This window comes from Vitis riparia, chromosome 11, assembly GCF_004353265.1.
Source record: "Vitis riparia cultivar Riparia Gloire de Montpellier isolate 1030 chromosome 11, EGFV_Vit.rip_1.0, whole genome shotgun sequence".
Classification (NCBI taxonomy): domain Eukaryota; kingdom Viridiplantae; phylum Streptophyta; class Magnoliopsida; order Vitales; family Vitaceae; genus Vitis; species Vitis riparia.
In genome coordinates this window covers 15567115-15638187 of record NC_048441.1, presented here as the reverse complement: position 1 = coordinate 15638187, position 71073 = coordinate 15567115, and the positions used below count along the sequence as shown (strand labels likewise).

At 35.7% G+C, this 71073-nt stretch overlaps 7 protein-coding genes across 14 annotated transcripts in view; 3 read left to right on the top strand and 4 right to left on the bottom strand.

Annotated features, from left to right (window-relative positions):
* Nucleotides 1-1324, top strand: part of LOC117924630 (cytochrome P450 734A1) — a 3460-nt gene extending 2136 nt beyond the window's left edge. Inside the window, exons 4-5 of the mRNA XM_034843314.1 lie at nucleotides 1-188; nucleotides 435-1324. The exon at nucleotides 1-188 is cut by the window's left edge and continues 206 nt beyond it. Of these exons, the coding sequence (XP_034699205.1) occupies nucleotides 1-188; nucleotides 435-881 (635 nt within the window). The 3' untranslated portion in view covers nucleotides 882-1324. The remainder of the gene's footprint in view (nucleotides 189-434) is intronic.
* A 4179-nt stretch (nucleotides 1325-5503) lies between these two features.
* On the bottom strand, nucleotides 5504-16024 carry LOC117925222. 6 transcript variants are annotated; one of them, XR_004652963.1, is made up of 7 exons: nucleotides 15831-16024; nucleotides 14448-14891; nucleotides 13577-14029; nucleotides 12182-12442; nucleotides 8433-8534; nucleotides 8250-8347; nucleotides 5504-6107 (listed from the first exon to the last, which is right to left on the bottom strand). XR_004652963.1 is itself a non-coding variant. In XM_034844175.1 (4 exons), exons 2-4 carry the CDS (start codon nucleotides 14847-14849, stop codon nucleotides 6087-6089), a joined length of 876 nt encoding a protein of 291 aa, XP_034700066.1. In that variant the 5' UTR covers nucleotides 14850-14891; nucleotides 15831-16022; the 3' UTR covers nucleotides 5504-6086. The 6 variants fall into 6 exon arrangements, 3 of the variants coding, with proteins under 3 accessions (XP_034700066.1, XP_034700064.1, XP_034700063.1); XR_004652965.1 differs by lacking the exons at nucleotides 8250-8347; nucleotides 8433-8534 and having other exon boundaries at nucleotides 12163-12442; XR_004652964.1 differs by lacking the exons at nucleotides 8250-8347; nucleotides 8433-8534.
* Nucleotides 16025-20627: 4603 nt separating this feature from the next.
* On the bottom strand, nucleotides 20628-32688 carry LOC117925344 (protein arginine N-methyltransferase PRMT10). The gene is made up of 8 exons (XM_034844339.1): nucleotides 32439-32688; nucleotides 31323-31515; nucleotides 31077-31182; nucleotides 24554-24743; nucleotides 23395-23580; nucleotides 23215-23298; nucleotides 22288-22498; nucleotides 20628-20952 (listed from the first exon to the last, which is right to left on the bottom strand). The coding sequence occupies exons 1-7, from the start codon at nucleotides 32646-32648 to the stop codon at nucleotides 22322-22324; spliced, it is 1146 nt and encodes a 381-aa protein (XP_034700230.1). The 5' UTR covers nucleotides 32649-32688; the 3' UTR covers nucleotides 20628-20952; nucleotides 22288-22321.
* Nucleotides 32689-41162: 8474 nt separating this feature from the next.
* LOC117924892 (probable receptor-like protein kinase At5g20050) lies at nucleotides 41163-42888 on the top strand. The gene has a single exon (XM_034843621.1). The coding sequence runs from the start codon at nucleotides 41249-41251 to the stop codon at nucleotides 42599-42601; it is 1353 nt and encodes a 450-aa protein (XP_034699512.1). The 5' UTR covers nucleotides 41163-41248; the 3' UTR covers nucleotides 42602-42888.
* Nucleotides 42889-44556: 1668 nt separating this feature from the next.
* On the top strand, nucleotides 44557-55481 carry LOC117924856 (acyl-protein thioesterase 2). Its single transcript, XM_034843568.1, has 10 exons — nucleotides 44557-44676; nucleotides 45092-45180; nucleotides 49262-49376; nucleotides 49857-49893; nucleotides 50045-50114; nucleotides 50413-50517; nucleotides 51751-51901; nucleotides 52009-52091; nucleotides 54893-54986; nucleotides 55079-55481. Exons 2-10 carry the CDS (start codon nucleotides 45153-45155, stop codon nucleotides 55164-55166), a joined length of 771 nt encoding a protein of 256 aa, XP_034699459.1. The 5' UTR covers nucleotides 44557-44676; nucleotides 45092-45152; the 3' UTR covers nucleotides 55167-55481.
* Nucleotides 55482-55882: 401 nt separating this feature from the next.
* LOC117924857 (deSI-like protein At4g17486) lies at nucleotides 55883-60885 on the bottom strand. Its single transcript, XM_034843570.1, has 4 exons — nucleotides 60564-60885; nucleotides 57490-57777; nucleotides 56469-56549; nucleotides 55883-56344 (listed from the first exon to the last, which is right to left on the bottom strand). Exons 1-4 carry the CDS (start codon nucleotides 60694-60696, stop codon nucleotides 56202-56204), a joined length of 645 nt encoding a protein of 214 aa, XP_034699461.1. The 5' UTR covers nucleotides 60697-60885; the 3' UTR covers nucleotides 55883-56201.
* A 1247-nt stretch (nucleotides 60886-62132) lies between these two features.
* LOC117925052 lies at nucleotides 62133-66422 on the bottom strand. Of its 3 annotated transcripts, none has more exons than XR_004652931.1 (3): nucleotides 66190-66422; nucleotides 62522-63659; nucleotides 62133-62444 (listed from the first exon to the last, which is right to left on the bottom strand). XR_004652931.1 is itself a non-coding variant. In XM_034843871.1 (3 exons), exon 3 carries the CDS (start codon nucleotides 63595-63597, stop codon nucleotides 62578-62580), a length of 1020 nt encoding a protein of 339 aa, XP_034699762.1. In that variant the 5' UTR covers nucleotides 63598-63659; nucleotides 64851-64900; nucleotides 66190-66422; the 3' UTR covers nucleotides 62133-62577. The 3 variants fall into 3 exon arrangements, 2 of the variants coding, with proteins under 2 accessions (XP_034699762.1, XP_034699761.1); XM_034843871.1 differs by adding an exon at nucleotides 64851-64900 and having other exon boundaries at nucleotides 62133-63659; XM_034843870.1 differs by having other exon boundaries at nucleotides 62133-63659.
* Between the last annotated feature and the right edge of the window lie 4651 nt (nucleotides 66423-71073).

Genomic DNA, 71073 nt, shown 5'->3' with positions numbered 1-71073 from the left:
AGGACATTGTTGAGGAGTGCAAGAGTTTCTTCTTCGCCGGAAAGCAGACAACCTCCAATCTGCTGACCTGGACTACGGTTCTCCTTGCAATGCACCCACAGTGGCAGGTTCGAGCACGTGACGAGGTTTTCCGTGTGTGCGGAGCACGTGATACACCAACCAAAGATGATGTTGTCAAACTTAAGACGGTAATGCCCCCCGCATTAAGACAAATTCCCATCTCCTTTGTCTTTTACTTTCCGTTTGTTTCCTGAGAAACCCACTTTTTGCTTTCTTCATTGAAACATGGAATCCAGTCATGACTCGCGGGCCGCGGCTCATGACATGCATTTAATTTTAATTTTTTTTTTATTCTTTTGTCATTCCAAACACCCCCATTGTCATTATCGCACAAGGCAAATCTCACATGTTTCGTTGTGTGATCTGGTGTGCAGCTAAGCATGATCCTCAATGAGTCCCTGCGCCTCTATCCGCCCATCATCGCAGCCATCAGACGGGCCAAAACGGATGTAGAGCTGGGAGGCTACAAGATCCCCCGTGGGATGGAGCTCCTAATCCCAATCCTAGCCGTTCATCATGATCCCTTGATATGGGGCAATGATGCAAATGAATTCAACCCGGCCCGATTCGCGGAAGGAGTGGCCCGAGCCGCCAAGCATCCGGTGGCGTTCATTCCATTCGGCCTGGGCGTCCGTACATGCATTGGCCAAAATTTAGCCATCTTGCAGGCCAAACTGGCCCTTGCCATAATCCTCCAACGCTTCTCCTTCACTCTTGCCCCCTCCTACCAGCATGCACCAACGGTTTTGATGCTCTTGTACCCTCAGTACGGGGCCCCCATCACCTTTCGAACTTTATCCACACCTGATCAAGGGTCCTAAATCACTCCCATCCCCAGCCTTAGCGTGTGAGCGTATATATATGCTTTTTTCCCGACTGAACCCAAAATATCCCTATTATTGCCTCTCAGTAGCTTGGGTTTTTTTTTTCTTTTTTTTTTTTGGAAAAAAAATGGAAAAATGAAAATATTTGTTGCCATTCTCTTAGCCTTGGTATAGTACACTGACCCATGCCTGTCTTTTTACCAAATTGTCCAGACTATCCTGGCATGTAACCCCTTTGTCAGTTGTAAGATTTAGTCAGTTGCTAACATCCACCTTTTTTTTTTTTGGTCTTTTCTTCAGTGTCTATGTCATAACTCTTATGTATGTATGCAATGTATATTTTTTGCACAATTTCTACACAGTTTTGTAACATTATTCATTCATGAACTTGAATGGTGGTTTATCATTAGATTAGTCGCTTTGGCCCTCTTCAAAATCTATCCCTACAGCTGAATTTATCCAATCGCAGGCATTGTGGGTGATTATTGATTTGCAGATAGAGAAATGATTGATTGGATTATAGAGGTATTGATTTTTGAGACATAGGTCAATGGCCACTGTTTAAGATTGGGAACCCACATAAATCTATTGAACCCTTGACGTTACATATTACTATTTTTGGGCAATTGCATGGGCTCTCTTCTCTTGTTGAACGATGGGGCAGCTCTCCCTCTCGGTGAAACAGCCATTCATTCCTGCTTTTAATTACCCAATCATATGAAAATTTTGATGCATCAAGACAAATACAAATTGATCTAGAATCTTTAAGGTGATATCATCTTCAAACTCTTTTGTAACGTAGCATAAGTGTTACATTTTCTTGATACCCCATCGGGTAAAAATAGCGCACCCAAACAAACGAACATAGCTAAAATTCCATTTTGAAGTGATTTTGATTTATTAAAAATATTTTCGTACGAATCACTTTAAGACGAATCAATAACAAAGATGACCGACATTAACTTTTATTCAAATGGGATATCATACAAGTCATTCTATGAATTAGGTGAAAAAAAACATATACAAGAGAAGATGTGTTGTTGACATGCAGATTTTCGTTCATCTTTTGGAAGCAATGATAAGAAATGGAAATGGGGGTTTCTAAGAAAAGAGGGTAAAAATATAAAAGAAAACAGAGGGCACCCAAAAATGAGTGAGCTTTGTTTTTCACTAGAAACTTAAAAGCAAGAACAACATTTGCAGTACCCTAGGAATGAAATGTTCTTTTAAAGCAAAGTAACTGTAATCCAACATGCAAATGTACTTTTTCTAAAAAAGATATATATTCTTCTTTATGGGGTTTAGGGCTTTGAGTTGTAATGTAGTAAGAATTAAGATTGAGAGCAGGAGAGAGAAAGAGAGAGGGAGAGAGCAACAGCCATACTTTTTTTTGTATAACTTTTTGGGATCTTCTCATGCTCTTGGGAAGCTCTTATTTTTGTTGATGGTCCCCAAGAAGCATGTGGTTGGGGATCTCTTCTTCTTCTTTTCTCTCTCTCTCTCTCTATCTCTAACACTCACACACACTTCTATTTTGGTGTTTTTATGCTTTTGTTAAAGGAATCAAAGCATGCTATCAAGCATGTGATCCAATCCATAATTACCATACAAACCAAATTTTCAATTCCCATTGATCACCCTCTTCACCTATTGCCAATTCCCATCACCTTTCTCACTATGCCGACACACCCTGCTGCATTAATGCTCAGTACAACCCCTTTTTATTCTTCCTCATCACGATGCTAATCTCGGGCACCGGGCTATGAGAATCCCATTCACATCCACCCCTCCTCTTTCTTTTTCATTATCTATGCTCCTATTGCCTCTACCCTTTGCTTTCTATCTCATTAACATGGCATACAAAACAAATTATGTAATCTTTAAACTACTCATGACCCTTCTTTTTATCTGGGTTTTGTTTAATCTTCAATGCAATTCTCTCCTGATTAGTGGTAATCCATATCCTAATCTTAGTCTTTGAAATTTAATATTAGAGGCTTCTGTTGGCTTGTGCTTTGTCTCGAGCATGCTTCCACAATAACATCTAGGCATTGTCTCCTGTGATTAATTAACCTTGCTACACGACAAAAGCGACATCCTAAGCTACCCATTCTAATTAATTGATCATCTTACATGTTTAGGGGTGATTAAAATTATCGACACTGGCAGGTCAGGCACGTGCGATCGATCAATCGATCAATTGCAGATTATCTCTGCATCAATAATGCTTTAAGATTCAATCCATTTTTCTTTTTACCTTCACAAGTTGGGAAAAGAAGCATGCTTTTCACTATGATGTAGGGGATGAAAATTAAAAATAGGAGTCTATGAATATGGTGGTAAAAGGTAGGGAAGCTAGCTAAGCTACTCCATTTCTTTTGTTGATAGGGATTAAGTTATGATCAATCAATGGGTAATGAAGCTAAGAACTTAATCATATTTGAGAAGATATAGCAATATGGCAAAGCTTTTCCCCACCCCACCTTTCACAAAACTCCAAACTTGATCATGTTTTCCCATTGAGTGTCCCAAGAGCCTCAAAAGCATACATAAGCAACTGTATAAGTTATAATACTGTTGTCCAGTAGAGTAGTATATGAGGCATGTGTAGTAAGTGACAGATAGGGGTGATTCCCTTCTTATTTGTAACTGATTCAAAACCAAATTATATTTCTTTGTTAAGGGAAAATGGTTTAGAATGAAGAGAAACCATAGAAATTTTAGAAGTCTGCAAGTGCTATGGTTATGGAGAATCCTCATCTCGGATTTCATGTGCATGTCTGACTCTAATTCTTAAAGCCATGACACCAGGACTCCATTTTGCATGTGCATGCCCTGTTATACCATAGTTATTCCCTTCTTATTTCCTCCCATTTGCAGGTTGTTTTGGAGTTTAGTGTTGAAAGTGAAGAGATGAGTGATTATTCCTTGTAGTTAGTTGACTAATGGATGTGATATAAACCTTGCCCATAAACAATTTTGTCAAATTACATAGCTTTAATGTGTTTTTTCATGTGATATGATTTATTTTAGTGGTGATTTCACAGCATTTGAAAAACCCACCATGAAGAAGAAGATGAAGATGGCCCATTATTCATATGTAGAAAAGACAGCTAGATTGAACGTGAAAAGATTGCCAGCTCATGGTGAGGTTTTTGTTTATATTAATAAGAAATGAAGCTTGGTTTTATAGAGCCTAGCAATTTGGTTAAGATGAATGGATGAGGGAGAGTCATGTGTAATTTATTCCAAAAATGTCCCCTGTTGTTGCACTGATGCCAAAGCATTTTAGCTGGCTCATATCTGCCCTTGCTTAATGCGACCTTGTCGGGCTGATATAGAGCAAGAGGCAAACCCTTTTTTTCTGCATGATTGCCCATTTCAATACCACATTCTAATCCATATCTCACTGAGGAGTTAGCTCACCTGCCATTTTGATTGCTTATACAGAAGGGAGGATGGTGATAATACCCAACCCAAAAGCACATTTGGCTGTCTGGGGCTCTTTCCCAGACGATTCTCTTGTTTGGATTATGAGTTTTTAGGAGTTTTTTTTTGGGGGGAAAAGGTATTATAATATCTGGGTGATCGAGTGCCACGGTGCCATATTAAAGATGAAAGATGAAAAGACGAAAGAAGATGGATTTCTTGGGGAGTGCACCACAAATTCTAGGACTGGGTTTTAGGGTGAGTTGGGCAGAGGAGTCCAACCCCAAAACCCAAATAATGCCCTTCTTGGGGGGCATCCTCACATGGGAGCCCCAATCATGAAGGGATGCAAATGAGACAATGGCTGAAGATTTGGTGGAACCCCATTAATGTACAACTCATTTGTTGCCTTCCTAACAATCAATCCCTGTTACGGTGTTGAAGAAATAGGGAACTCAAATCACTCTCTATTAAAATAAAACCAAATTTCAGTGCCCTACCTGCATTCTTCCTGTTTTAAAATTTTAGCCTGGAATGATACCTTGCAACCATTTTATTGATGGCTTCAGGCGACAAAGACTCTCTAGGGTCACATTCCCATTTTCTTTCATGAAGCTCATTTTCTTTGATATATATACCCAGCATGAAAATAATGTTCTGCTCTATCATGTGCCCATCATTAAGACCTGAAATTTTGCTTCTTGTCCTTCATTTTAATTGAATGTACATGGTGTGTCCACAGTGTTGCCAACCAGGAAAGGCAAGTTTTTAATTAGGTTGAATATTACATGAACATGACTAGGATTGTTAAGAGTTTATGATTTGAAAGCAACCCGGAAGGGAAGACGGGCAAGATGAATTGGGTTCAGGCTTACTTCCAGACCCAGATGACTCAAAAACCAATTTTGAAAAGGAAACAAAAAGGATTTACCCAAACATAATCGTCATAGAAAATGGTTTAGCATAGAAACTAGATAACATCAGCTGCAGAAACGTCCAAAAGAATCCGTATTCATAACCCAGAAATCCACTACGCTTCTTAGATTCTAAAAAACAAACTTGGTGTCTTTTGAGTGGTGGTCATCCTATCACGGGTGCCATCATTGCCTTCCTAAAAAGACATGTGAAATCTGGTCAATATCCATTCTTGGAGTTTTCATATACAGTATTGGCACTTCTTGAATAGAAAATTTCACAAAATTTTTTACAGATACCATGCAACTGATTTTATTTGATATGAATCTGTCGTAAGTACAATTTAGCAAGAGAGAACAAAAGAGCACCAGAAGATGAGATGTAAAAATCACTGGCCATGAGGACAATTTGGAGGTGAATGATGTAGATTATATAAACAATTTGAAATAAGAAAGCAATATTTCTTGATTCCCCATAGCCAGTCTGGGGGAGCAGCTTTTGCATCACATCCTGCCATTATTTTCATTTTTCAGGCTACTCTGTGCTGTTATTTCCTCTTAGAAAGCTCCAAATTCTTGATAGTGGGATGTAATAGATCAAGCTGAAGAAGTGAAATTTTGACAGAATCCATTCAGCCAGACATGGATTAAAAACTTTTCTGGTTGAAGCAGCTTCAGAAATGATATTTACATTGCATAAGATCAAGCATGCTTTTGAGTAGCCGTGACAGCTTCAATACAAGACTCTGGCCCTCTGAAAGGAAAGGTTTCTGAGTTCTGATAGGAGGGGAAAAAAACAAAATGCATTTACAGTTTTGTGATGAGCTCCAGAGTGGATTCGACTTCGAGCCAAAAGTGTTCACTTTTCAGCCAGTAACATCTGCATCACAAACCACAAACACATCAAATCAGACCAGTTGAAATTGAATTTCCAGGGAGTTGCACACACTACAAAAATGCAATGAATGGCTCTGGATTAGAGTAAAATGAAAACAAAACAAAATTGGGAAATGCAGAGTTGCTGATATCATGTATTTTCATCAAATTTCCACTGTGATATGCCAGAGCCTAACTGAAATTTGCCTAGAGGAAAGAGAAAATAAGATGTGGTTCCAGATGTAGACACTAGCCTAGTAAAAACAACTCATAATTAAAACAAGCAGCAATTTATCACCATGATGGGTCAGGGCCTGTCTAGGATAACCTACTTCTGGTTTTACTAAAACACCCTTGCAAGAAATGATGGATGATGGAAAAAGATAGGCCTCCTAGGTCTTAGACCCTTAGCAGCTACATAACTGCGAACAGGGCTGGAATTTGCAAGTTTCCTTATGGAATGAATTATGAAAATAAAGTGACAGAACGGGGATGCATCCTTCAATGTAAAATAAAAGATAAAACAACATACCTCCATGCATGGTGGTAGAATGTAATTTAAAGATACAAAGGATTTTGCTAAATTTGAATGCGTAAGTGCAAAGTTGAAGGTAGCCAAAAATATAGGACAAGAGCAAAAATAGTGTAAGATGGTTTGGTCATGTGAAAAAAATCACATCATTGAGAATCGATGAAGTGGGAAGGATTAAGAAGACAAGAGGAAGGCTGAAAATGCGGGTTAAAGCTGTGAGAAAAGACTTAATGGGCTATGACTTAATTGTTGATGTAACCCCAGTGGAGCATAATGCCAAGAAACGTCAAAAAATCAAAGAATGTAAGACATCTGAAAACACATCCACTTGTTAAACAAGGTTGTCCACTCTGGTTTAATTTGCTCTCCTTTGCCAAGTTTACCAGCAAGAAAGCTCCTGGTGTTATATGCCCAGTCAACTATGTCATTATAACCTAGTGTTCTGGCCAAGAAGCATTTCATTCACCTTATCTGTTCTCAGATGCTGCCGATTTCTTTCTCCAGAGAAGACCCTGTTCTCTTGATTTTTTTTATCATTTAGCTCACTTATCCTACAGGAAAGAGTTGTTAGATGTTCCTAAAGACTGGTACTGATTCTGTAGGCTATAAGCCACAGACAGATAAAGGCACTACACACAAGTTGGTACAAGGTATTATGATAAATGCAGGTATCTATGCCTAGCATGGGTGTAGGATGCATAAATGAGTGACATCACCACATTACTCGCATAAATTTTAGGAAGATAACACTGACAAGATCATTGTAATGAGTTGAATGAAGAAGCCATATGCAGTCAGATACACAACTCAGAGCATTAAGTTACAAAGTTGAATAGTGAACCCCTCCAATGACATCAAACCTTGGCAGACAAGTAATTAATGAATAATTAAAATTAGTATTATACTAGCAATTTGGCGACCTCAACTCATAAGCTAGAGGAAATGTAGGCATTGGGTTGATTTAACACAACTCACTTAAGAGAGTCATGAACTCAAAATCACCAGGCTTAAGCCCGTTCAATAACCAGTCTAATTGATTTAGTATTTTAAATTACACTTCTATGAACAAGAAAATTAATTAATTTACAAAAAATAGAATTTTAAAGTTCTTCTCTAGTAAATCCACTTCCCAAAAATACTGACACAAAATCCTAAAATAATGTTACTTATTTTACAGCACAAGAGCTCCTAATATCTCTTCAAACTGGAATGCAAGGTTTTTCAGAATTTTCATACCTTAGTTTTCCTGAGTGAATGAGGCATATTTTGAAAAATATTTCTTAAACTTTTACATTATTCTGTATGCCATAGTTATTACTGTCACTTGTGCCTGATAATCCTTATCATCTTTTTCATCATCTCCTAGTACAAGCAAATCATTGTCACTACAACATTTACATGGGCCTTCTCTTCATCTTGTTAGATGGTTAAACATTTAGATGTAAATAGAATTCCTTAGGCAAAGCCATTTGAAAAAAACAAAATCACTTCACTACAGGTAAGTATACATTCATAATTGCCTGTGTTATTGGTCATTCATGGCAACAGTGAAACACAGGAAAGAGCATTTAAAATTTAAGAATTGTGGCTAAAGCAATAGATTTCTAACTATACCTACTGCAAAGCTTGTAAACTTTCTTTCCTCATTCCAAGTGAGCAACCTTGTAAATATTTATCCCTCCATCTTCTAAACCTGTGTATTAGTATTGTTTCTAACAACAACAAATCTATAACCCATAAGAAAAATGAGTCAAAAGAACACAGAATTGGAAAACTGCTCATTCCATTCTAACTCACTTCTCATCTAATTTGTTTGCTTACAGCATCCTCCCCTCACATGCAACAGGTTCTCAGAGCTGCTCATTCTCATCTAGCAAATGGCATTGTGAATGGGTGTTTCTGTCCAAAATTGAAAAGAAAAAGGCAGAAATGGTAGGCTTATGCTAAAACCGAATATGCAAGGTCTAGGTAATAAGGATTTTCATAAAACAACATAGCATTCAACAAAAAGCTGATCTATTTGATATTTTAGATGAAATATTTCACTAGAACACTGAGGTGCTGCAGAGTAATCTGCCAAAAGAACCTGGGAGTCAATACAAACCCTAGATCCATCTCAGTCCTATTCTTTTGCATTGAAAGAGGACATAATAGAGAGGTGGGTGGGTACACCTATTGAGCAAAAAATTAGAGATAACCGTAATAAAGTGCAACCATGCACTGATCCCTAAATGAGTTTGTAAATTTACTCTCAGATACCTTCATGATTTTGAAATAAGTAACAGCAGAACATAATTTGAACATGCACATTACCTCATACAAGTAATTTCCAGTTCAAAAGGTTAATTGGGTTGCAATGAAGTATTAATAACTACACAGCATGTATTGGAAAAACATATATTTAGATTACAACCCAAGCAGTCTAGGACATTTCTCTCTATTTTTTCACGATTGCTCTTACATTTGTAACAAACCCCATAGACATCATTGAGCAAGGTTCAGATTTCAGAAAATTTATTTTCTTCCAAAAAATATGAAAAGAGGGGCATCATTTCACAAAACTAGTGACAAATATCATCTGCAGCTGAGGAAGAATTATAGTAATTTGTCCCAACCTGAGGCATAAAGAAAGACAAAAGTAACCTTTCTAAAAGGGATTCTGCTAAGAAACCAATCTACAACTAAACATCAACCTGAATCCAACAACTAGCCAAAGCAATTAAATAGAAAACATTTTTAAAAAAATTCAGAAATATTGGAATCAACTTTTAAAAAGTTGGAAAAAATTTTCAAAACATTGGAAATATATTTTTTTTCCTGAAATTGTATTCAGATGTATCAAAGCTATCAAGTCTAGAACCTAACCCAAATTCAACCTGTTAACTAAACCTGATTAAAAAAAGCTGCCTCAGGTGGATATGTGTATGTGCCAAAATTTTCCACTGTTCAAGATACATGCAAGTAGGTGAATGCACACACACACACTCTCTCTCACATATGTGTGAATATAAATATATATATATATGGATGGTGCTACATGAAGCATAGTTTTTACCACCAGCTTACATGGCAAGTTGTGAATGGATATAATAAAGTGGTTCCGATTTATCAAATGTAAAATCTTATTGGCATGCAATTACTTCCTGCCACCCAAGTGGTAAAGATAGTGGTAAAAGTATTTTTATGTATTGGTTTTTCATATGTTCTTGTTTGAACTGCAATACAGACATGTTAGAGATCCATGATTTCAATTGAATCATGCATTCCCCTGATTCACTCTTTTATTTCCCTACTATTTCTCCCCTCCCCCTTCCCCCATCACCAACATGACTGAAGGATTCATCATAAATACATGCCATGATATTATGAATTACATTAACTCATAGAGAACCCCCCTTACAGTCCTCAAACTCCATTAGAGAGTTCATTGCACAAATATACATGCATATTATCCTAACAGTTGGAATAAGGTTCATGCATGTGAGCTCACGTCTGTGAGAGAGCAAGATGGTCCTCCTTTATTTTTGTCATTGAACCATAACATATACACTTTAGAGACTGATATTAATGTCCATCTGTGCTAACACTGTTGGATAATAAACAATCCTAACGCTGTATGTAGACTAATTTACATTATTGCTAACATTGTCAGATATTACATATGCCCAAAATTGTATGCAAAAAGAAAGCAGCTTGCAAGTACCAATTTGATCCTTAAAAAAACACAGATGATATATGGTGAGCTGGGTTCACCAAATTAGTGGGCACCTTGATCACCGGTTACATCCATTGGTTGGGCAGAACTAGGAAATGTAACAACACAACTATGGTAACACCACAGTTTGGGCACCCTTATAACAGAGATTTGGTTTTGGAAGGGGTCATGAGGAAACCTCTGAAGCTGAAAAGGCTAGGAAGCATTACCAATGAACTAAGACATGGACTCACAAAATGCTTAGTTAAACAAGCAACAAAAATGATTAAAAGTTCTTAGTTAAAAAAAGCAACACTATTAAAACCAAATCCCATCAACATTTCCACAAGCTGTAATGGTGTCAGGTACATCCTTGTAGAAATGTCACAACTACAGCCCCAGGATTATATTTGAATATTGAAAGCAGATGGTCATACACAGAGGTGAGACATCTACAAGTCTGAGATTACAAAAACATACTCTTGATCCCTACCAAAGCCTCAAGTTTGCAGGGGAAGTAAAGAAACTTCCTTGAGGTTGTTAATACAAGAAATCCAAACATTCTCAAAAATAAATTAAAAGCCATAGGCAAGATCCATAAATAAAAAGGCCCTGATAATGTTCTCATAAATCATAACATCCATTTATAAGAAGATAGAACCCTAAAGCCCTACCGATCTTTCATTTTAGTCCTCACTTAGATTTAATCCTGGTCATATGTCTGTAACATAGATAAAAACAAACATAAAGCCTCAAACACCCCTCCTAATGCAAGCTACAGTAGCATGAACAGTTCTGTACTTATAGAACACATGAATAAGAACTACTACAATACTATCAACAATAAAATGTACGGAAAATTAAAAAATACAATGCTTCCACATCAAGAATATCAATGTTTTAATCTGAGAACAGATTGTCAAAACCATAATTAAAGAGCCTCAATCAATCTCAAGAAAAAGGGTTTTGCAGGTCCTTCCTAGGACAGTGCATAAGGTGCTAATTGCCAATTAGCTGGCATGGAAAGTTTATCTGGAACAGAAGAAAAAAGGTGCAGAGGGTAGATTAGAAAGAGTATAATAAAGGTTCATTTGAGGTGGTGGAATTAAGGGACACAAACTGAAGGAGATCATCTCGCAAATGTATTTTATGTGCATGGTTGAGGCTCTGTCCGGACATAAGCAGGAACGGGGTCGTTCTTGTTCCTTTTTTCATTCTTTTTCACTGTTTCTTCTACTCTTAGCATGTATCTGGGATTCACCTCTCTTTATGGTGCTTTTAATAACATTTGGAGTTCACCTACCAAAATAAAAGGTTAAGTTTTGTCATGTTCCATTTGTTATGCATTTGACTTCCAACTAACAGGAAGTTGGTTGCCACTTTTTTCCCTGGAATTGGTTGCTTTTTGGCTTCTTAAACAACGTGCTATCCCTCCTAGGATTCATATGACATTTCTAGACCAGTATATGTATAAGCATACGGAAAGATCAATCATTGGACAATTGTTATATAAGTACAGACTCCCATATCATACCAGGCATAGAGTTTGAAAGGGGTCTCTTCAACTAAGAGTTTCATTAAAAAATAAAAAAATAAAAAAATCATGACCCTCATCCAAGCTACTATACAATTCTAGATTCCAGATTTCAACATATAAAAAGAAATCAATTTGCAAAAATGAAGAAAATCAAGCAAAGCTCCCTAGAAAAAGAAACCAAAAAAAGAGGATAGCTCAAGGTTATGAAGAACTTCACAATAAGTCAAGAGCAGAACACACATCAGCAAGAAAAAGATGTAACATGGATGAGCCAAGGCAAAGGTTTGGGAAAAAACCTTCCAAGCATCCACATACCAGGAAACCCCATGGCAGCCACAAGATTCTGGTCTTACATCCTTCAGCTAAACACAAATTTAAGGCTCACAGGAGGCCACCGATGAAAGAATGCAGCAACCAAATAAATTAAAGGTACCAGTGCATCATCATAAGCTGTCCTATTTTGTAGCCACTTTGATGCCGATATTGCCCCATTGTCTACACCAAGAGAAAGGTGGGAAATCCCAACATCATCTTTAGACACTTGGAAGCAAGGTGTACAAGCCTCATGCTTTGGCCCTGGAAAATGCAGGGGAGGCATCAATAATGTCCTCAAATCAAACTGCTTATCTTGCCACATGGCATGGTGGAAATCAGATCATTTGAAAAGTAGGCCCTAAAAAATATTCATATAAAGTAGAGAGCATGGAAGTAAAGGAATTCCAAAAAAGAGGAACCTTATGAACTCCACTTAAAAGGGAACAAAACTGAAAAAGATGCATCCAATGAAAAAAGGAAATCAGGGAAATTCATCAGTAAAAACCCACCAGGTCCTTGGCAACATAATAACATCTTTAAAATCACAAGGGTTGAAAACAAGAGCAGTAAATTCATGTAACTAAACCTTACTTCAATTGTTGCATCTCTTAAGATACAAATCCTTAAATGGGGGAATCAGATATCACAATTTTTATATTTGCCACTGATTTGCATATTTTGTGGCATACCTACAACAAATAGATTGTATTTTATGACAAAAAATGTATTTTACATTTTAATGAAAAATGATTAAATAGGATAATCCACAAAGGACTGGAGAAAGAAGAGAGTATATACACAAAGGTGAGCATCAAAACATTCATTACTTTGTAAGAATTGGTGGTACAAATGTTCCAAACTAGACCATAACATGTATAACTAAAAAGGAAGCAGCAGAAAAAACAGTTATCCTGTTTCTTACAATGTTTTGAAGCCATCAAGTAAAAAAGATTCTACTTACAGAAAAGAAAAAAGGGGAAAAAGAACTCCAAGTTTTTCCTGTCAACTAATTGGAATGCTAATATCAGCAGAAACTAAATTCCTTAGCTCCATCAAATGTTCATCATTTGATATATGGAGAGAAAGACGAAGGTTTGTCACCAGTGTTTCTTGCTCCCAACTTAAGGGTCCTGACGCATGCAATGCCTCTATAGTGCAACGGTAGGCATGCAACTCTAACCTATGGATTTCTGCTGCCAATTCCTCTTTTGTAGGAAGGAGACAATTTCCTTCCTCATACCCCAACCGACAAAAAGATTCAGCATCACTACAATCATCATTTTCAATAGGCCCTGTAGAAAAATGATGAAGCAACTTATAGGGATTATTGCTAGTGATGCTACAACTACCAACAGAGCATGTAACACTATCAGCATCATTATGTCCTAAGCTTACTGCATGTGAACCCCCAACAGCACCATTTGTTTTTGCCCTCTCCACATCCATTTCAGAATACCCAGTGGGTCTGCTGTTAAAGGAAGCATGCATGTAATTTTCACCCAGCATTTCTCGTCGGGAAGCAACAGCCTCTACCTTTTCAGGTAACAGGGATGCATTCGCTGCAACAGCTCGATGAAGCCTACCCTCTTTCTCGGTCAATCTAAATTTTTTAGCACTTCCAGCATATGTTTCAACTTGAGAATAGCCAAATGGTGATCCTCGCTTCAGAGTTCTAGAGGAAGCAATACGAGATTCCTGGAAATCGGCATTGTTCTTAACAGTAAAACAATTATCTTTCCTTGATAGTTTCATCCTTGTATCCATTTCTTGGACTTGGAAGCTTGAATTTTGAATATAGTTGTGTGTTGGAGGACCACTGGGTTTTCTGTCTTCAAAAGTCCCAGAACTCTGTAGAACAAGGGGAAAAAAGATAAATAAATAAACAATTGCAAAGTGCAAAGAGAATCACATGGGAAATCTTGCACAGTATACATCCACTTGTAGAATCTGCACAATAGTTGGAATAAAAAGTGCTCTAATGACCCTAAAATATGGTAACATTCAAACATCATCACTGAGAAATCAAAATAAACTCAACTGCTATGGCTCTAAAATAGTAAAACTTTCCCAAAACAATGCATGTAGACAATAAACAAAATATGAAACAGCATACAGATAAATGATTCACTGATATAATATGAAGATTTGATAGAATCAAGATGATCACAGAAAGGCTCTTGAAAAATACTCCAAGTGCAGCACATATGGGGACCAAGCATTGCAAAAGAATATCTTGCAGAGTAAAGATACATCAGTTGAAACCTACCTTTCCAATCACGATCCACTTGTCATCTTGCCATGATTGTCTCACCCGGAGATCATATTTTCTGACTTTAAATTCCAGTGAGGACCCAAGATGCCTAACCAAAAAATATTTCTTTCCCAGAACCTTTGAGACAGTTGCCATTTTCCATGAGAAGTTGTCAAACACTTCTACAACGTCACCAGGAATCCAACCCTCTGGACCTTCCACTGGAGGAGGACAAGGCCTAATGGCACTCCCAGGTACCCTTTCCACAATTGCCTCATCAATATTGCTTTGATGGCCATCATATCTAACAGTATAGTTGTGTCCATTACCACATATTATCTCAGCACTAATCCAAGAGCCTGATGGCACCTTCCTTTTGCTCAGTACCTCCACCTTACTCCCTTTCTTAAATCTCATGATTGCTATAATATTCCTCCGCCAAATTCCAATGTGCAAAACCTATTATTCCATAGAAAAAAAATCACATCAGAAACAAAGATTAACCAGAAGGTTGAAAAATCAAACAATGAACTCTAAATTCAATAATGAAACCATACAACAAATTAATTACACATAAATAGAACATCCTGAAAATAAGAGTAACAAGGTGAAATTTTAGAAAGGATCCAACAATTACAGATAATCATACAGAGATGGTGAATTTACACACAGAACAAATCAAACAGCTAAAAGTAGCACGTATCAAAACAAGAAAGGTTTTTCCTCTGTTTTCTCAGTAACCAAACAGAATGGCTTCCACATGGAAACTTTTCTGTGACAGATGTTAAATTTTCATGAAAATAAACATTTTTAGCAGTGCAAACTAAATCAAACAATAGAAAATAAGCACACAATATTCAATCGAACATTAAAATTTTTTATTTCTTTCCCTATTCTTACCTTTTGTCAAGCACCAAACCCAGACTTCAGCCAAAGATCATCATGAGAAAAAAGGGGAAAAAAAGGAAAAAAAAAAAAAAATCCTCGGCTGTGTTTGGCTGCTGAGAAAATGTCGGGAAGAAAATAAATCAGAATTTTAAATCTCAACTGCACTGAACCCACCACAACTATTTGTCTCAGTAGAGTCAAGTTTTTCATCATCAAATAAACAAAACAAGCATAAAACGCAAAACTCAAAATCTTCTTATTCGTCTCTTTTCCACCATTTTCCAGCAATCAAACAGAGGGCAATGGAAAAAACAAATTCACCAAGAAAAATTAAAACTTTCCTTTAACAGATATTAATTTACATGAAAAAAAAAAAAAACTTCCCTCCCTCTTTTAATCTTCACCAAGCAAGCTGAATCAAACAATAACAAGAAAAAAAAAAATCCACAAAGAATCAAATCCAGAAAGAATGAAGAAATCAGAGGAGAGAATGAAAGAGATTTGACTGACCTCTCAAGAAAATGGGTGATGAAGTTGTTTGTTGTCACAAATTTTTGACAGTGTTTTGTTTTTCATCAACTGTTTTTGTTTTTATTGTTTTCAGTTTTGGTTGGGCTTTTTATTTTTTGAAGACAAAGAATATGCTATGCATTGCTTTCCATGCCTAAGAATAGCTTGTTGCGCTGGGATTCACTTTCGTTTCTTATCGTGTGCTTGGTGCGTACTACGCATGCATCCCTATTTTGTAAATTATGACTTAGAGCATGTCTGATAAAGTTTTTAAAAATAGTTTGGTAATCAGAATATACAAATTAACCGAAAATATGATATTTTTGGAGAATTATTTATTTATTTATTTTTTATCTCATTAATTTTTTTCCTTGTTTTGAAAAGGATTTAAGGTTTTTTTTTTTTTAAAAAAAAAAAGCTCTTCTACCCAATGCCACAACCGTGGACCAAACTTATGAACAGAGAAGAGTGGGACACATATACGAAGAATGAAAAAATGAAGAAGTAAGGTTCAAGTAAGCAGTGGGGGAGACTTGAACATTTTCTAATATGCTGTGAAAATTAAATTATTACATTTAAAATTTTTGGTATTTGAATGAGGCAATTCCCGACATATGGGGTTCCTGTTGGTCAATTATGGTAAAACACAAAAGATAAGAGTGACCAATTTGAATGAAAAATGTTGTCACGAAGGTTTTCCACGTTGAATGGAGACGATTGAATGGCAGCCAACCAGCATTTTGTTTGATTGACTCTGGAAACCCAAGAACATTTCAACACGCATAGTGGTTTGTGTGATAAACCTTGTAACAACCTTTCATTTGGAGCTAGTCCTTGTATTTTTTGTGGAATACATTAAGGTGGGCGGGGCCCAAAATTCAAATCGGACCCAACACATCTTTCTCAATGCATTAATGATTAGCACGGTGGTTCAAAAACGACACTTCTACTCGCCAGTTTTGAGCCTTGTGGAACTCTCTCTCTCTCTCTCTCTATATATATATATATATGTTGACAGCATGATAGTAAGATGATAAGTAAAATCACAATATGAAGGCAGGCATAGTCATTTTCCATGTTCATGCATACATGCATGATGCAACCCCAAAGAGTTCCTTGGTGGAATAGAAGAACCAGTTGATGAATTAGGGGAAATCTATAATTCAAGGTTGACCCGCGTCCGTTGTGAGACTGGATTCAAATCCAAAGTGGGCAACTACCATTGTCCCATCTGTCTGCTAAGCAGATCGTTTGAAAACTGTTGTTTAAGGGAGTGGAACATTTGGTATTCTTCTTGACCACTTCACGTTTGCTTAATTTATATTTTTGAAGGTTGGCCTTCCCTTGGCATTTGAAATTTTGAAGAAGTGATTTGGTGGGCTGGTTGGGTAAAAGGCAAAGAGGCATCCTAGTGGGGCAGTTTTTGGGGGGTTGTTTGGATGCCAGGAAAGCTAACTAGTTGATTGCAAAAAGGGACATTTTAAAAAAATGCTGAAAACGTGGCTTCAGCTTTAATCTTGGGCATGCCTGCCTGCCCTCTCTAAACCCTCTTTGTTTTTTGAAGTTCAGACATCACCATTGCCAGCCTTATTGCCTTTTTCCGGGAATGTATTGTGTTGCTTGGAAGCAAGCCTCAAACCCCCAATAAAATTAGGAGAAATATAGGACATTGTAAGCTGCCTCAACAAGCTATCTTTTTTTTTTTTTTTTGGCATTTATTTTCTCTGTTTGATTTTGATGATTCCCATCCCATGAGAGGAAAAGTTTGATGGGGTGGGATGAATTACAAGGTTGTATTGTGGGGGAGTTGCACAAATGTGAAGGATTGAAGGGATAATATAGCAAAAAGGAAAACCCCCTAATTTGAGTTTGGATGTGGATTGATGATGCAATACATGGCTTTCCAGTGTTTGATAATTGATATACTTCCACAATAAATTTGGTAATTTAATAGTTTTCTGAAGTAATTTTTATTTATTTAAAAAAATTTTTTTCTTCTAACACAAGTAAATGGAACAAATCATGGTTAGAGGGAAAAGGTTGCAACTATTATTTTTGGGTCATAAAAATACCTTACTAACAAACAAACAAAAATAATAGGATATTTTAATTGACGTGATTTGATATTTTTGGAGGATATTATATGAAATAAAAATAATATTTTAGAATATTATATTTAATGAGATATTTTATTCCACATTTATTTTTTGTTCATAGAAGAACAGAGTGACAAATATATTATATTTCAAAGTTCTATATACTTTTACATAAAAATATATTACATGACAATAATTTCTATTTACTATTAAAAATATGAAATTTCTTTTCAGGTTTAATATTATATGTTATTGTTATTTTATATTGTATTATACAAATACTTTTTATTTGTCTTCCTTTTCTAACTAAAAATCTATTTTTTTAATTACTGTTTTTTTTTTATAAAAAAATAAGTAAAAATATTTTATTCTATCTCGTGTTTAATTAAATATAAGATACGATAAATCATATGATAAACGAGTATAATATTTAATTAGCCGCATTATTCTATGTCTTATCTTATTTGATGTTTTGTTCAACTAATCAATGATGCCTCATCGGAATGGGCCAAAATGTTTGGTCATTGGAAATCATTTTGATTGACAGTGTCTTAAACATCAACCACTAATCCTCTCAGAAATCAGAGCATTTTTACATTTGAAAAAATGAACACACAAAATGAGCATGTTCATAAGAAAAGGAATTTACTTCTAAAAGCGACTCCCACACTCCCGTCCGAGAATAGTTTGAAGTAAAGAAAGCAACAAAAACTAATTGCTTGATAACTTTCCGAACTTTATGGTTGGTTTGTTTGTTTGTTAATTTGAAGGGAGGGTTGTTGTATTTCCCCCCTTTGTGCCCTTTGTAAAGAAGAAACCCCCAACAACTCTAATAATGGTAAGACCATTTTTTTTTTTTAATTACCACCCTTTTGGGCATTAATGATGGTTTCCATTTATATTTTATTTAAGGCCACCCATTTTTCTTTGCAGTTGATGATATCCTATATAAGAATTACAGAATATATGAGTTTGGTATGACATAGGGATTTATCAGTAGCCTGCAAAATAGACAAAGCTGCCTGAAAATTGCTTTCCATTTCTGTGCAAAACAAGAAACTCTTCACCCATATTCAACTGCCTCTAGTGAATAGAACCATTGCCTTGGGCCCAAAGACACCAGAAATCACAATACAACCATCATTGCCCTAGCCCAAATTCAACAAAACAATTTGTAAACTACATTTTTTTAGGATGTCAGCACCTTACGACATCTTTAGACAAAACCAGCATTAGAAAAAAAAAAAAAAAAAAAGGTGGGGAATTCCTCTTTCCAACTTATTCAAACTTCAAAGTCAGTAACAGGCACATGACCTTGCTGTGACTTGTGAGTTTTTTACTAGGAGAAGAGGGAAAATACAGTGAAAGGACAGAGAACTAAATTGTATATGGGTTACCTGGATCAGAGAAAACCCAAAGAATGAGAGCACAAAGAATCAAAAGAAGTGGGATAAGGTGAATAGCATTCTCCCCAGATGACTTATGATGCATGCTCATTTCCTTTTTGGTAGCATAAAAAATGGGGTCATACATGGGCAAGTCCTCAGACGCTGAAGTTTTCAGTGGTGTAGAGCCCATTGCAGCCGGCAAGAGATTGACTAAGAACTCATCTGAGGCTCGGGAAGTGCTTGCAGACCTATACATTCTTTGGGAGAGAACAGAACAAAGGAAAAGTTCCCAATATATAAAATAAAAAAAACCCAGTCGGTCCATGTTAGAGGAAATGGGAAGAGTTCTTATAGTAGGATGGAGTTTGGGAGGATTGCTGTGAGCCTAAAGCTAAGGGGAAAACAGCTTTACTTTCAGAGCCAACAATGCTCAGAGGAAAAGAAAAGAGTTGAATGCTTGAGTTGGACTTTCCATGAAGTGAGGGTGTTAGCTTAACTCAAAAGGAGCTTCCAACCCAATTAGAGGCCTGCATGTGATAGAAAAACTAAAATAAAGATAATCGCGCATCACTCAAAGCGTGGGGAGACAACACAACAGATGCGAGTGTCTGAATATTGATGTATATACAGATACGCTAGGGTTGATCAAAATACATGTCAACTGGCTAGGTCTTGAGAAACAGTTGGAAACATAAAGAGGTCTCCCTCCTGCCTTACAGAGCTGAGATGAGATTTGCCCAACTCAATGAAGCATTTACTAATCACCAAGCCTTCTTTATTCAGGGCTAGGGATTCATTGCATTGAAATAGGATACACCCTCCCTCCTATTTCCACAGTTAAATCAACATCAACAACTGGTCTAGCCATATATATTCTACCCTTCACAAGCAATACATTTTTCTAGGCCCTTCAAAACAAGTGGTGGACGAGTTTCTTGGATTTCTGGGTTCCAAAACATTTCAATATCACAACACACCAAGCATTTCAATAGTGATTAAGTTCACTTTAACATGCCTAAAAGTTATAGATTATTTTCTGTTAAGAGCTGAGGCTTTAGTTGCAATTTAAAGACCAATTGATCCCCTTTTCACCATTCATTTCCAAGAGGAAATACATACTAGCTTTATAGCATTAACATAATGATATATCATCAAGTGTAGAAGGTTTTTTTTTTTGTTTTTTTTTTACGAGTATCAAGAGTAGAAGTTGCAGAACTCTATATAAATAGTTACAATTAATGATATTTTCATCACTTATTAGCTCCTGCCATTCAAGATTACGGTATTTATGCTGATAACAGTTATAGCATCTATTGAAGTTACGAATCAAGGATGAAATAATAATAAAAAATTGTATGTTAAATAACAGTTATAACACCTTCATGCATATGTAAGCAAACAATTCTTTTCTTTCTCCTCTCCCCCATTGTCATACCCGCTCCCCCTCCTTTTTTTTTCCTTCGCATTTCAGTATACTATTGCAACAAAATTTTCCTTTTGCGTAACTTGAACATTCAAAGTGACAGAAAAGCTCAAAATCTCCAAAGGAAACAAGAAGATATGATTTGTGTAACTGATCATATCTGTTAATACAATCAGCATTGGAACTTGCAACCACATGTCCCTCGGATGAAGACACTAAAAAACAGAAAAACTTGTAGTTAGAAAAATATCCTTGATTCCAATCATGGAGAAAGAAAACAAAACCATAATCCATGAGGAAATACACTTCCCCAACTGTATAATAAAAGAGGCATGCTCGCAAAAAATGCTGATATGCTGAAAAGGCATAAACAAAAGAAAATACTTTATAAATCTAAATCCACCATGATAAAATTTCTTCTACAAAGAAGAAAACGATTCAAGTGGAAAGAAATGTCATAAATCTTGAAACAAAGCAAGAAAGCGTAGGCTGTGAGACATAATTGAACCTAAGTGACTAACTATGAGTGCATCTATGATGCAGTGAGTGCCCCATACTTCATGCATTGAACTCTTTTTTTTCTTCACCATTTCCACATGCACACTAGGGACCCACATCATACCATCATAGTTGGGCCATCTAGTTGGTTCACCCATAAATTTCAGTGAAAATTACATCAAGATGGGCCCAAAGATATCAGAAAATTTTATTCAAAGAGAGAGTACATCAGTCTTAGTGTGTTTTAATTTATTTTAAGTTTTATAAAGAAATCTTGTATGAAATCCTTCATCAGATGATCTCATTTGTCTCCAAAAAATTTGACACAAGTCTTAAATAAGAGGAGAGCCTATCAATATATTAAAAAGAAGATCCTGTTCATAACTTTTCTGATAAAATTATTTAAAAAACATTGTCATATTATGGTACCAAAATATTTTGGTTACCTTTTACAAGTTACAAAGTCATCTTCAAACCAGGTGGTCCTAATCATCCAGAAATCATGATTTTTCATGGTAATTGTTTCCTCAGAAAGGCCAGTTGATTGGATCACGCCCTACCATCTGTCACCATCTCCAACTAAGATTCTCAAAAATATGCCAAAGCTTTGAGTCTAGTCTCTGATGTAAGAATGCAAAAAGCAGGTAAAAATACATGTAGACCCTACTCACCCCAGCCTACAAGATCTAGCTATGTTTTAGGTTGAGCCAAATTTAACCTGATAACATATTAGTCTGTTTGAGTTAAAGCTCCTACACATGACTAACCAGAGCCAACTTGTTTGTTATTTAAATTTTTTTTTATAGGCTTCTACAAATCATTTTGGCAGGGCAGGTTATTTTCTAATGAAATCAAAGGTTTGTCATCAAATTTTATAATATTATAAACAGGCTAGTTCATTTTGGGCAGTTCCTATGTGCAGATTCTTGCAAGCATAGAAGACCTCTTAGCAGTAGTTTAAATATAAATGAACAAATTGCACCACTATCACATCCTAGATATGCTCATACTTTGTACTTGCTTTAAGAACATTAAGAAGCCAAGAAAAGTACCTGGTTTAATGTTATCCAAATTGTTCTATTTCCTTCATTCTATATAGAACTTGTTTTTGAAAAGTGGAAGAAGTTTTCCCGAAGACTGCTTTATCTCGCAACCGAGATCAACCTCCATCAGTCGATGGTTTTCTTTAGAGCGATTCATTAAGAAAGAAACATTCACATCATCCCCTTCACTGGTGCGAAAAGGAGGATGCAAGAGGAAAACCTGTTCAAAACACACACTCAAAAAAAAAAAAAGACAAATTGAAATGAGAGTATAACATTTACTCATACAAGCCAGCATTCATCAGTTCAAAAATGAACAAATGATGCACCAGCATCATACCGATATGCATAACACATGGACAGATAATAGCACCCAGGATTCCTCACTTCAACATAAGAAAACTCTTACAAAAAAAAAAATCATCTCAAAAGGTTGAAGCTTGTAATATCAATCATTTGATTTTCTGTGGACTCAGTTCATGTTAAACCATTCAAAGTAGAACTAGAGTTTCTAGGTCAATATGTAGCATACAAATGACAATATTCACTTTAAACCAGACAAACTCCTAACAATAAAATCTGTGACACACGTTTTTTGTTAAGTGGTTGACATTAATAGGCAAGTCTAATTCATTCTATATTAGAATTTGTCACCAAAATCTGTGAGTTAAGTCATTTGTTTACTTGTGTAACAGAAAATTTGAACCTACAGAAGATTGGCAAGATAGCAAATGTGACATGTAGCTGACCACAAATAATTGGGGGAAGTCCATCTATAATAAATAAATAAATAACTAGATAATTTAAAAAAAAAAAAAGGGGGGGAAAAGAAAAGAAAGAACAGAAATTCAACTTGAATATGTTTATAAAAGTTTGCTCAATTACAGGTTCACAACTGGAAATACAGAAAAACTTTCTACGTTCGGTGATACAGACCTGCTGTCCCCAATGGGTGCTAGAATCTAGACTGGGAGCAGTTGTCAACTCAATCTCCTGTTGAGCTGGATTATCACTCCTTCCCTGGGGCAAGAAAGCAAGAAAAGAGTTAGAGCAGGTACTAGCATGCAGATGCTAAAACACAGAGATTGCTAACTGTAAGCACACTGATCAACTTACTCGAAAATGAACATCAAACCATCCACCAAACCCACAGAGCCTAGTGTTCTCTATCAAAATTGATGATGAAAAGTTTGATCTAACTTCACAGATGTCATCCACAGTAGCCGTTAAACAATCAATCTCCTTTATGATGGCAGCAGTTCCTACAACTTGATGTGGATGAAGGTTGTTCCACAATGATGTCTACAGTAGAGGAGACAGAATTACTTTCAAATACACATATAAGAAAAAAATGATGCGAAACTTTTTTTCTACTTATATTATCCTGCCATCATTCATAGATAGAAACAATGACATGGCACACAAAAATTTATTTAAGTTACCAAAAAGATGATAATGACCAACAGGTATTAAAAATCTGATTAATGATTCACAATTTAGTTTATAGTGAACTTAAGTTACAAAATAAGCAAGCAATGCCAATGGATGCCATCAATTGAATGAGTTGAACAAAAAGATTACATGGACTAATAAAGTCAGATATGTTAATAATATAATCTCCTTGGCAAAAGAAGAACAATATAAATGAATCCACTAGTCAATTAAGAATCAGTATAAGTTCTTGTGAACAAGGATTTCAAACTAGCATTTTAACACTTAAGTTATATTGATGGGGAAAGAGAGGTTATATTGAGAGGGCCGCAGACATATGTTTCAATATCAAAGCATTTTCAGTCATTTCAGCTGGTATGATTTATCACACAGTTTATGAACAGGAGTCTGGAGGAGGAAGTATAATGTGAAAAATAAAGTTTATCCTCATTTCAGATGGCAAGCTTAAACGGTAGATGGTGAAAGCATGAAAAATGAAGCTCAATAAATATAATAAGAGAAGTATATTATATACTACTATTGCCACTGCTTCCAGTTCTACACCTCCCTTATCATTTACAGTTACAATCCTTAGCATAAAAGTGACTTGTCTGCTGAGTAATCTATGTCATCCTGTCGAACAAGGTAAAAAGAACTTATTTCAAAATCTGAGCATGTTGTGCCCAACTATGTGCACCTACATAGATAAGGCTCCTTTTTCAGAAGAGTCCTAGTCTCCTAGATACTACGGTACGTATCAAAATGAAAAAATATAATCGTTGATGATCATTGATGCTCCCACAAAAATAGAAACTCAGGGCTGCCACCAAAAGTTGCCACACACCTGTAGATAATATTTCCTCTGCTCTTCAGAGAAAGGCTTTGTTAGAACGCTCATATCAACACCATAATCATTTTTAGTCTCGTTCACAAAGCAAAGCCACTCATTCATAGATCCTTCATAATCATTCTTTTTTTGATCTACCAATCCAGACCTGATAGGTGCCATCCACATGCGAGCATGACTAGGATACCTGGGATACAAAAACTTGTAGTGTCAGCCTACAAATTATAAGACAATTCCACTTGAAAAACTCAAAAACTAAATAAAGAATTTAGTAATAAGGAAATTAATAGCAACAAGCATGACATAAACACTAATTACTTTTGCATAACTACTGACATTACAATTGCAAGCAGAATTCCAAACAGTAAAAAGAATTGGGGGTGTGTTTGCTACAAAAATGAAAAATATTCTCTTCGTTTGAAATGGGGAAAAATCAAAAAGGACAACGCAATCAATCAAAAAAAAGGTCAAATTGGGAAACAATGTTCACAGTTTAGGGTGTAAAAGGGCCAGCAACAAAATAAAAATAAAAATCACAAACAGGGATATATGAACCCAGATTCCTATCCATTCCATTGAACCAAGATCAGCTCCATCTCCATTCCGTAGACAGAAAAATTGAAGCATTGAACTCCCACATAAGAAAGACCTAATCTTTGTATGTGTGTGTGTGTGTGTGTGTGTGCGCTTCTCTCTCTCTCTTTATAAAAAAGCAAGCAAGAACAATATCTTAACAACGCCTATCCAAAAAACCACACCAAAGTACATGGGCCATGTACAAGGATTCCAAAGGCAAGATCAAAATTAAGAAAATGAAAAGCAAAAAACAGCAACCCCTCCTCTCCTTAAATAACAACCAACCAATCGACCAAGTCTACCATAGACAATGTCGCTTCATTTAAGCCCACCCTCCCCCACTCCAAAAATAAACATAAGAAAAAATCTTAGCACTTAATCTGTTCGTTCCACATCCTCAAAGGACCTATTATTTATCTGCTTCCAAAAATTCCAAAAAATGCACAAGGGGGCAGCCGGCGCAGCCCTCCATGCTTTCTTTCTTCTCTTCCCCACAACGGATCCCTGCAAACTTAAGAGGGCCCCTTTAACTGAAGCGAGCATCATCTATTTCACCCCGAACAATGTGAAAACTAGATGCCACAAGATTCTTGTCTTGGTACTGTGAAGCAAAAGCTGCTGCTGCTTCTTTCTCATCTTTACAGAAGAAGCATCTATTCACCAAGGTCCAATCCCTCTTTCTCAGTTGATTCATGGTGAGGATCCTACCCCAAGTTGCTTCTCATGAAAAAAATCCTAATTTTGTTAGTACCCAAGGGTTCCAAATAATATCTTTTGGAGATGGATCATATGTCCTCAGCATCAAATCAGAATATAGGGATTTCATTGAAAACGTACAACTCCTCAAGTCTAGCTAGGCCACCCGATCCCCCTCATTCTTGCTTACGCCTTTCATTTGTAATCTTAAGATGAATTCCCCCATTCTTTAGAGCTCTCAATCATATAATTGTCTCATAAAACAGGGGCTTCAACAACCCTTTTTCCTTGACTGCTCCCATATATTCGTCACCCAAGAGTTCTTTGCAATAGCTATAGCAAAAGGGGATAGAAAAGAATCACTCAAAGTTAACTCACGACACCCCCTATCCTTCCAAAACTTTACCCTCTTTCCATCTCCCACTATGAAACCAGATTTTCTTTTAACGACATCCCATTGTTTTTTAATTGTCCTTCATAGGCCCACTCCATGCCCATCCCTTCCCTCACATGAACTCCATCCCCTGCTTCTTCCCTAAACTTCCCTACTATAACCCTTTTCCAATTTGCCAGTCAAGGCCTTGTTGTGGACAACCAGATTCCTAATACCAAGACCTTCACTCTTCTTCTCCATGCAGACACTTGAGGGATCTGTTTTTTGAGGACCACCCCCACCCAACACACACACACACACCCTCCACAAGAAGTCTCTTTGAATCTTCTTGAGCCTTGAATTCACTTTTCTTGGAATGACAAACAAACATGTGTAGTAAATTGGTAGACTTGACAAAGTATTTCTGATCAGGGTTAGTCTCCCTCCTGTAGAAAGCAATTACCTTTTCCATATTGCAAGTCTTCTTTGAAATCTCTCTTCCACTACATCCCACAATAAGGTTGATTTGAAAGAGGCACCTAAAGGGAGTCCCATATTTGTGGAAGGAAGCGCCCTCACCCTATAGCCCAACACTAAAAGTAACTCCTACACATTTGATACCCTTCCTATTGAAATTAGCTCACTGTTTTTCTAAATTAATTCTTAACCTAAAAATTGCCTCAAACCATATTAGAATCCAACTTAGCAATGTCGATCATTCTTAGCTAGTATCGTAAAAGATGAGAGTGTCATCTGCAAATAGAAGATGGATACGTCCTCCCACCTTGAACCTTGAGATGACCCCCACCCTCCTTCTCTCGCCTTCTTCAAAAGGCAAATAAGAGCTTTCACGGCCAAGACAAAAATATAAAAGAAATGAGGATTTTCCCTCTTCAAACCCTTTGAGCTTTGGGAGAAAAATAAAAAGGAACTAGGGTCAATAAAGAAACCTTAATTGACATGATCATATGCCTGTTCAATCTCAAGATTGTAGAGAACACCATTGGACTGCACCTAGATTTCCCCTCTATAAGAGCATGTTGAGACTTAGACACAACCTTTTGAACAACTCATACACAACCTTTCTAACAACCTTCTTAATTTTAATAATCATCACCTTTGCTAAAATCTTATACAAACCTCCCACCAAGCTGATGGATTTAAAGTCTTTCAAGTCTTCCACTCTCCCTTTCTTAGGGATCAACGCTATAAATGTGGACATTTGAGCTTCTTTTGAAGGTGCTTGCTCATAAAACTCTCCTAAGAAACCCAACACTTCACATTTCACAAAGTTTCAACAATGTTGCCAAAAAGACAAAGTAATGCCATCCAGCCTAGGGCTTTGTCCCCACACAAACTAATTAAAGCGAAGAAAACCTTCTCTTTAGAAAAAGGATATTTTAATATATCTGAATAACTACTTCCCAAAGAAGTAAACGACAAGTCCATGATAGTAGGATGTCAATCCCCTAATTCAAACAAAAGGCTCTAATTGGCATTAGACACCTCTTCCTTGATATCTGACTCTAGCCATCAACCAAACATGATTCACCTAACTCTAGCCATATGGTTCTTTCTCCTTTGCGCATTAACCATCTTATGAAAATAAAAAATAAAAAATTGTATTTCTATCCCCTTCTTTCATCCATAGCTCTTTGGATTTTTGTCTCTGACGGATTTCTTCCACTTAGCTCACATGTTGTAATCATCTAAAGCCTCTTTTCTAGCCTCAACCTCATTAGCAGAAAAGACCCCTCCCTCTTCTTCACATCCCCAAAACCAATCTAATTTAGGACCCTTACTTTTCTAAAAACATTCCCAAACACTTTTTTATTTTGTCTCTTGAGATCCTTTGTTAAGGCTTTCAACTTAAGGGCCAAGATGTGACTAAAGGCACCTCTAAAATCATAACCCATCTACCATCTCTTTATAAGCTTTATAAAACACTCCACTTTCAACCACATATTTTCGAACCGAAGGGAGTTTTGTCCCCCCTCATTCCACTTCCATCCAACAATATAAGCATATAGTTCGATGTAGGCTTTAACAACACGCTATAACAAACCACTAAAATGATTGGAGGTCTCTCAATTTCAATTTCTTAATGATCTCCTAGATACACCTCATTGATGTCATAAGCCTATAGCAATCCCTCCTTTCCCTTAAGAACCTTACCCTATTAAAGTCTTCTCCCACACACCAAGAGTCATCCCAAAGCCCTCTTATGTTCACCAATTGTGACCACATATCTTCCCTTTTGCTCCCATGAGTTGGACCATACACACCAATGAACACCTAGAAAAAAATTATCCATACAGCATTTGAACCAACATGAAATCAAAAAATCCCCACCTCCATCTCAATTAAATCCAACACCCTATTTTTCCAAAACAACTACACCCTCTACCATCCCCTTTGCTTGTACAACTCCCCACCCTAAGAATCTTCCCACCTCAATGTTCTTCACCAATTGGGTTGACATCTGATGAATCTTAGTTTCTTTATAAGCAAACATTGTCAACTGATTGAGATCTAACCAATAACTTCACAATTTTATGCTTTTTCAAATCATTTGCCCTTCTTACATCCTATGATAAAATCATTAGCTTTATTGCCTCACGAATACTAAGTCCCAAACTCCACCCCTATCTCCCCCTTCTTTGGTCTAGCTCTCCCATTATAATTAATTGAGCATTCTAACTTTTGTAGCGCTCTCTCAATTTTTGTCACCACTATTGGTCACCTTTTTTTCTCTAACATCCTACATCCTTTTCTAGCTTGTAATCTTCTAAGAAGGCGCAGGATTTCCGTCTCAAACCCCTTTATTGGCATCCTTAAAAATTTGTTTAACTTTATTGCTAATCATATAAAGAAACCTCCCTCATCAGAAAACGATCTGAATTCCCCTTTCTAAAGCATCCTCTTCTCTTAGATCCTTTATCCTCATACCCCTATGCTCTCTTAGTGTGTTGTCATAAAATACCACCATGCTTCCATCTCATAAAACTAATTTCAACGGTCACTCCACCCTATATCCATTCTACAAAGCCATTTTCGGTAGCTCGTCTTCCCTATCTTATCGTGTCCTACCATTAGATCCCTCCTTCAACACCACCTCGCTAGTTGACCTCTCAATCCTCTAACTAGTAGCCACACCCAAAAAAAGAAAAAAAAAAGGAAAAAAAAGATTGAGTCCCCAACCCCCATTACATTACTTAGAGAGAGAGAATGTACTTGAGAATCCTTCCTCTTTTGTTGAAAATGGTTGTTCTGTTGTTGCCGGACCCTCCATCAATTGACTAGCCTTCACCCCAACGTTGGCCCTTAGAACCCCATTTGCCTCCTTCGATGCACACCTCTTTATCCTCTCAAAGGAGCGAAAGGCCTTGGCATTAGGCTAGGATCCTACCTTTATTAATTTGGTCCCCTCCATCTATGGACTGATAAGCTCCCTCCTTTCACTAAGCTTACTTGCCTGCCCCTCAACTTAGATCATTTCTTTGTAAAAGGAGTTTCATCACTCACTCCTCCTTAGTTAGCCTTACCTAGTCCCTTAGTATACTCTCATCACATCTACCCTCCACCATAGTGCTTAAAGGCCCACTCGTGGCCTAATTCAATTTACATTTGTCTGAAGGGAGGTAACAATGACTCTTTTTGAGGCCCAAAGGTGATGGATCCCTTTTTGCTTCTTCTTTTGGGCCTCCTCATTTCAAAGAGATTGCTCTCCAAAAGGTCCAATACTATTTGCATCACAAAAGGCTCTTTTTATACTCTCCTTGGCTTGTTCTCCCATGGAACGCCTTTCATCTCCATTGCTTTCTCTTACATATATTCCCTGCAGCCCTTTCCCATCCTCCTCTATAGACAGCTCTTCCTCGCTAGCCTCCTTTTTCTCCTTCTATCCTAGCTATCCCACTCTCCTATTGGAGTGAGAAAACCCCTCCTCTTTTTCCTACTCTCCTACTAGAAAGGCCTAGATCACCCATGATGGGGTCTCCCGCCACAATTGTACTGCAAAGCAAGAATTGCCCACTTCTAACCAAATCAATCTTGACAATGCCCTTCCATTTGTTTTCACTAGGACCTATGCCCACCACAAGTTTCAGCGATGTGTAGTGTCTTCATCCATAGCCACAAAGCCACCACATGAATCCCTTAAAGTTTTGAACAAACCCTTATCCCAAAAATGCAAGGGCAGCCTGATTATTCTTATCCATACTTTTTTGGTATAACAACCTCTCTGAAACATCCTGCCTCTAAAATCCACTTGTCTAAATGCAACAGTTTATCCTTGAAAAATCTTGATCCCCTCTGAACTACCATTTCTACCATACCAACTTCCTCAAATTCGAAGAGAAAGTGCACACCCTAACAAAACCATGTGCAAGAACCCTTTCGGTTTCCAGTTTAGCAAGGCCCACCTCTGTGGCGAAGGCAGGTCCAAAGCCTGGTACAAGAAATCCCTTCATCTCCTCACCAAACAACATTTTAGTGCTTCCATCTTTTTGTGCACTTCTTTCCCCCCGACACAACTTCACTGACATTAACTTGCTCTTTCCTCATTATTTCAACATAAGATTCTCCCCTTCTAGGTACTCCCCCTCCACAAAACTCTTGGTTGTTGCATTTATCGACCCTCCTTCCTCCTCCACAAACCTCCCTCCTTCTTTCCGCTCATTTTTTAAAATCTTGGCTTTGGTCAAGTTTAACCTGACCAACCCTCAGTCCTACATGTGGATAGTAGCGTCTAACAACAATGACAGTAGGAAGGAGAAACAACAGAATAAAGGAAATGAAGAGAGGAAAAAAAATCAATTTGTGAATGTAACAGTACTTGCAAAATAAATTTTGAATACATATAGAAGTACTTACATAACTCCAGTTGGCTTCAACCAGCGATCACGTGCAGAAATCACTGAATCAAACATAGATTCACGCAGAAGAAAATATCCCATCCATTCTGATATAATGACATCAACTGCCACCAATCACTTTCCAAGGTTAGATTCAAAATGACGAATATACAAACAATCCAAATGTTACATAGCATATAAAACATGATAGGAGGCTGGTAGTGCTTTGTTAATATATCACAAGTTATTAAATTAATAGGTGAACCTTTCTCTGGCAGTGTAACATCCTCCACAGAGCCTTCAATCACTTCAACAATATCTTGAAGATTATTTGCCTTAACCAGTTCACGAGCATGTTCTGACATCTTAGTTGCTTCCACTGCATAGACCTTCCTTGCACCTGCTTGTGCTGACCAGATTGCAAGAATGCCACTCCCAGTTCCTACATCCAACACAGCCTTCTTGGTGGATCCATTATATTAGTACAAATTACTGTCAAAAAATATTACACATAAAACTGAAATGACTAAGATTCTGATTAAGACCTACACTGTAGATCTCTCCCAAGATCTTGTCCCTAATATTGCCTTACAAAGGAAATTCTTGTTCTCCATTAGTTTCACGAACTCCTAAGAACCAGAGTTTCACACTCGTTCTGTGATTCTAACCATCACTCAGGAAAAAATCATACCAATGAACGCACACTTCTCTCATGAACTCCTACGAACCCAAATTTCAAACTCCAATTTTATGTCTCCAGTGGGTATTCTGAGTTAAAATATGCACATGCGCACTTTTCACCTCAGAAATCAAATTTTAAACACAAATACACGGGCTAATATGCTAAAGATTGCCACCATAAAATTTCAACTCTACTTATATCGGGTTGCCAAAAATACAAGTAAATACACATTTATACGTGGAAATAAGCTTATAAAAAATGCCTCTGTAAATTTCAATTCAACATGTTTTCTATTAGTGCAAAACAGAATGAAAATATATAAGTTCTTGGAGAAGCGTTTAAATTAGACAAGAAGAAAGCATAACATCCCTGATGAGAAAACATGGGAAAATAACATAGAAATAGTGGTTTTCGTATATACTTCCAGTTAGTTCCTGCTTCGAAAAAGTTGCAAACTCAAGCCGATTAAGCCAAATAAAAGACTCAGAAAAAAAAAAAAAAATTATGCAACGCTTTTGTTGCCAAGAAAAGGCAGAAATTTTTTTTAATTCATCCATTTTAGATGCAAACGGAACCGGTGGGCAGCACGACCATTTGGAATACTGTTCTTCACTTTCCTCAGTTTTCCTGGGACCCAAACGGAATCAATACAACATGCAAACAATCATGGAAGGAAATGATGGAGAAAGGGTTGTATACCTTTCCGCGGAAGTGGTGTTTGTTCTCGAAAATGGCGTTGTAGTAAGCGTCCATGCGAACTCGATCGGAGAGCATCTCCTTCTGGTGATAGAGAAAAGCGTAAGTGCAGAAATAGTTGGCGAAGTCGACGCCCTTGTCAATGACAGTGGCGCCACCGCCATTTATGCTGGCCGTTCGATCGCCGGCGACGCCGGGCGCAGAGCTTCCCATTTTACTCACTCTACCGACCAAACGAAGAAAGAGGCAGGCCCCTTGGGCTTTGATACTTAGGGCAACATTGCTGTCTCCCTGGAGCCCACCCGCCTAACACATTCCATCTACGCTTCGTACAAATTATAATTCTTAACAAACTAATAGATATTTTTATTTGCTCCACCTAGAATTTATTTGGAGATTTAAAAATAATTTTAAAAATTAAACATTAGTTTAGATATCCGGTGAGTGAACATTAAAATTTTTCAATCTTATTTAACGGTTATTTGTAGATATGGAAGATGAAGGTATCAATAAAATTAATAATATTATTATTATTGTTATTGTTATTACTATTATTTATTTAATTAATTAAATATTAAAATTCATCTAAGGAGCTCAAATGATATCATTTTTGTTTGTGAGGGGCATATTTATACACGAACCATTACATTTTTGTTCATAAATAAGATATTTATATACAACCACGAAAGTTAGTTACAACAGCATAAAAATAGTTATATACATGTGGAATGATTATCCTATAATTGAGTTTAGACCATACATAATTCAAAAAACATGGCACTTGGCCTTGTCTAGTCAAGACAATAAGTAAACTTGAAGGAAGACTACAGGTAAACTTTAAGGATGACTTTTTTGAGGACGAACTTAGTAGCTTGTTGTACAAACGTTGTTTTATCAAATTCAACTCCACAAAAACTCATTTTGTCAAGTCTAAGGGGTTTCACACCACTTGCTCACCTATTTGTTGAAGATGGTTTAATTGAAATGTCACATATTAGCTCTAAAATGCTTGACAATATCCAACCTCATTCATAATGCAAGCCCGTTATCTTTGCCGTCAAGGTGTAAATGCAAAGATGTTCCATTGAAATTCATTTTAAAATTTTTTTACTTTTTTAAATGCAAGCCCAAGGGAATTGACCTCTTATTTTCTTTTATGTTTCTCTCTTTTTGTTTCAAAGGTTGGGGTTCCTTGTTCTACTTTCTCTATTGAAGTCGCATTCCTATTTTCTTGGCTATTTCCCATTTCTACTTTGTTTTTCTCTATTTCCCCTTTTTCTAATTTATAAAAAGTTGTTTGGCAAAAATCATTGCATCTATGTCTCAACTCCTTTTATGGTAGTGAGAGATTAGTTGACATCTATTAGTTGCTTGAGCTATAAAGGTTCTTGAGGTTGCAATATGTCCTATTAATCTTTGAACTTCTTTTGTTATGGGTAAGGGTGTTGTTTCCAATATGGTTTGGATTTTAGCTGGGTTGGCCTCAATTCCTCTTTACACAAAGAATCGTAGAAATTTTCTTAATGATACACTAAAGGTGCATTAGGTTAGGTTTAATTTTACTTGGTGTTTTTGTAATGTGGCAAAAACATGTTCAAAATGCTCATAATAGTTGTTTCTTTGTTTATTCTTAACCAACATATATTCAATGTACACTTCTATAATCCTACCCAACTCATTCATAAACACATGGGTTTCGTTGATATGTTGTTTATGTGTTTTTGAATCCAAATGACATCACTTTATAGTAGTATAAATATTTCCTTATTATAAAGGCAAATTTTTCTTAAGGTTTGGGATGAGAGTTGGTGCAATTAGTTGCCTTCAGTTTGGAGTAAGGGTGGAGATCCCTTTTAAAGAGTCATCAATATGGGGGAAAAGCAAAAAGGGTATCATGATGTTTGCCTTTAGCATCATGATGGTGTAGCCAATGACCTTTAACTGATGTTTGCCTTTAGCCTTGCCTTTAGACGACTCTTATCCTAGTTTACCTTTCAAACTTAGGAAATGTAGTATTAAATAATTACTTTAGTTTAGCAAAGGGTGTGTCCCTTTCATTTTCTTGAAGTGAAATATCAATTGAAAAAACTAACTAATTGACAAGCATTTAAGGATTCTTGCATAAGGACCATCTTCTGAATTATGCATCGGCAAATCTTTCATTTGAATATGCCAAAGTTATGACTTGGTTGTACATCACTCTTTTTTAACTAAAAAAAAAGGTGTTTTGTATGATTTATATTAATAAATATGATTTGATTAACCATCAACTTAGATAAATGATCAACCACTTATAAGATAAGAAAAGAAAGAAAAAAACCAACCAATCTAATAGAGACTCATTACCACTTCTAAACAAGGTTTTTCATCTTAAGGAGAATGCACAATTTTTATTTTTTATTTTTGGAAAAGCAAGCCAAAGAAAGAGATTTTTTATGTTGTTCTATCGAGCTCCAAGCCTATACCTTGAAAGCCTTGTTAAAAAAAAGCACCTCTTTATGGTTGCTAGCCCAGGCCCATACCCGATTGATCAAACAACATTAAACAACACACCTAGTGTACCTTCTCTAGATTGCCTTTTTTTTTTTTTACCTTTCTCCTTTACTCTAGAGCTTACTTGCTTAGATGTGATCAAATTCTCATTCTAAGGTCTTATCATTTAAGCATTTTTCAAGCTATCTAACACCCACAACTAAATTAATCAATAAGGCTTGCTTACTTTCTTCTTAGCTTGCTCATTATAAAGGTTTGTTTCATGGCATACAAATGTCATGACAGCCACTGCAGGATCATATCAAGCCAAGAACCTTGTCTTAATCTTTCTTCAAGTATGAAAGCAATGGGCCTATCTGAAAAAGGTGTCCCCCTTGAATACACCTTGGATATTATGAACCATGGAAAAGGCTTTACCAGTTGATCATGCTAATGTCTTTCCTCACCTTTGTAACTTGTGACTTATATTTGACTCATCATGCATCACCTAAATGCCCTTAACCATCTTACTTTCATTGTCTAGTCCAAACTTGGAGCATCTAGTTTAACTTATATAAGCATACATAAACATAAGTAGTGTATGTCTTAAGGTTACATCCTCTAATCGGTCTATTTTTGGGAACAAATAGTTGTCTTTTGGACATACTCGGTTCAAGTTGGTGTGGGTAATCCAAACTCTACATGTCTTATTATTTTTTGGAACTACTACTAGATTGGTGAGTTAGTCCGAGTAATAGACCTCCTTTGTGATCACATTAATTTAATGGTAAATTAGCATTAAGGCAATTATGGGCATCTTTTCAATCTTTTAGGTGAAGACATCTAATGTTTCTTTAGTAATCGTCACAATTGTTGTTTTCATATTGAGCTAATTGGCTTTTAATCATGGGAGAATTATGTTATAGGGGTAGATGGGCCCCCAAATTAACAAAAGGTCCGTGTAACTCTTCAAATTGAGTTGAAGGATATGAAATAGTAACAGACAAATATACCCTTTAAGAACACATATAAAATATTTTATAAAATTAAGTTAAATAATTTTTTTTCAATAATTTTTTTTTCAAAAATACTAAATTAAATAAAAGTGGTTTTCAAAAATATTAAATTAATTTTTTTTTTCAAAAATATTAAATTAAATAATTTTTTTTTCAAAAATACTAAATGAAATAAAAGTGGTTTTCAAAAATATTAAATTAAAATTTATTTTTCAAAAATATTAAATTAAATATTTTTTTTTCAAAAATATTAAATTAAATAAAACTATTTTAAACAAATATTAAATTAAATAATTTTTTTAATATTAAATTAAATAAATTTATTTTAAAAAAATATTAAATTAAATAAAAGTATTTTTTAAAAATATTAAATTACATAAAAGTATTTTTTTAAAATATTAAGTTAAATCAAAAATATTTTAAAAAAATATTAAATTAAATAAAAGTATTTTTCAAAAATATTAATTTTTTTCTCAAAATTAACAAAGGGCATTTTTGGAAATGCTGAAGAATAATATCTTTCAACTCAATTTCCATATTTTCATTGAATCTTGGGCTCAATTTGAAGAATTACACGGACCTTTTGTTAATTTGGGGGTTCATCTATCCTTAAAACATAATTCTCCCTTTAATCATATAACCACAATGGACCTTTGAAGTACAATTAGCTCCAAAGTTTCTATGGTGAAGGACTCCCAAGTTGGGTGTTTACATTGTCCTCTCACTAAGAATTGACTAGTAATTGCTATTTGGGCCAAGAGAGGTTTGAGGTTTCTACCTCTATAACCCCCTTATCCGCCCCACTAACTATTGTAATGCAATAGGCTCTTGTTAATGCTTTATTTCCCCATCATGTGCATTTCTTCTTAGGTAGGGAATTTAATATTCTGGCGGTAGAAGGATAAGGTTGCTCCTATGTCATGAATCCATGGTCATCTTGTAATAATATTATAAAAGGGAATAGTGGAGGATGTAGCTTTTCTTTAACCAAACCCATTTGTTTGTAGATAGGGAGGCACAGAAGGTCAGTGGTAGTTCTTAGATCAAACAATTCATAGGGGACCTTGAATTTGACACTGTTAGTGTTATAAGCAAGGGATCATAGTATGAGGGTGTTAATTTGGCAAAGCTCATCTGTTAGGAAGTGTCCCAAATTCCTAATTAGTATAGATTCCTTTTTGTAAAGAATATTATATAGAATATTTCTAGGTTGATATATTATTGTAATATTAGACTTCCTTATAGAATAAGGAAGGTTGTTGGAAATATCTCTATAAATATTCTAGGTCATGAGGGGAAAAAGTTATGAGATGGAGATGAGACTGTAGATACTATACAGGGTGGATAGAGATGTGAGGAAGAACGGGAGGTACCCGGTGGAGCGAGATGGCTCGTAGCAAGGTATGGATACAAGGAGTGGGGAAACATGGGATGTTTCGGGAACCCAATAGTTGTATCTAGTTCTGTCCTCTATAATATTCTCTATTGTATAGTGAAATCATTATCTCTCATCCGTGGACGTAGGCATGGTTGGCCGAACCACGTTAAAACCTCGTGTACCATATGTGTGATTGTTTTATCTTTGTGTTCTTGAACTAACATTGTTAGCATCAAAGCTTTCGTTGGCACTACAACTGATATCAGAGCTTGGGTTGAAGATTTCTGGAAGAGCAAAAGATCACAAAGCACACAAGATGAAAACAAAAGGAATTTTCACTGAAGGTGGAGTCGATTGCTCTCTCGTGGTGATATGATACAAAAAGGTTTGTGTCATGGAGAGATTGAAGATTAACTTCATGGAATTTGGTCCAAGGTGGAGATTGTTAGGAAGTGTCCCAAATTCCTAATTAGTATAGATTCCTTTTTGTAAAGAATATTATATAGAATATTTCTAGGTTGATATATTATTGTAATATTAGACTTCCTTATAGAATAAGGAAGGTTGTTGGAAATATCTCTATAAATATTCTAGGTCATGAGGGGAAAAAGTTATGAGATGGAGATGAGACTGTAGATACTATACAGGGTGGATAGAGATGTGAGGAAGAACGGGAGGTACCCGGTGGAGCGAGATGGCTCGTAGCAAGGTATGGATACAAGGAGTGGGGAAACATGGGATGTTTCGGGAACCCAATAGTTGTATCTGGTTCTGTCTTCTATAATATTCTCTATTGTATAGTGAAATCATTATCTCTCATCCGTGGACGTAGGCATGGTTGGTCGAACCACGTTAAAACCTCGTGTACCATATGTGTGATTGTTTTATCTTTGTGTTCTTGAACTAACATTGTTAGCATCAAAGCTTTCGTTGGCACTACATCATCATCATCAGAGAAGGTGAGTTGAAAATAATTTTTTATTTTGATTTAAAAAAATGTAAATTCAATTTATATATATTATAAACTAAATTTAATTCAAGTCTTTTAAAAAATAAAAAAAATTATAATTACAAATAAATTTAAAAATAAATATTTTTTAATAAAATATGAATAATAATATTATAATAATACTATATATATATATATATATATATATATATATATATATATATATTTATAAATATGGATACTAGCATCATAAAAAAAACTAAAAAAGCATAGTTGATTTATTTTAAAAAATAAATAAACAATAATAATTTAAAATTAATAATTACCAACACTATTTTATTTTCAATAAATTTAAAAAATAATGTTTAATTTTTTAAATTATAAATGAGATAATTTTTTTTTATTATTATATGTACACATCTAGAATTTAGTTACAAACATAATATTCAAAAATTTATTTATTTTGTAATTAATTAATTACTTTTTCAAAATTTCAAATTATTCTTAAAAATTAAAATATTCATTAAAAAATTTAAAGTATTGATTATGTCTTATATAATTCAAAACCTATTTTTTCTAGTGGGAAAATTCAAAAAATATAGTTGTGTATATAGGAGAAGCAATAAAGTCATAATCGGTCGTATAAGTTTTGATATATTATTTTTTGTATGGATTAAATATATATATTTTGAGTTTCAGATTATTTTTAAAAATTATTAAACTTATTAATAAATTTAATACACGTCTCACTTGAATTGAAATTTATTTTCTATTGAAATATGGTTCTATGTAAAAGAAAAATAATAAAATTATTCGATACTAATTTTTGTCCATAAATTTATAGTGGTTATTGGGCCATTATTTGAATTTTAAATTATTTTTAAGAATTACTAGATTTGTTAATGAATCCACCTCATAAAGTTTTGCTTAACTCGAAACTTATTCACCTAAGGAAAAAATTCATAAAATTATGATTATGTATAAAGAAAAACTAGCTAAGTCATTCAAAATGAATTTCAATTTATGACTTTCTAGTGTTAATTTAATCGGTTTTGATTTTCATGACTTTTGAATACTAATTGAATTGATTTTTGAGTTTCAAATTATTTTTAAATATTTTTTTTTGTAATTACTATTTGATTTGAAATCTATTTGTTTAATAAAAAAATTTAGAAAAAATTTAAAAAATAGAAAAACATATATAAATTAAAGAATATTATATTTGAAGATTTTTTTTGTATCAATATTGGGTGGTGAAGAGAAAATGAAAGTAGAAAGATATTGTTGTCTACTTTATTTGTTATTGTGGGTTTTTTTTCTTCTTATTTTTTAATGATTTTCTTTTACTTTTAAAAATTAATAAAAACAATTTTTACTTGTTCTCTTAAATTTGTCTTTTAAAAATTATTTCTAAAGATTAATAACCAAAATGTGTTATAGTTTTTTTTTTTAAAAAAAAACAAAATATTGTTTTTAAATCACTCGTCCAAACAAGTTTTCATTATTTATCAAAAAAATATTTTTTAAAACAAAAAAAAATTGTTTTAATTATGTGTAGGATATTATTGTTAATTTATATCTTTTTTTATTCTTATTTTTATTGTTAAATAATCCTAAATGAAAATAAATAATCATTCCAATATTATATTTCTAGGTACATCCAAAAACTATAATTGAAATTACCAAATTCATTATTATTTAACAAAAAATAGAAATGAAAGCAAAATATTTCTCTCCATCCTCCATTCCCATATGCCAAACATGCCTTGAATTTAGCTCCCTACTGCAATTCCAAGGAGAGATGCATAATAGACTACTATCTCTGTTCATACATTGCCACTATTATACAAGGAGCTTTGTATACAACGTTGTTACTCTTGATAAAAAGTCAGTCTTGTTTACCAAGTCCCCATTTGGCGTGATGCAAATTAAATTATGGTGACCAAATGTAGATGTGGTAGTACCCATTGTTTAATATTGGTATTGAAGATAAAAAAATGAACTTACACTAAGGTTTGATGGTTTCAAAATGCTTTATTCTTTGGGGTGAAAGCAACTACTCTGCCACAAATTTAGGTCAGAGGACGATTGGCAATGATTTAGCTTTACCCGTGTGACCCTTCCATCATTTAGCTTTGGCCGACACCGTTGCATTGAAACACGCTGGCCCCTATTTCTGGACCTGGTCTTAGTCTCAGCAAATGAATATTTCAATCTTGGAGTTCACAAGGATTCCATTATAACACAGACTTCATAAACAAATGAAAAGAGCCTTGTCCAGAGTCTTGTGAAAGTGACAACAAATCATCTCACTGAGCCTTTTTAAAGTTCAGATAACCTGTGACCGATTGAATGATTCAAACCACCACAAATCGCGGTGGGTGGTCTGTCCTTTTACTCGGTAGATGACTAGGTCTAATCACAATTACTTTCAAGTAGCTGCTCCAAGTCCCTGGTCTTATGAATAAAAAAAATAATAAGAATTGCCACGGAGAACTAGGAAATTTCTGAATCCTTCGAAGTCATATATAAGAATTTTGTGTGTGAGAAATCACTCCATTTCTAATAATTTCTGCATATCAGTAGTGGTGTTTCAGAGAATTAGTGCATAGAATTGATCTTTGGGAGACACCTAAGTCATATCATTCTGTAGGGGTTTTGGAGAAGACTTGTTTCTCAGCAAAATTTGAGCCATACCGTTGACCAAATCAAACTTTGACAAAAGGAAATTGTATTGGGCAAACTAGGCGAACTTCTTGGGGGTATCTCTTATATCGTATATGGATAGAATATGGCCCCATAATCTAACATTTGGCAGATTTTCATTTGTGAAAGGGTGGAGACCAGAGAAATTATATATTTGGATCATGTCACACCCTTTGTTTCTAGGAAAGAATACAATAGACATTGGTTTCTCCGTCAAAAGGAACATGGAAACCACAAGAAGGGAAAATATTTTTCCTCCTTTTTTCCCCTTGGAGACAACAATGAAGCTTTGATGGAAGACAAGAAAGCAAACATAATTGCCGTCTCATCGGTCGTTGCCCTCATCATCTTGATCATAGTTGCTCGCGTCTCTCTGAAACTTTCCAATACTTTCTTCCTCATTCTTGGTGCTGACATTGCTGCCATACTTGCTATCTTCACATATATTATAATCAGATGGCGTTTTAATCGTCGAAGGAAATTGTTAGAGACACGACTCGTTTCAGAGGGCCGAGAGCTTCGAATCGAGTATAGTTTCCTTAGAAAAGTTGCAGGGGTTCCAACAAAGTTTAGATACAAGGAGCTTGAGGAAGCAACAGACAACTTCCAGGCATTGATAGGCCGCGGAGCATCTGCTTCTGTTTTCAGAGGAATCCTGAATGATGGCACTTCTGTTGCTGTGAAAAGAATTGAAGGAGAGGAGCATGGGGAGAAGGAATTCAAATCTGAAGTTGCAGCAATTGCCAGCGTGCAACATGTAAATCTTGTCCGCCTTCTCGGATATTATTGTGTTCCTGGAGGGCCTCGTTTTCTTGTTTATGAATTCATCCAAAATGGATCATTGGATTGCTGGATTTTCCCTCAGAGGGAAAGTCAAGGCCGGCCCAGGGGCTGCTTGTCATGGCACTTCAGATATAGAGTTGCCCTCGATGTTGCGAAGGCCCTTTCTTATCTTCATCATGATTGCAGGTCCCGGGTCTTACACCTTGATGTCAAGCCAGAAAACATACTTCTTGATGAGAATTATAGAGCACTTGTATCAGATTTTGGACTGTCAAAGTTAATGAGGAAAGATGAAAGCCGAGTTCTTACGACAATCAGAGGGACTAGAGGTTACTTGGCTCCAGAGTGGCTATTGGAGCATGGAGTTTCTGAGAAATCTGATATCTATAGTTATGGGATGGTACTCTTTGAGATGATTGGAGGCCAGAGGAATGTTTGCTTGATCGAAAACGGCAGTGACAGGTCTCAAAGGAAATGGCAATATTTTCCAAAAGTGGTGACTGAGAAAATGAGAGAAGGGAAGCTTATGGAGGTTGTTGATCATAGGTTAGTAGAAGGAGGAGGTATTGATGAGAGGGAGGTTAGGAGATTGGTTTATGTAGCTTTATGGTGCATACAAGAGAAGGCCAGGCTTAGACCAACCATGGCCCGTGTGGTTGAGATGCTTGAAGGCCATGTGACAGTGGATGAGCCCCCTGAGACTCAAATGATCATTGTTGACCTATTATGCACTGATGAAGAACCAGCTAATGCCTGTAACAGGCCAAGGATGGCTGCATTGGTAACACCCCAAGTAGACAATGCTACTCTTCCTTCCACTTCCACCTACTCATATGCCTTGTCCGTTCTATCAGGCCGGTAATCCCAATAATTGCTTCAGCTGTCCCCCATTGTCTTCTACCTACGTTGATTCAGTTTGAAGGTATCTTCTTCTTCCTCTATTGCAAGGATGGATTACAATTTTTGTTTTCTTTTTTGGTCATTTTTAGTGAATGTTTTGGGCAGATGGAAAAAGTATTCCTATTTGGACTACCCAAAAAACACTCTGAATAGATCATCCAGCTTTTGTATTTTCCTTTTCCTAAAAACAAAGCTAGATTTCCTCTGAACACTTGAGAAAATATGGAGGACCATTGTTCTCATTTGCAATCTGGTATTGAATGTTCTCGTAAAGGCTTTTGGAGGATGCTGCAAATAATGTTTAGAATATGGTTTATGCTTGGTGTAATTGCCAAGAAGTTGGAAGGAAAGAATCATATGAGAAGGGGAAAAAATAAAGGGGACAAAGATCTAAAATACTTCCAAACCTTATTACAACCATTTGCAGATGATATAAAATCTTGCAATCCCTTTTCCTTTTTCCCCTGTTTTTTTCTGCATCCAAATGGAGGATTCTTAGATTCTGGGAAGATTAGGTAGATAAGAGAATATTGAATTGAAATGGAAGACCTTTTTAAAGGGTCTAATGAACTCTTCAAAATACATTTATAGCACATAAAAATAAGAATTGGTCATGAATTTTTCAAAGTAATTATCTTGAACTAACTCTTTTTTACATTTGTTAGCATGATATGAAATGAATAAATACATTGAATCTTATTAAATAAGTTCTTTAAAATTGAAGAAAAAAAACATATGCTTTGAAAATCAAGCTTTTTGGACAATGCAACAATTATTTAAGACACGGATTTTCAAAAATTAAAGATTTTTTTTCTTTAGACAAATCATTTGGCCTTTTTATAGCACATAATTAGAGATGAAAAATTTTCTTTGTTCTTGACACACAAGATAAATATCCATCATTCAATATGATAAAAATATCTCCTTTTCAAGTACACACATTATAGAATTTTTTTTTTCCTTTGTACAACCATTTCATAAATCATTTCTATTTTCTATAGTCCATAAGTAGTTCTTAATACATAAGATAAAAAAGATCCCTCATTCAATATAATAAAATATTCCCTTTTGAAGTGTGAAAATATAATCCTATTTAATCAATTAAAAAAATGAAAGCTTAAATGAAAAAAAAATTCTTCAAAAGATGTTTCCAAATAAATCATTATTATTTTAATAATTGAAAACATTACAAAAAAACATGAATCATTAATTTTTCAATGCAATTTTCTAAAACTAACTCTTATTTCAAATCGATAACACGAGACAGAATCAAGAAATGTATTAAGAGGTAAAAAACTTTAACAAATAATAAATAAATAAAAATAAAATTCAAAATCAAGTATTTCGATTGAATAAAAATACTATTTTTTCAAGCATACGCTTGAACGGAGATTGAGGGTTCTTACACCTTCAAAATATTAATTTAACTATTTTAATTCAATAAAAATATATCGATCCACTTTAATCCTTTAGTACAATCTAAACCTTTTTAGATTTACATTCAAAGGAATAAATAAGAATATTGAATTTTTAATAAGAATATTGAAAAATAATATCTGGATGGTATAATATACGGATATCAAATTGACAACCTAGAATTTTTCGACGGTAAAATATCACCTTTTGAAGAACGAAAATATAACCTCTACCTAACCTAACGCCACGAATTAAAGCCTTGAAATCAATCCACCTACCCGGACGGGCCCAGGTGGTTGGTTAAGGGCTTGGTTTCAACCAGCAAGGATATTTTGGTCTAATCAGAAAAATGAGGAAGACCAACGGTAACATTTCGTCCAAAGTGAAATGAGCGGCCCAGATTCAGCTCCAATATGGCAGGGATGGGTGCGAGTGGTGTGACCGTGTGAGTGATTTAGAGTGAAGATTCGCATATGTGCTGGCATTCCTCGTGGACTCTCTCATCGGAGTCGTACAGCTAGCTATATATCGACAAATAAACAAGACGCGAAGGAAAACTGGTGAACGAGTGAGAAATAGATAAGAGAGAGAAAGCTGCCTTCGGAGTCTCCAACCTTACAGGTTCTACTGAACCCTAATATCATCTTCTCTTTTTCCTTCCTCAATTCTTCATTTTCTTCATCTTTTTCTTAATTTTTTTTAGATATACTATTTCATTATATTGTCATTTATTTTTAAGATTTGAATTTTAGTTTGATTGTAATGGGTACCCAGGACTCATCCTTGGTTGTAATTTTATTAATTTTTGTTCTTTGGAATTTCTTGGTATGGAATTTGGTTATTCACTCATGGGTCTTGTGTGATGTCTTGTTTAATTGAGATTTTGTGCTTCTCATTGTGGGTTTCGGAAAGGGGTTTTTGCACAATGTTGGTGATGGGTGAGGGAGGGTGATTGATGCAAATTCATGGGTTTTGTCATGTAGTGAAGCATTGGGTGTTTCGAGGTTATTCAGTTTGGCTGTTTCTTTGACTGCAGGAGCTCTTCCAACAATTTGCAATAGTTGGTCCCTCTAGGGTGGTTTTTTCTTGGGGATAATATGAGCTTTACTGGCCCATCTGTTTCTGGTTAGTTGTTTCCTTTTCTTCAATGCCTCCATGGTTCAATGGCAAAATAAATTGATTAGTGAATAATCTGTGTTCTTTGTCTTTCTTTGCACAGTCTGTTTGGTTGCTGATAAGATTGAGGAAAAGGGAAAAAAAAGGATTTTTTTTTTTTTCTAATAAGCAAGCAAGAGAGAAAATATACTTATGAAAAGGGCTATACAGGTTGTATAAAGGGAAAGAAAAAGGCATAGATAGCCAAAATGAGGTAAAATACAAAAAACTGTTCTTTCCCTTGATTAGACTTGATCCCAACTACAAACTCGAATGAAGACAGCTACTTCTGCAATGTACATCCTAACCCAAGACAACAAATTAATCACAAACAAACTCTTGAAAGAATGAACTGATTTTCCAACATTTTCAAATGCTCGTTGGTTTCTCTCTTTCCATGAAGTTCAAAAAATACACAGTAAGGCAACTCTCCAAACCTTTTGTTGCTTTCTCCTCACAAAGGAGTCATGTCAGCTTAAAAGGGCATCCTTAACTGACAAAAGGAGGAACCCAAGCAACTCCAAATAAAGCAAAAACCAGGTACTAAAGCTCCTTAGCTTTAGGGCAATGAAGAAAGATATGATCAATAAACTCTACCTTGCTTTTACTTAGGTAACATCTGCTTGCCAAAGACCAACTTCTCTCCTGAAGTTGCTTTAAAGTCAAAACCCTTCATCAACATGCTTCTCAAATGAAAAAACTCACTTAGGATAGAATCCATGAATTCCAAATAATGCCATTGGGGAAAAAAATTGAGCATCGCAGCTCCAACCTAGAATATTAAGGTTTTACTAAGAAAACATCATTCCTTGAGTCCATCACACTACTCTATTGTTCTTTCCTTTCTTCACAGACTCCCCACGCAATCTTGAGAAAAGAGACTCTACGATGTCCAACTCTCGGTCATTTGGTCACCTAGCAAAACAAAGGTTCCAAGACATACAAGGTGGGAAAAGAGATGTGCAAGGGTTCCTCCCCATACCATCTATCCACCCAAAACTTCACCGTCCTCCCATCCACCACCTCAAAAGAAGCTTTAGAGTTGAAGAGATCTCACCCTTTTCTAATAGCTTTCTAAGGCCCAACCTTATACTGCTTCTCACAATGCTAGATCTCCAACCTCCTTACTCCTTTTCATATTTTTCTTGCATAACTTGCTTCTATAAAGCATCTCATTTAGAAGCATATCTCCAACTCCATTTTCAAAACAGAGCCCTTTTCAGAGAAGAAAGACTTTTGATGCTGAGTATCTCCTCATTTCTTTTCTTTGTGTCTGATTGACCAATTCACTTAGTGCAACTTTTTCTCCAAAGCGTCTCCTCCTTAAAGGATACCTCTTTAAATCTTCTCAAATCTCATTTTGATTTTACTAGGGATGTTGAACAAAGACATAAAGTTGATAGACAAATTGGATAAGTCTCCCTCCTTTCAAAACATACTACCTTTTCCACATTGAGAGATTACATCTAATCTTTCCTTTGCTCTATCCCACACTAAATCCACTATGAAAGGAGCTACTAGAGGAAGACATAGGTAAGTAGACAAAAGTTTACCCACCTAACAACCTAACTTTGTAGCCAAATCCTCTACATTGGCAACCTTACCTATAAAGATTACTTCACTTTTTTGAAGGTTGATTTTCAGACCTAAGATAGCTTCGAACCATATAAAAAGCCAACTTAAATAGACCATATGAGAGTGAGAAGCCTTGCAAAAGACAAGGGTATTGTCAATAAACAACAAATGTGAGACCTCCACACCCTCTTCCTTAACCCTGCATCCAACAAATCCCACCCCCCACCCCCCACCCCTTCCCTCAGCCCTCTCCAACAGGCAATTGGTAGCCTTCATTACCATCACAAACAAATGGGGAAAAAGAGGATATCTTTGTCTTTATTCTGTAGAGCTTTGGAAGAAACCAAATGGGGTACCATTTACAACGGCAAAGAACTTCATTATAGAAATGCACCATTTGATCCAATCTTATCCACTCTTGGTCAAAACCCATCTTATCTATAGTAGCTAGCAAGAACCCTCATTTAATGTGATCTAAGCCTTCTCAATGTTTAATTTGCAAATAACACCACTAGAATTGCTCCTTTGCATAGAGTCAATAACATCATTAGCAATAAGAGTTGCTTTAAGAATTTGTCTTCCCTCTATAAAAGCATTTTGAAACTTGGAAACTACTCTTCCCACTACCTTTCTCAGCCTATTGGACAAAACCTTAGCTAGTAACTTGTGTAAGCCGCCTACCAAACTAATAGACTTGAAATCTTGCAAGTCCTCGACATTACCTTTCTTGAGAATTAACATTAGAAAAGTAGCATTCAAATTTTTTACCAATCTTTCCTAAACAAAAAATTCCTTGAACAAGCCTAAAACCTTCTCTTTCACAACAATCCCAACAAAATTGCTAGAAGGCTAAAGAGAACCCATGAAGGTTAGGAGCTTTGTCCCCATTCAATTTTGACAACGCACAAAACACCTTCTCCTTAGAGAAAGACGTTTCTAAACCAATAGCCTCCTAACTCTCTAAGGCTTTGAATGACATCCCATCTATACTAAGTCTTCAAACTCTTGGATCAAACAACAAATTGTGATAAGTTTGAGCAATCCCTTCCTTAATCTCATTCAACTCATTTAGCTAAATCCCATTTAATTTGATTTTGTCCAAAAAGTTTATTCTACAATGTGCATTAGCCATCTTATGAAAAATTTAGTGGACATAGTTGTGAAAGACGTGTCTAGGCTCTAGGCGGTGTGACGCCACCCTCCAGCGCCTCGCCTGATTGCAGGCACCGCCCCTTCACGGAGGCGTTGATTAAGCGCACCAGGCGCTCTCCTCTCGACCAGGCGCGACGCCCCTAACAAGTGCGCCTCTATCCTCTACCGTCTTCTTCTTCTTCTTCTTTTTCTCTTTTTGGTCATCTTCTCACCCTCCGGCAACGAGTTGCAGAGCAGCAGAGGGAGAATGACGAGGGTTTTGTTTTTTTTTTTTTTATAAATATCAGGCTCCAAAACAATGTTGTTTTGTCCGCTGTTCTTTTAAAAGAAACAGGCCAAAACAACATTGTTTTGTAGCTTGATCTTAAAAAAAAAAAAAAAAATGCCAAAAACGACGCTGTTTGGGCCTGTTCTTCTTCTAAAACCCAATATATGCTTGTGTTTGGACTTGTAAAACACAAAAAAAAAAAAAAAATTCCCTAGCCTCCCGAACAGGGTGAAGAAAAGAATAAGGGGAAAAATTTCGGGCACTTGATTTTATTATATAAAAATATAAATGTAAAATAAAGTGTGCCTCACTTCACTAAAGCCTATGCCTTAGGTGCGCCTTGAGCCTTTTAAAACTATGTTTCTGTCTCCACCCTTCAACCAAATCTCTCTCGATTTTTTTGTTTCCAAGAAACTTCTTCCAAAGATGCCCACTTACAAGACTCTTCTTTGGCTATCCTTTTAGCTTCAACCTCCTCAAGAGAAAGAGAAAACTCCCTTTCCTTTGCATCCCAAAAGCCCACCCGATTAAAAGCAATTTCCTTTCTTATAGCTATGTTGCTGAAAACCTCTTTATTCCAAACCTTCAAATTAGATTCCAAAGCTTTCAGCTTAGAAACCAACACAAAACTGCATGAACCACTGATCTGGTATCCCATCCACCATCTCTTAATCAAGTCTTTAAACCCACCTGCTTTCAACCGGCCTGAAAGGGATGCTGCCTCTTCTTATCCCTCCACTCCACCATCTAGAAGAAGAGTCGGGTGGGCTTGAAAGAAATGAAAACCTCACCTAAACTAAGTCAGATGGTTGGAATCGGCTCTATTTTCAGTGGAGGGTATTATTTTTCTGGTTCTAAATAATGGGAAACTTTACTTTTTCTGGGAAAACTGGATGTTGATTCATCTGGGAATTCCATGTATAAATAATTTTGTATAAACCGTTGTTGAAGTCTATGTTAGGATTTTTTTCAAGAATTATCCACTTCTTCTTATTATGCGTCATGGTTTTGTATATTCTTTCAAGAAAATTGAATTGTATTGCAACAATGTCTCAGGTGGTAGAACTGTTAAAAGGGCATTTGAGTTTGGAAGGACCTATGTGGTCAGGCCCAAAGGGAAGCACCAGGCAACTGTGGTTTGGCTACATGGCCTTGGTGATAATGGATCAAGGTAACTGTCACAATTTCACATTGTTTTCTCCATTTGTGAATCTTTAGCTGGATCTTGTTAGCATTGTTTTAGAATAACACTCATCCAATTAGCTTGTGTTTTGACCCTTCTTTTTATGTTTTCTCCTGGTTTGAGGGGCAAAAGAAAAGATAATTGCTGAACTTATATTTTCATTCATCTGATGGGTCTGTGTATGTGTAAAACAGAATGCAAATTCTTTAAAGTTTTTTAACCTCTTAATTTTGCTTTATTTTGCTTTCAAATGGAATTTTATGACTCTATAATGGAATTTTATGAATCTATATTTTCTTTAATCATTATGTTACATCCACATTAGGCTTCCAGTTTTATATGCTGGAGTTCCATGTAGAACACAAATTACACAATGGACCTATTCATTTTAATGGATATATAAGCACACTCTAAGATTAAGCAATATTGACTCAAGTGCTCCTTTTGTGCTTTGGTTTTGTATGGCAGCTGGTCCCAGCTCTTGGAGACCCTCCCTCTTCCAAATGTAAGGATAAGTGTTTTTAAATTTCTTAAGATCTTTTACACACTATGGTTTATATGGATCACTTTTTTGCTTCACATCCAATAATTGGAAAGCGGGGTACTGCTTCATTGGTTAGTCCATAATCTGTTTTGTTCAAAATTTTGTGTTGCAGATTAAATGGATATGCCCAACTGCTCCTACTCAACCAATAAGTATATTTGGCGGCTTTCCTTCCACTGCTTGTAAGTTTAATTGCTTTGTGGAACCTGCTTATTTTCCTTCGTTTAAAGATCACCATTTTGCATCTAGAAGTGATTGCATATTGAAGTGACCATATAGTGACCTTAAATACAAAAGGAGAAAAGTAATTGCATTAAGACTTCATCATGTTCATCTTTACTAATTTTCAATATGAAAGGAAAAATTTGCTTGTGGTTTAGGGTGAATCTTGTAATGGAGTGAAACTGATGACTGGAACCAAAGTTCTGCTGATAGTAATGCCATGGGAACCATCTGAAGTGCTTATGTTATTTAAATCAGGGTTTGATGTGGGAGAACTCTCAGAAGATGCTCCCGATGATGTAGAGGGTTTGGATGCTTCAGCAGCGCATGTTGCGAATTTGTTGTCAACAGAGCCAGCTGACAGTATGTTTTTCTATTCTATCTTTATAGTTGGATGGTTCTGATGAGACTCATCAGCATGGAATGTTGCAATTACTGTTTGCAATGTTGAAGCTTTTGAGACACCAATGCTTTGTCTTGTTGAGAAGTTGCAAGTGTGATAAGTTAGGATCTTACAACAGCCACTTTGATTCCTCTGTTGTAAGATTCCAGATTTTTTGTTTTCAGTTCCTTTACTTTCTTGCAATCTAATGGAGAACAAGACTCTAATATTGCTAGTCTTTTCAGTGTCTTGAAACTTGGTTTGCCTTGGTTAAATTTTTTGCTTGTTAAATCTTTGTTTTGAGCTAAAACAGGAATAGTTATTTGCTAAAACTTCTGCATGAGATATTCCTCTAGAAAACCCTGTCTTTTCATTTTCTTTTCCCCCTCTTTATTTTATCTCTGCTGGTCTTGTTTCCTTCTTGTTATTGATTGATTAGACAAGTACCTTCCAGTATTATTATTATTATTTCTATTTTAATTCAGTGATGTGTCAAATCACTATTCGTGGATTGATCTCCAAGTTAAGCCAGTTGTGTGATAATAAAAATTTCATTCCTGCATCTTTGCATGCATTCATGTATAGTAACTATTTCACTTTATGGTTGTGTTAGGAAAGTCTTGTATGGTTAGTGCTTCTTGACTTGCAGAATGTACTAATCCTGTTGAAATAAAATTACCCTGCTGTCTGGTACAGGGAACTTCAAATGGGTCTACTATGTTTTCATAGCATTTGTAATGAGTTTTGGGCTTTATGTGTACAGTATCAGGTTTAGAATTTTGTTAAATGATTCAATTTCCTTTTCCTTTCATTTATGGCGATAAATAACGATGATTCCTGTTGCAAGTCCTTTCTTCTCTTTTAAAAAATGCATCTTCTGTCAAAAGGAGACAACGAGTTATAGCAGAGGGGTAGTAGTCATCCATAGTCAATACCTGGTTGCCCCCCAGCAAAGATGGGATCTAATCTCAGGTCTTTGGTACCCATTACTAAGAATGTGGAATTCTTCACTTTGAGTCCTCTTTAAAAGAGACAGATTTTTGGTACTTTCAAAGGCTTTTGAAAACACAATGAACTGATTTATTATCTGATGCAGAAATTTAGCTTATCCAAGGGGTGTTCAGCTGCTTGCCTAGTTGTTATTTTGAGTGCCATAGCTTCTCTCAAGTTTCATCATTCTTTATCATCCTATATGTTATTTTTTTCTTTTACAGTCAAACTTGGTGTTGGAGGCTTTAGTATGGGAGCAGCAATTGCCCTCTACTCCGCCACTTGCTTTGCTCTAGGAAAGTATGAGAACGGCAACCTGTATCCATCCAATTTAAGTGCGGTTGTGGGGCTAAGTGGCTGGCTTCCATGTGCAAAGTTGGGTTTCTTAAAATCTGCTCCTCATTCCGAATGCAGCACCCTTTATCTCTTTTGCCAATATTTTGGTGTCTATAATTATATGTTTGACTTATATTTCTTTCCAGGACCTTGGGTAACAAACTAGAGAGGGTGGAGGAGGCTGCAAGGCGGATTGCATCATTGCCCATTTTGCTTTGCCATGGTAGAGGTATTCATCTTGATCTCTCATGTGTTGATGTTGTAGGATTTACTTCATCAACAGGTAAAAGGTGGTGGAAATGTGTATATTTGATTTGAGCAACTACCTCTAGCTCTGAAGAGTTATGGAGACCTCTTGCATCTGCATATCATCAGGATCAGGAAACAAATTGAGCTGCTCTCAAATAACTGCAACTCAGAAAGTTTAGCATCTTATTTTGGCTTACTTATTTGCTATTGTTGAACTACCAAACTTATCCCAACATTTATAAGAGGTATGATTATTCCTACCACAATGTAAACATTGTTGTCACTTCTACCTCTACCTTTGCCTCTACCTCTACCTTGTCCTATGGATGCAAGTGTAGATGCCATACTTGCACTTAAAATTGAAACAAAGGGATGTTAGAATACCTTTAGTATTAACATATGTTCACACTAGCATCACAAAATACAATCAATAACGTAAGCACTAGTTTGGAGAGATCACTGTAGCAAAACGCTTGTAGCAAATCACTGCAGCATGACATTGTATATATTTTTTTTCCTTTTTTTCTAAGGGTTAGGGTTTAGGGTTTTGGATAAACCTGCTCTGATACCATGTTGAACTACCAAACTTATCCCAACATGGTATGAAGCCTTGTTTGGTGAGAGGTCATGTGTTCGAACCTGACTATCATATATTTATATCCCTAATTTATTAAGCCCAAAAAAGGCTGTTGTGGTTGTTTGCCTACAAGCTTGTGTGTCTCTTCACATGCGGGTATGAGGCTGCACTTGAGGGATGGTGTTAAGAACATATTGTAGCATGATATTGTAGTGGGTATTGTAGTGTGACATTGTAGTTTTTTTTTTTTAAGAGGGTTAGGTTTGGGTCCACCCTAATACCATGTTGAACTACCAAACTTATCCGAGCATGATATCAAAGTTTCATTTGGTGGAAGGTCATGTGTTTGAATTTACTTCCATATATTTATATCCCTAATTTATTAATGAGCCCAATAGAGGCTGATTGTAGTTGTTTGCTCAAAGGTCTATGTGTCTCTCCATGTGCGGGTATGAGACTGCACTTGGGGGAGGGTGTTCTCCACATGCGGGTATGGAACATCCTCCTTCAAGTGTAGCCCCATGCCCTCTAACATCCTTTTCTCAAGTGTAGCCCCAGACCCTCTAACATCCTCTCTCAAGTGTAGCCCCATACATGTACATGAGGACACAGGCCCTAATGCAAACAACCACTATCAGCCTCTTTTGGGCTTACACTATGTATATCATGCGCTCTAACAACTATAACAGCTGAGCTCAAGCCTAAGCTTAGAGCTCAATAGCTAAAAAAGTCAGGCTGGAGCATCTGGTCACCTAACTAAGCTACACCATGAAAACATCATAAAACTGGTTTCACGCCTTACAATTCCTAGGCTGAATGAATCCCTCTCCTCCCATAGAGGTTCACCTCTCTATTTCCTCGGGTTTATACTTTAGATGGTTCTGAGGTTAAATGGTCCCCCTGCTTTTAGATTTTCAGTTACCAGTTTTCTATAGTTAACTAAATTGTACCTTCTCTGCATGGTTCTCTGCCTCTTGCACAGCTTACACTTTGTGCTTTAGGGCATCACAATCTGTCTCTCAACTATTTGTGGGTACTATTTGATGGTAAATGTCCAGTGATGATGGGTGTGCTTCATTCCCAATTCTTCCCATAAATACATTTGATCTCAAGGTTTCCATAATTGATCAATTGAATCTTTTTGCTTGATCCATGCTATTATGTTGATGTGATATTCCCCTTTGAACATTGGAGCCACTGCTCCTTGAAATGTAAGGTGCCAGAAGCCCCTTTGATCCTCATCTTTTGTATGACCAATCTGTCTTCCTTTTTGAGCTAGTGATTTCAGCTTCTGGATTCACAAATAAACTGTAACTTAACTCTAGTTTGACTGCCTAGACTCAACGAGTGCATCATAGTTCGAATGAGCAAGTTTTTAGTATTATGCTACTGGCTGATTTTACTTGCTTGCCATAGAATCCCTTGGAGTAGCCTAACTTGGGAATCTCTTTAAGTATCCTTTGGAAAACCCTGTATGCATTCTAAACTCTGCCCCAATATTTGATGCAAAATACATCCAATTCATGACCTAATGAAAATGATTATATTGCTCAATTCTTCCATCAAACTGAAGTGGGTTATTTGCATTAATTTATATGGGTCCCAGCGACTTACTCATTTTGTTCCTATCTTTGGTGTACACCTGATTAGCTGAGACTGATCAATACAAGTAAAATTGACCTTTTGACAATAGTAATAGGGGTAGAAACGGTTTATTTCATACTTTCTGTTATTAAGTTCCTAGTATTTGATTCCATTCTTACTTTTGTGAAGGCTCAAATGATTTATTGTGCATGTGACAAAATGCTCCAAACAAAAATAAGCAAAAACTTATGATAGGAAAAAAAAAATACAAAAGAAATAGACTTAAGCTTGATCACTATTATGCTATTTCTTAGTTAATTTTCTTTTATTTTGTGGAAGCACTATCAATTTAGGAAACTCAGAATGTTCATCGCACTTCATAGTTATAGTACTTGAAGCAATGTCTAGTGTTTCAAACTTCAGCTGTGAAAATCAGCCAAGAGGCTGTTTAGTTAGGGTCAAGTTGTTAAATGTTCGTTCAGTTGATGTAGATCTTTCAATCGAGATATCAGACATCTCCAGATAATTCTCATTGTTTAGGCACTAGCACCTTGCCTTTAGTGATATAAGCTGCAGATTTCCAGGCACGCACGGAGTAATTTTGTTGAGTTTTGATGCAGGTGATGATGTTGTGCCCTTCAAATTTGGTGAAAAATCTTCAAAAGCCTTGACCTCAGCTGGATTTCGAGATCTGATGTTCAAAGAATATGATGGGTATGTAGATAGGGACTCCATCAAGAACCACCATGTTTAATTTTGAAAATATATTAGGGCAAGTTTTTTAGTGTTTTGTTCAAAATATTCAGGCTTGGCCACTACACAATTCCTGAAGAGATGGATGAGGTCTGCTCATGGCTAACTTCAAAGTTGGCACTTGAAGGGTGTTCTTCATGATTAAATCAATATGCATTCTTCAGAGTAATAGCTAGCAAGGCAGAGCAAGAAAAATGGTGGGGGAAAAGTTCATTACTTTGCACCAAGTAAATGTGAGCAAGTAAAAGCAGTTCTGGGTGTAAGAAAGTGACTACAGTGACATTTATGCATGCTATTCCTTATTATTGGTCCTCTTGTGTTTGTTATTGTTTGGCTGGTTGGCTCCCAGATGGGAGTCTGTTGGCAAATCATAGAAACGGTTATGGGTCATTAAAATTCAGTTTGGAATTTATTTATTTGACATTCAATCTGAATGGTAACTGCCTTGTTTTGTCATATGCTAACTTCACTGCTGCAATATTAACTTTGCAGAGCATGATAAAAAGACACATTAAACTTATCCTAGCAATTACCATTACAACTACAGTTGGATCTGGTAGTCCCAACTCTTTTTTCTGTGAGTGAATGCAACTCATCTGCCAGTTACATGCACTCAATTGGCTGGTTAAGATATGTATGAAGCTGATGATTTAATAGTTGCAATGTCACTTGGTTCTTCATCTTCTTGTCCAGTACAATAAAGAAAAGGGCGGTTGGACTGTTATTGCTTCATCACATTTGATTATAGGCAAACCAACTTTTTCTTAAGAAACATGAATGAAGGATAATGTAATAGCAGCTTTGTGATTAGTTGAGGAAATCAAACAGCTTCAACCTGATTATACAGCAAGCAAATCTTTGTCATGCTTTGGCAAAGGTGAGTCCTTGAATTCCCAATTCCAATCCCAATCCAAACAGCCTTACAATCATCAATTACAAATCACCGTTTTCAAGTTTTGAGTTTCTCATACAACAACAATAAAGCAAAGGGTAGAGATACTGCAAGGAAACTAGTAAACAACAGAGCAAACAGAATAGACATGCATTCACGTACCGATAAATGCTTAAAAAAAATAGTGAATGAACACATAGTTTACTTCAAGCATAGCCTCTCAACTAGGATCAGAACAGCTTCAGTGGAGGAGAATTTCCCTTTTTCCCCATCTTGGCTTACTTTCACCTTTGAGCCTCTTTAACAAAACTTAACTCCTCACTTCCAGCAGATTGTGATATCAACTGTAGCTTATCTTGGTCTGCATCATCGCTTTCTGTTGGATCATGAGGGGTGGCAGTTGAGACAGACTCAGACCCCTCTTCTTCTGGATGTTATATGCCACAAAATCAAGAGGAAAAGGTTGCAAATGTTAACAGTTGTGCAGCTATTTACAGTTACAAATAGATCAGGATACTAAAAAGAGAAGGATTTGAGAAAAAAACTACTACCTGAACAATTGTGGTACTCGGGCAGCTGTTTAACAGTGGTTACTTGAAGACTTTCTGGAAGTAAACAACTGCATAAAGCACCTGAAATTTGGACAAAAACATGCAATTTCATACTTTTGTTGGTTGTTTTTATGGAATTAGCCATATTCAAGTGTAATAGAAATAAAATAAAATGACATCTACAAAGAAAAGTAGATACACCAATACTCAGAAGCACTTCCCTTTATAGGGCAATTTCTTTAATGTCAACAAACAACAACAAAGGCCTTCCCCTAAAGAAAGTGAGATGTCAAACTTATTGCAAAAAAATTATTACAAATTAAGGCAGATCATACACACAGAAATAAAATTAAGGTAGTTTTCACGTATTTAGAGGACCTGAATTGTTAATACACACCATAAAAACAAGCAAGGGATTTACTTGAAAAGTCAAAAAAGGAAAAAAAAAAAAAGAAAAAGAAAAAAAGAAAAGAGAGAGAAAAAGGTATGTTTAGAAATAATGATGGGTTTTTTAAATGTTCCAGAGCAATAAATTGATTCCATTTTAGTCTCCACAGTATTTAATGCCCAAATCAACCATTAACCATGTAGTTATTATAAATGGAGCAACTGAAAGGACTAGGACATCGCCCAAAACAGACTATGTCAGACTAACATAACAGATCAATGCAATTTGCATGTCAGCTACAATGAAGTAGTTTCATTTAAATGTGATCCAAATGTTCCCAAACAATTAAATTTGGATTTTGTCTTTGAAGAGTACAGGACAACTTAATTCATTATTAATGTGAATCCTAATGTCCCTACACCATTAAATTTGGATTTTGTCTCTGAAGAGCATGCTAAAACTTGATGCACTAGAATGACTCTCAGGAAGAACAAGAAACTTGGCTTTTGTCTTCAAAAAGCAGAGAACTTGATGTACTAGAATGATTCTCAGAAAGAAGAAATTTGGATTTTGTCCTCAAAAGCACCAGACGGGAAACCTGATGCACTAGATAAAAAATTCTACATAAAGCACCTAGCCGGGCAAGACGATTCACCCACCCAGGAATCCGTTTGCCTGTCAATCTCCAGCAGATATCATCTGTAAAATGGTTGCAATTCTTGGAGATGAGGTGATAGGTATCCCCATGATACTCCGCAGCCACATTCTCAATAAATGACCGGAATTCAGAAGGGGGCATTTTTATGCGACCCAATATAATTGAGTTCCTATAGATAAAACCTGGGCAACTTCTTGGTTCCACTTCAAACACTCCACTAGCTGGAAAGTCATGTGCCCCAAATCCATACTCCTTACCATGGACTGTCATACAAAATTGAAATAAACATGTTGCAGCACATAAGATATAATATCATATCACATACTAAAAGGGAAATTTTAGAAAGAGTTTATCACTCTTTTTTTCTTAATTGAAAAAAATCAATTTGCTTCATAGAAAATGAATACAACAGCACAAGAAGGTTCCACCATCCTCTCAAAGAAAAGCAAAACAAGGTATGATAAGGAGGGGTAAGCACATTAAAAAAAAAGGCTACAAACTCAAGTTGGTAAGAGATCCATAGCAACAGGCTCTAAATGAGGAACTCTTTGCTTAGTCAAAAGAGCTATAATGTGATTGGCTAACCTGACAATTCAAAGGAACAAACAACTTCAAGTGTCTACCAAAGCCAATAGATTGCACAACCGAGAATCTATTTCCATGGCCAGTCTGTGTCTTCCATAGGGTTATTTAAGCCCAAAGAGTGACAAAAGAGTTTATCATTGTTCTATTTAGATTGCCCAACTAACTTGATTTATATAAATTATTATTAGCAAACTCGTAATTATATCCGAAATATAAATCCTCATTTGTAATAATAAGCAATAAGTTTTGATTATAACAATAAATCAATCTCCCATCCTCCCCACCCTCTATCCTTCACATTTACACAAAATATACATCCATTGTCTGGTTATTTTATTTAAGTCACACAAATGCTATATCTTCCAAAAACCAATGCTTTTATAAATCAAACACGAATCTTCATTTGGAATTGATCCCTACCTCTTGGTTAAACATGATCCATCCCTGCCCCAACCAATCCCCCTTCCCCAAAGCAACAAACAGAAAAAAGAAAAAGAAAAAAAGAAAAGAAAAAAAGGAAGGTATAGTGGGGAAATAAAGATCATAATAAGTGATGTGAATTCATGAGGAGCTGCAGAAAGGCTGCATAACAAATTAGGATACTAGCTTTCAGAAGGTAATGAGAAACTACAGATGATAAGCTACATTAGATTGCACAATATCAGTGAAATATCATAAACTACTAATGCTGTTGATGGGTGCAAGCTGAAGCTGCTCCAAGACATTAGACCCCATGTTCTCGGGGCACTAGGTACGAGGCAGAGTGCTAATTTGATAGGTAACTTTTTTTTTGTCATCCCTACTAGGACTAAAACCCTGAACCTCCCACATCCCCATCCCCAGCCCTACCCTTTGCCACTTGAGCCAAACCTCAAGCACTAGAAAACTAACATAGTCAGCACATATGCATGTTTTTCTGGGCATTCCATGCCCAACAGTTAGGGGAAGTTGGAACTAGATTAACTGTTTCTAGTAAATTGCTACATGTGTTCATTAATTTGAGCAAATAACAATATTTTTATTTGGTTTATGAATTTATTTCTTAAAATTCATGAAATATTTACAGTTTCTGATAGGAGACCACACATTTATGTTAAATTAGGCAGTTTTTCTTATTTTATTTCTCTCTACTGTTCCTAATAAATTGTTAAAGGCGTTTACTTCCATTATTCCACTACAGTAATTGAGAAAAGAACTTATTAACTCAGAAATTAGATTTTACTGTTCTGTCCTTAAACTTTTAATTAGAAGTGTTTATTATTGGCTAGTAGTTAACATGAAAACATAATGGTTTTAGGCCGCTCCTTTACTGGAACACCAATTAGATGAACAAATCTATATGTCCACAAACATTTCAAATACACAGAGACGACAACAGCTTCTTCATGCCATATCGACAAAGTAAAACAACTAAAGTTCTTCAGTTAGGGTCAAGTGATCTATATTCATCTACTTCACTTAATTGGGAAAAATGTTCCTGTTGTGAAAGACCAATGTCAATAAACATGGACAACAATCATCTTTCATTGACATTAATTAAACATATACTATATATTTTTTCCTTAAGTACATGTGTTAGACAAGGGTGCTCGCCTGAATAATGCCCCAAACTAGTTGAAACGAGCCATGTAATATATATAGGCATATTCTTAGTTCCTTAGGTAAACATGGATGCTAGGGGTTAAAGGCACGTAATAATGGTCCATATTAGTTGAAACAAGGCTCTATTATGATATTCACAGAACTCAAGCATCTTCAGGGCCTTGAGAAATACTGATTCTGACCCATCAGAGCACCATGTTGGTTAATCTAACCTAATTCCATGTAACCATATACTAAAGATCTCTTAATATCACATGAATGTGTCACAATTTAAACAACTCCTTAAAAAGAAAATAAAACAATAAAAAAAATCCTAAATCATTATAACAGTAGAAATGACATGTCAAATAAAGCATGCAATAGTCCATATTGCAGACACAATTCTTTTCAACCAGAACTTTCCCTGCATTGCCAAAGGATGTAAATGAAAATTCATAGCAGCCACAAAGACACGTTAGTTGTCAAATTAGACCATTTTGATAAGAACCAAATTCAAATAAATTAGTTTTCAAAACATAAGCAGGAAACTTCTTGCCAAGACAGAGATCAGAGTATTCCCATTTTTAATGTAACATTCAAATCTAAATTGACCCTGTAATACAAAATTCATTCTACTCGTAATGATCAAACCCCATATCAAAATCCACTACAAACAAAATCCCCAAATCATCCAAAAAGAAAAACACTAAAGCAGTGAACATCACAAAACAAGAAAACCCCAAATCGATCTCCTCACCGAAACTCCCATATCCAAAATCAAGCAACAAGTAAACAACAAGATGCGAAAAAAGAAGTCCCACAAACTGAAACCAAGGAAAGAAATAGGGAGAAGTAGTAATGAAGGAATTAGTATGACACAAACCTTCAATGCCAGAATGAAAGATTCCGCATCCGAACCAGTAGATGTAATTATTGAGAGGAGTAAGATCGTACACATTCAATATCACCTGCGTCTCATACTCCGACCCTGAGATCGAAGTGTTGGCCGCTCCCATTTCTATGTGCTTTCTTCCCAAACCTCAAAACGCCATCGTTTGGATGGACGGTGGATCAGCCGATCACCGCCGTTTGAGGTCTGGGGAGCAAGCCGCGGGGCCAATTTGGAATACGAACAGCTCCTCCGTGGTCGTGCCAAACTTTATTGGAATAAATTTAATAATAAAAATACTATTATTATTACGAAGCGTCCGAGTCGGCCAACGAGGCCGGAGGACGGTGGGTGACTCAGCGAGTCAGGAAGGCGATGGGAGAAGCCGATTTTTTGAGTTGGTCGAGGAATGAGAGGTGGGGCCATTGTTTTCAAGTGGACACTCTGCATCAACGGCTCATGATGATTCTCTAACGTGATTCCCGCCTATAAAATGATTGGGCCTTTTTTTTTTTTTTTTGAATCAAATCAAATTTGACTGAGAAGGAGGAAACTGCCGTTTCTTGTTACTTTCACCGTTTACTCCTCTTGACTACTAGTGTCCCCGGGAGGGCTAAAAGTTAGGAATAATAAAATAATTTTTATTATATATTTATTATTCAATCATAAATGATCCTAAATTTTAGACTTTAAAAAAATAATTTATATTTATATTATTTTATTTTCAATCATTCTTAACTTAATTATTTTTTACAACTCTCAAGACAAAAAGTAAAAATAATTGAAAACCATTAAAAAAAATAGGGGAAAATGTGTTTCTTAAAAACGAAAAATTGCTTCCAAGCAACACCCTAATTTTTTATTTTTAAGAGTGAAAAGCCAGACAGTAGTTAACCGAACCCTCCTCCCTCCAGAGTTGTGGAACGGTGGAAGAAACACAGCCAAGGTTATATAATCCAAAAAGCGAGAGGAGAGTCCTGGTTGAACACGGTATCCAAAACCCGGACCAAAGACACCCAATCCAGCTTTCACTTTCAGGCGTGACTCACTCATGAGATCCATAGGAGAGGGGACCACCTAATATGCAAGCTACATTTGAACACTGATACACAAGGAGAAAAATAGCTTTTTTGCAGATGGGTCGGCGTACATATGCATTTTTAAATTTTATTATTTATTCCCTAGTCCCTACAAGACTCATTTTTTACATATGGGTTGGCGTACATAGTCTCATTTATTTGTATACTCTTCTTGTACCTTGTCCCATTGCACTATCGTGGTAAATCATTTCCTCTATAGAGAGAGGGGCAGAGAGGAAATGGCTTAGCATTTTCCTTTAGAGAGAGGGAGAGATAAAAGTTCCAAACCACCCTGGCTGAGGCAACGAACAACTACACGCCTTCTACATCAACCATATTGAAGTGATGACTTTGGTTGAAGCACTTGCACTTCGGCTGTATTGTTCATGTAGCATCATCAGCAACCATAATAACTTATTCCCCAGTCCTCCATAAAAGCACTATTACACTTGGAAATATGCAGAAAATGAATAGAACACTCTTCTTGGTTGTTGGTAACTCTGCTATTGTGGAACCAACGACTGTGAAACTAATTCAACCTTACCAGTTCCAAATACAAACAATTACGGAAGTATTTGAGCAAAAAGCAAAAGAAAGGACATCCTGAAGAAATGCTTCTGGACTAGATTCAAGCTTCTTTAAAGGAAAAAAAATTACAATTTGTTCACTCCTTTGATACCCATTTCTGTGATTTCTAGTAAGCAAGAGAACCATTCCACACTCTGGAGGAATGGTTTCTGAAGCACAAGCAAAAGATCTTGCATTTCTTTGATTTTTTCTTCCCTCCTTGTTCCACCTGAAACACAATACAAACAATTGGGTCATACGTATGAGACCAACAGCAACCTTAGAAAGACTACTGCTGCCACTCACCCATGAACCCCCCCTTAAACAAAATGTAACCAAAGAAATAATAAATTTCTTCACAGTCATGGCTCGTTGTCTGGTGTTGTCCTTCGCTGGGGTCGGGCATGCCTCCAAGGACCTGATCCACCATCAGAAGACTCATTATCCTCATCTCTGGAAGCAGAGCCACTTTCTGCCTCATAGCTCTCCCCCCAGAGTCTTGTAGACCTCCTTCTGATAGTCAGTTGAGCTCTGGCTCTGGAGGTGCCAGACCAGCTGCTGCTCCTTGAACTAGAACTAGGACGGAAAACTCTAATAAGGAAAAATACAGTCAGCCAACCACCTTCATCAATTGGAAGAATGCTGTCATCACCCCTTTCTTCTCCAAATGAAGATTGAAGTGTGCTAAGCAAATCTCCAAGATCCCTCTGTCGCTCCATTCTTCTCCAGTTACGCTGCCGTTCTGGGTCAGCTTCTGATGGCCGCACAAGGGGGTGCTCTAGCCTTGCATGCTTCCTGAGATCTGTATATGTACCACTAAAATCACAAGTTTCACAAGCACAGCTTCTTGATTTTGCATTCATGAAATGACGAGCAGGCTCCACAACAGTCCAACCATTAATCTGCCCCCGACAGAGAGGGCACACCAGCTTGGGCTGGGTCTTATTCTCACAAGATATGGTATGCATGGTGAAGGGACCTTCCTCACTCCTCTCTCCATGCAAATCGACATCTGTTGCTTCTGAAGTCACCATGGGGGACAACTGTGTGTCTGAGGGTGGCATTTCTTCTTGCAGTGGTACTGTTGAGGAGGATTCTGAAAATGACTTGCGGAACTGATCAAGACAATTGGAGTGGCGATAGCTGGTGTCACACATGTAAGGTCTACAGCCCTTGTCATTGGAAGAACACAAGAGAAGAACAGCATTGTGAGGATGTTCCATGCAGACAGGGCACCTGGCATCTTCCCATTCTTTCACTTCCTTCTCGGTTTCTGAAGATTTTTTGGGTGAAGATCGTTTTCCACGACTGGAGCTACAAGGGAAAGGAGATGCCCTGTATCTATCAAAAGACACAGACCGATCTCTTCTATCCTTTGGCATGTTCAGATGTCGAAAATATCAGCAAAAAACTAAGACTACCAACTCCTCCCCAAATGCAGCAGCTATAAGAGATCACATCAAAAAAGAAGCACTTCAAATAAGCAATTGCACAATAAATTCCATAAAACCATTAGCCTTTTTTTAAATATATATATATATATATATATATATATATATATATATATATATATATTTAATTGATAGGCACCATAAATGATCAGCTATTATCCCAGAGTTCATTCAAAATACAGACAAACAAACATCAAAAATTCCAAAGTTTTAAAATTGGAGAAATTTAATAGAAAAGAAAATGAAAAATATCATAACAGAGTGAGAACAATCAAAACAAAAGACTTTAGTGGAATAATAAAAATAATATATGCATAAATACATTTGAACAATGCTGAAATTTTTTAAAAGATTCCCTCTTAAATATATATATATATATATATATATATATATTAATTGATAGGCACCATAAATGATCAGCTATTATCCCAGAGTTCATTCAAAATACAGTAAAACAAACATCAAAAATTCCAAAGTTTTAAAATTGGAGAAATTTAATAGAAAAGAAAATGAAAAATATCATAACAGAGTGAGAACAATCAAAACAAAAGACTTTAGTGGAATAATAAAAATAATATATGCATAAATACATTTGAACAATGCTGAAATTTTTTAAAAGATTCCCTCTTAAATATATATATATATATTAATTGATAGGCACCATAAATGATCAGCTATTATCCCAGAGTTCATTCAAAATACAGACAAACAAACATCAAAAATTCCAAAGTTTTAAAATTGGAGAAATTTAATAGAAAAGAAAATGAAAAATATCATAACAGAGTGAGAACAATCAAAACAAATGACTTTAGTGGAATAATAAAAATAATATCATGCATAAATACATTTGAACAATGCTGAAATTTTTTAAAAGATTCCCTCCTAAACCAATCAAAGTATAAAGTAAGATGGACCAACTTTAGACGGTAGCGTTCACACAAACCAATTCCTACGATTGCTTTGATGAATTTAATCCAAACACCATGAACACTTTGCTACATCCATTAAATAAATGAATCTCTAGGGGACTCAAGTGCAGGTGCAAAACCTGGTCACAACTAATTAGATGGCATTAAACTCTGAATGGAAAGCAGTTTTAAGAATAGCATAAACAGCACAAGCAGGACAACTGAAGCAAGATGTACACAGACAGGAAAGAGAGCTGCACTTCCAAATCAAATTACCAATATCTGATACCATGGCACTGTTGATAAGTGTTGGATAAAGTCATCATCTGCATTAAGATGTTCATGTATTAGATAATCGAGTGGGACTTCCAACCTGCATGTTGAACCATACGCTAACTTTGCTCTCGGATATAGCATAATTCTTTGAAGTGATGATGACCATTAAGATTTTTAACAACTCTTTATGACTTTCTATACACTGCAAGACATTATCCAGTATCCATCTAGTAAAAATGGCCAGTACAACTAATGGGCAGACAGAACCACATAATTAGTTACATATCTCATCCAAATAAACCCCTAACTACTAAATACTTGGAATCACTTAATGAACCCTTCTTGCTCTATACAGGACCAAATCATTTTGCCTCATTAGTCTAATCTCGTGGGACACGTTCAGGGCATTGTTTATTTGTTTGTCCAAAAGACTCTTGCAAAAAAAAAGGAGAAAAGAAAAGAAAAGAAAAAAAAAACCTAAGTACTCTGAAAAGATTAAATTACACCCAGACTGCTAACCATTATTCCTGAAGATTAAATGTTTATAACCAATATTGTAATCGAGTAATGGCTTCTTCCAAATACCAGCTTCCAATCAACAACAGTTGAATAGAATAGATTAAATGAAAGTGCTCTTCACCGCATGAAATTCCAGCAAAGAAAGGAAGAACAAATATAACTGCAAATCATATTGATTAAACATGGGGCTTAAACAAGATTCACACAAAAACGCAGCAGAAATTCAAAACCTCCAAATTCAACAATTATCAACGGGTAGAAAAGGCCACTGTGCTCTTCTTTTGTTTTGGTTTCATACTTGCTTCCATTTGTCATTTTAGTCTATCATATATGGCAAAGAGCCCAAAGGATTTATGTGACTTAACACCCAAGAGCAGTTAAGAGTAACAAAGACCTGGATGAACCCACGCGCAATTTTAATTTCAAAACTTAACAGGCGAAGTGAGATTTCTTTTTCCAACCCAAGCCACCCCTTAATTTTAAATTTTTGACAAACAACAAGTTAAGCACAAACACTTCAACCCAACCACAATTCAATCAAACAAAACAGAAACAGGCCAATTCGTAACACCAATCCATACACAAAAGCCCAAATCTCACACATCTTCAGCTCAATCCCAAATCGCCGTTTCAAAATCCATTTACCCCAATCTCACAACCTCCAAAACTCCCAAAGCAAGAACAAAACCCAAATCAAAATACAACAAACCCTAAAAACCGATCGGAACCCAAAACAACCCCAAAAAGCCAAAAATTCACCAGATCCACACGGAATCGGACCCGACAGAAGGTAAAACTAGGTTTTCGATTAGGGATTTACCACAACTCCAACAGGTCGATCAAAAAAATTCAATCTTTCTTTGCCTCTTCAAAAGAAATATAACTCACTTCCAATTCGATTTAGGTTGAGAAGATCAAGAAACCCTAAGAGGAAATCAAACTTCGGAGGGTGAAGCAAGAAAGCTAAGAGGCAGCTTTCTAGGGTTTCTTCCTGTGGCTTTTAGAGAGAGATGAAAATTGCTGGGAAGAGAGGTATTAAGCATCGCCCATTGGCGGTGTGAACTGACGTGGACGTCTAGGGTTCTTTCGTGGGTACTATTTGAGTTTAAAAAGCATTATTTTAAGTCGGCGCCGTTTTGTATTATTTGAAGAGCACCGCTACGCGCTCCTGACGCGTGGTGTTACGACGATGCAGTGAAATTAGACGACTTGTCTCTAAAGGGTTAACTTTAGAAGCCAGGCTGGCCTTCCAAGTTGGGCCGTCTCGATCTCGATCGCCTCTATCTCCACCGTTTTTTCATCTGATTTTGGAAAATGCATTTTTGAATTTAATGTCCTTTTTGATGGAAAATACGAAAACAATTTTTGGACATAATTTATAAATTCAAAATATGAAGTTATATTAACTGAATTTTAAAGATTTTAACATTTGTTTGATAAGTGTAGGAAAGTCAATATTTATGAAGTTTATGTTTTAAAAAATAATATTTTAAAGTTTGATTATGATTAAGAAACTATTGGTTTAGGATTAATCCATAGGATTTCATAAATATATGGTCTATATGGGATGAAAGAGAGAAAAACAATGAAAAAAGAGAGACAAGAGTAATGTGTAAATATTTTCCTTATTTTATCTAAATCAGCTCTCACGATTTTAAAACACATATATAGTGTTAACAGAGACTTATACTTATATAGTGTCAGAAACTTTCTCTCGTATCTAATTTGAGATATCACAAATATCTCTCATGTAAACACAACATCTTCGTTGTCTCATGAAATTATAAGGCTAAATAGAAAAACAATCTTTACATGGCTAAACAAACCCGCACACTAGGTGCGAAGATTAACTTTAATATCATTTGTAATAACTCGCACAAAACCGTGTAGATATTATTTGTTTTGGACCTAAAGAGATTCTCGTGACTTTAATATGTGTCTACATGATTAAAAGAAATTCATACTTAAACAGCATTAGAAAATTTTCTCTTCCATCTAATGTAAAACATCACACAAAAGGTGTATTGGGTTTATAGTAAAGAGAGTTCTAAGAGTTTGAAGTATGCATTCTTAAAATTTATTAATAAATTTAATCTATCTTTCCCTTAAACTTAGATAATTACACTAAATTGCGTAAATATTTTTTCTTATCTATCTATTTCATTTTATTTTTCTTGTTGTGATTTTTCCTTCTTGTGTTTTTCTTAGTATTAGAGTTTTTGTTGATCTAACAAGTGGTATCAAAGTCGTGATGTAAAGATTGTAGAAAAATTATTTTGAAGATGATTCCAAGGATAAAACATGATATTGAGACTTTCAATGGGAGAATAGTATTTGGTAAAGTACAATTAAAAAAGGTTTGATTTTAGTGCAACAAAGACTTCTCAAAAGCATTACAAGAAACTAGATGAATTAGAAACAAGAACCATAAGTGCTATTCATTTTAAGTCTAACTCTTGAAATAAAGTATAGTATTTTGAATGAGAAGTCTCCTTCTATTATACGAGAGAAGTTAGAAAAAATTTATATATCAAAATACCTAACTAATAAGCTATATTTGAATAAACAACTATTTGTGTTCAAGCATAGATGTTAAGATTGATGAGGAAAGTCAAATAATTATTTTATTGACATCCCTACCAAAACCTTTCGAGACTATGGTGAGTATATTTTTAGTTAGAAAGATGACGTGAACATGAAAGGCATTATGATAGGAAAGATGATTGGTCTTAATCACACTTTTGAAGGGATACGAAGTGTTACTACTATCATAAAAAAAAAAAAGATATATCAAAAGATATTATGAAAAAATTACAAAGCACTAAAAATGAATATATAAAAATGTACAATGAAGAATTAATAAAGCACTTATAAGTTAAAAAAAAAAAATTAAATCTCAAAAGACTTCAAATTCTACTAATGTTATCGATGAAGATTTTTGTAAATAATGTGACATTCTTTTTATTATAGTTGATGAAAATTTCACTAACTCTTGAATCTTAGATTCTGGATGTTCCTTTTGTATGCATCCATATAAGAAATGGTTTGATATCTATGAGGAATGTGACGTTAGTATTGATCGAATGGACAATGATTTAAACTCTAAAGTCATTAGAATTGACACCATAAAGGTGCGGATGTTTGATAATGTTGTGAGAAAATTGGATAATATTAAGCATATTCCTAAGTGGAGGAAAAGTTTAATTTTTATAAAGATTTTAGACACTTTGAGCAATGATTTTTCTGCAAAGAATGATATTATGAACATCAACAAAGGTGTTTTTATAACTATGAAAGGGAAAAAGTGAAAATTTTATACCCTTTGATTGATAAGACAATTTTAGGTGGAATTATGAAAGTAGAGTCATGTCATGAAGAGTTTTTTTGTTCAAGTTCAAAAAGTTGACGACGATTTTATACTCTTTGTCAGGGTTTTGTTTCACCTCTCCATTGGTGGACAATAATAATCGGTTTTTTTGTTTTAGACTAAGAACCCTCGAGCTTTGAAAAATTAAAAATCTTTTTTCAACCTTAGTTTAGCACTTATTTAATTAATTTTCTTAAAATATACTATTACTTAAAAAAAAATTAATATTTTCACATGGAAACATCATCTAACTTGGGTAGAAAATCATTTCATATTTAACAAAAATTAATAATAGTAATATTGTTTTAAAAAAAAAAATTGTAATTTGAACTTCAATTTCAACATCTTAGGTTAGAAGTCAGTAAGCTTATTCCAAATGAGACCTAATGTGTCATTTCCACGCGCCAAGGAGATGTGGGAGTGTTCATGTGGGTGAAATTATCGTTGGGCCCACCACTCCCGAGCCGGTTCTCAAGGATCGAGTCGGCCTAAAACCAAGTCGAATGAGATGGGAGGACCCCGAGTTGACGGCTGAGTCAGACTTGGCCCTGACCAGCCACGCCAAGACAACCGCACACTGGATCAGCCCAGCTCCACCTGGCGGCAACCTTAAAAACACAATTACTTTTACTTTTTAACAACAAAAATTAATTGAATTAGGTTACTCACTGTGTTTGTTTTTTTTTATTAAATAAAAAAACTAAAATATTTAATTTTTTTATTTAACTAAAATAACCTGTTAAATATCATGCAATATAATTAAATTAAACCTATTAATAACACATTTATTTAAAAACAAACACCACCTTCATCCAGGGGTGAGTCTTAATTTTTTTTCCTTTTTTGCCCTTTTCTAAAAGGTACCACCCATCTACTTCCCCTTTACCACTTTCTTTCCATACCGTAGAAATAATAAGAGAAAATGAGGCGATCTTGTTAGAAACTGGGGGATTGTGTCAATTGGTCAAACAATATGGAGGTCGTTTTCTTGGAAATACAGAAGTTTAGTCACATGGCTTAAAATAACGTCAAAGGTTCAATTAGAGTACAAATGAAAATTTTGATATTAAAAGTATTAGTAACGCAACGTTCAAGTTATTGAAATGGTCGCCCCCAATTCATATTTCCTACTTCTTCGTTGGGTTAGTATTTAGGTGAACTTCTTGGTCAGAAACCGCACATTCTTACCTGCCAGGAAGGTGAAGAAGCCTACTTTGAAGTTGGAAAGAAATGTATAAGAAATTGGGCGCGCGACCTTGTGGAAGCATCTCTTTGTTTTCAGGAGACTGGTCAGGAGTTGAATGCCTGTGAAAATTTATGAGAAATCTCTCCTACCTCTCTTTGAAGCTTGAACAGTTTGTTTGATTGTAGCTCAAGTTATAATATTTTACTTTCCCTTAAGTCTATAGCAGTCAGCTTCATCCTCAAGATACGCCACTGATTTTCCTAACACATCTCCCATTATCATCCCATGCCATTGGGACTCAACTTCCTGTTTTCTACTTATGAATATATCTACAATAATGTTCTAATAGCATGCTTATTTTAAAAGATATAAAAATGGAGAAGAGACGAAATAACAAAAGAAATAAACATGGTGGTTAACACTTAACATTCAAAGGACACCAAAACAAAGCAAAACACTACAATCCCAGCACACAGTATCATAGAAAATTCAAACATGGCCGACTCATTGAAGCTCTAATTTGAATAGGCTGCCCCCAGAGTGAAAAACCCCACAAGAAAAATATTCACGAACCTCCAAATCTAGGTTCATAGGTGGAATGTAAAGCTAGAAGCATTATTGTAATCTATCATATACCTTTTTATGAATGCATCCTGATCAACATACTTTAAAAATCAATTGTCTAAAAGTAAAAAAAAAAAATGTTTATCATTTTTTCAAGCGTGACATTCAAGTCAAGGGTGACTACACGTTCGCAATAAGCATCATCAGTTACCCCTGACCTTATTCCTATATTTTAACAAAGTGAAAAAAAATATATATATATATCTGCAAATGATGTTAGTGGTGTAAGAGGCACTACTCAGGGTAAAGACATAGGACAGCAGGAAAGTTAATAGAAAGGGGAAAGAATACAACCTTCATGGGTTGGCATGTAATTCCTGGTGGCATCATTATTGTCTATAATCTTAAGTGGAATCTTCACTCTCTTTCTACCTTCCTTTGTCACCATTTGAGCTCTTTGAACCACTGTAGACACCAAACAAGTGGGTACACCTTGTATCACTTTTCTGCAAGTTGTAAATCCTGTCACTGAATATGATATCCTCCACACAAGTATGTATGTGTGTACATATATATGGACATAGAAA

Bases quoted from the DNA above. Each gene is read 5' to 3' on its own strand.
- LOC117924856 (XM_034843568.1), top strand. From the start codon at position 45,153: ATGAGCTTTACTGGCCCATCTGTTTCTG. The intron at 50,518-51,750 runs GTATGTTTTTCT...TTTCTTTTACAG, and splicing joins GTCAACAGAGCCAGCTGACA to TCAAACTTGGTGTTGGAGGC. The intron at 52,092-54,892 runs GTATTCATCTTG...GTTTTGATGCAG, and splicing joins TTTGCTTTGCCATGGTAGAG to GTGATGATGTTGTGCCCTTC.
- LOC117925344 (XM_034844339.1), bottom strand. From the start codon at position 32,648: ATGGGAAGCTCTGCGCCCGGCGTCGCCGGCGATCGAACGGCCAGCATA. The intron at 31,516-32,438 runs GTATACAACCCT...TCCACCAAGAAG, and splicing joins AACACCACTTCCGCGGAAAG to GCTGTGTTGGATGTAGGAAC. The intron at 23,581-24,553 runs GTGTGTGGCAAC...CCTCTACTGTAG, and splicing joins AGAGGAAATATTATCTACAG to ACATCATTGTGGAACAACCT.
- LOC117924857 (XM_034843570.1), bottom strand. From the start codon at position 60,696: ATGGGAGCGGCCAACACTTCGATCTCAGGGTCGGAGTATGAGACGCAG. The intron at 57,778-60,563 runs GTTTGTGTCATA...TTTGTATGACAG, and splicing joins CTTTCATTCTGGCATTGAAG to TCCATGGTAAGGAGTATGGA. The intron at 56,345-56,468 runs GTAGTAGTTTTT...TATAACATCCAG, and splicing joins CGAGTACCACAATTGTTCAG to AAGAAGAGGGGTCTGAGTCT.
- LOC117924892 (XM_034843621.1), top strand. From the start codon at position 41,249: ATGGAAGACAAGAAAGCAAACATAATTGCCGTCTCATCGGTCGTTGCC.
- LOC117925052 (XM_034843871.1), bottom strand. From the start codon at position 63,597: ATGCCAAAGGATAGAAGAGATCGGTCTGTGTCTTTTGATAGATACAGG.
- LOC117925222 (XM_034844173.1), bottom strand. From the start codon at position 14,849: ATGAGATTTAAGAAAGGGAGTAAGGTGGAGGTACTGAGCAAAAGGAAG. The intron at 14,030-14,447 runs GTAGGTTTCAAC...CTTGTTCTACAG, and splicing joins AGTGGATCGTGATTGGAAAG to AGTTCTGGGACTTTTGAAGA.